The sequence below is a fragment of the Hibiscus syriacus genome, unplaced genomic scaffold (assembly GCF_006381635.1).
Source record: "Hibiscus syriacus cultivar Baekdansim isolate YM2019G1 unplaced genomic scaffold, ASM638163v2 tig00002841_pilon, whole genome shotgun sequence".
NCBI classification, from domain to species: Eukaryota; Viridiplantae; Streptophyta; class Magnoliopsida; order Malvales; family Malvaceae; genus Hibiscus; species Hibiscus syriacus.
The window spans coordinates 1161671-1231249 of record NW_024061948.1 but is presented as its reverse complement, the minus strand read 5'-3'; the positions used below and the strand labels follow the sequence as shown (position 1 = coordinate 1231249).

Below are 69579 nucleotides of genomic sequence, written 5' to 3'. Positions count from 1 at the left end.
GATCATTTTATAATTTTGATAGTCAAGAAACTTAAAAAATAATATCTTATAGTTAGGGACTATTTGTGTACTTTACCCAAATTAAAAACACCCACATAATTCTAAAACAGACTTCCAATCATATAGTAAGGGCAACCTTATATTAAGCCAATATAAATTACGTGTAGATTGAGTTGTGTAGAGAGGAGATGGTGAGATCTCCCAACTATTTTCTAAGAAAGCACCGAAAATGGCCGCAGATTTCCTCTTCCAAATCCAAATGGCACCAAAATTTCACCCAACACCAATCCGTGCTTTCCTTCAAAAAACTCGTAGCTCAAACTCACCCTCTCCAACCTAACTTCATCCCCTCTCTCTTAACCTCTCTTAGCCTCCACAACCTTCACCACTCCCCTCAAGCCTATCATTTCCTCATCAAAACTTTTTTCCACAATCGCCATTTCAACCACATCCACACTCTGCTCCATCACCTTCAACTCCAACACTTTAAAACACCCGAGTATATTTTCACCCACCTCATCGAATCCTATGGTCAAGCTAACAGAATCCATGATGCGGTTGATGTTTTCTACTCAATCCCCAAGTTCCGGTGCGTCCCTTCAGCCCATTCTCTCAATTCTTTACTTACAGTTCTTTGTAGAACCCAACGTGGCCTTGAGCTGCTCCCTGGGGTACTCTTAAACAGTCTGAATATGAACATAAGACTCGAAGAATCTACTTTCCGTTTGCTAGTTTACGCTCTTTGTAGAATGAACAAGGTTGGTTATGCTCTAGGGATTCTACAACGTATGATAGACGATGGCCTTGGTGTTTGTGATAAAGTTTTCTCTTTTGTACTGTCATCGATTTGTGCTCAGGGGGATTTGGATGGTGAAGACGTTATGGGGTTTTGGAGAGAATCGAGAAAGCTTGGGTTTTCTCCTGCTATGGGTGACTATAATAGCTTGATTAGGTTTTTCGTCAAAAAAAGGAGAGGCTTTGATGCTTGTGATGTTTTAAATCAAATGAAATCCGATGGAATAAGCCGGGGGTTGTTTCTTACACTATGGTATTGAGTGGGGTAATTGCTGAAGGTGATTACATTTTGGCAGATGAACTGTTCGATGAAATGCTTATGTTGGGTTTGGTTCCGAATGTTTATACTTATAACGCCTATATTGGGGCTTTATGCAAGCAAAGCAAAGTTGAAGAGGGCATCAAGATGCTAGCCTGCATGGAGGAGTTAGGGTGCAAACCTAATGTTGTCACTTATAATACATTGTTGGGGACAATTTGTAAGTAGGAGATATAAGTAGAGCTAGGGAGCTTGTTAGAGAGATGAAATATAAGGGCATTGAAATGAATTCAGTTTCGTATATGATAATAATTGATGGTTTGATAAGTAAAGGTGAAATTCTTGAAGCATTTGTTTTGGTGGAGGAAGTGTTGCACAAGTGCCATTTCCACGAGGGTTTGACATTTGATGAGGTAATCTGTGGTCTATGCCAAAGAGGGTTAGTTTGCAAGGCACTCGAATTCGTCGGGAAAATGGTTGTCAAGAATATTTCTCCCGGTGCTAGAGCTTGGGAAGCACTTCTCCTTAGCTTGAAGCTAGACTCAAAATTTTCCATACCACTTTGATTGATCTTGCTAGTAATTAGAGAGGTCTACAAACCTTGTGTCACAGGATCTGAAGACCATTTCTACACTTTTATTCCTTAAAGTAGGGTGTGTGAGAAAGACTTGCTTGGACTTCAAGTAGATTGGGAATATTTTTGAAAGGCTTATAGCACAAATAAGTACCTAAAGTGTTTTTTGGTCAAAGTAAGTACCGAAAGTTATCTTCTTGGTCAAAATAGGTACCTAAAGTATTCAATTTTTTCATCTTTTGACCAAAAAGATAACTTTAGGACCTTACTTTGACCAAAAAATATTTTAGGTACTCAAATGAAAAAGATGATATACTTTAGGTACTTATTTGTAATACAAGCCTTTCTGAAATTATAAACAGAACAGCTGCTTTTCAGGGCATTATATTATCATATGAACAACTGCAAAAGCATAGAGAAGTAATAAAAGAGTAATAGTTGAATTTCCATATCAATAGATGAGGCTTGTAGACCCTTACCACATTGGAAAGAGTAATGCTCTAATCCTGGATGAGCTGACGGGAGATAACAAATGGAGCAACAATGAACCTGAAGGTTAGGATTTTGGAGTTCTGCTTTGCTATTTTTTCCCCTTAGTATTAACTCTTCTAGTCTGATCTGAGCATCTCATTATAATGTAATTGCTTATCTTCGGTTGTTATTCGAAACCAAAAATGTGTTAGATGGAATATGCCAACAGTTTTGTCTTTCATTTGCTTCTGTCAAACAAGAGAATAATACTGTCAGTTATTTTTAAAATTCACCTGACTTATTTTAAAACATAATAATTTTTATTGCCATAACGGATTGTTGGGTCTTTTTCTTAAAAAAAAAATCGTAACGAAACTATAACTGATATAGCAATCTGTTAATGCTACAATTGGCAGTTACATGTTAAATTAAGGCCGCGAGTGTGAAACCGCATTCAGAATGCTGGCAATGGGAGGCCTATGAAATTAGGGATGGGGCACAAGAGCCGAACTCGACACATTTTGACCCGACCTGACCTGATTGGTTCGGGTTTAGGGCGAAAAATATCGGACTTGACCCAATCTGAAAAATAATATAATTATATCTTATATTTTAGGGATAATTGCAATATTACTCCTCTTTATATTATTTTTTCCAATTACATCTCTATTTTATCGCATAAAATTAATATTTTAATAAATATATTTATTTCGGATCGGATTCAAATTTTGTCTCAAAAAGCGGGATGGGTGAAGCCACTTTAACTTAAGGTCAGACCGAGTTTTGGGTATAAAGATTATATTTTTTGAGTCGGATCAGATTGAACAAAAGCCCAACCTAACTTGATCCATGCCCATCCCACGTAGAATGGAACCACGGTTTCCAGGTCATAGCTATTGAAATTTACTTATAAAGTGGTATGGTAACCGAAGAATTATCTAGCAAGACAAACTTGCATAATTACATCATAAGTTTGGGAAACTTAAGAAAGAATATCGTCTTCCTGGACAAAAGCATCATTTTGTGTGTAATGCATACAATCTCATCAAGATTCGTGGTATACAATATAAGTTTATGCCAATTCTATACTCTTAAACTTGGCTTATTACAATTAAATAAGGGGCCAACTTATTTTCTCTAATGTTTCTATATAGATGATCGATTGATCATTAATATGCCATTTAATACAATTACATCAAATCTTAATAACAACGCTAATATTTAGCGTGAAAGAGGATACGAACCAAGTGACCTTAGTAGTTAAGGAATTATTGTTATTCCTTGAAGTTCTAGGTTTGAGCATTATGTATGTAGGGGTGTATAAGCGTTCAATGTCAAATGATTGAGAGTCTTTGAACAAATACTACATTTATTCATACCAGACTAATAAAAAAAAGAGGGAAATTAAGAGAAATAAAAAATGAAAAACTTAAAGTGGAGTGATAGAGGGAGAAATGTAATTTGGTATTCTCCCTTTTGGTGTCGATCCTTTTGCCTCACTGCAAGAAGGGGAAAAAAGGTGCATCAAAATATGGTTTTTCCCCCTTTGGTAACCAAACAAAACGAGGCTTCAAAACCATTTCAGCTATTCAATGTCATCCCATAAAACCAAATACAAAATCGAAAAAGAAAAAAATTGAAATTGAGACCCAGGGTTAGAGAAGGAAATGGAGAAGATATAATGTTAAAATTAGTTCCAATGTTTATTCGAATGATCATTTTAATTCGTATTCATTTCCTGGAGTATTTTAGTCTCCAAACATTTCATTTTTTTTGTTAAAATGATCCATGTTGGATAAATTATTAATAATCAACGTCAACACATGTTACTTATGAAATTTTCATGTGTTTAATTAATGACGTGACACATGTAATCTTAGAAAATTATTCTCTCTTCTAATAATTTTTACAAGACCTAAATACCTTAAACTCCTTATAAGTGTAAAAATTAACCAACCAAATTTGAATTTTAAATAATTAGTATTTTTTTTCAAAACTAATCACTTTAATCCTTCCTATCATTTGATTTTAGTTCATTCTTGACCGATCCAAATCTGTAAGTTTTATTTCCTTAGGATGAAGTGCATGGTCCCTTGACTATATGTCTTTGCTTTGATGAGTCCCTCAACTATTAAAAGTTATAAAATGTCATTTGATTATAGACGTTGCTTTGTTGAGTCACCGACTATTAAAAGTTACAAAATTGTCACTTGACTATTCATATGTTCCAAACTCATCCTTTTCGTTAAAAAGTTAATGACAGTTTGAGCTAGACATTACCTTGTTGTATGAGATATGTAAAATCTGATCTCAGAATCTCAAACGACTATCATATCTCAATCAGCATGTTAACGTCTAGCTCTGACATCGTCAATTTTTACCCAAAAATAATGAGCTTGGAACATACAAATAATCATGTGACCATCTTGTAACTTTTAATAGTCGGAAAATCAACAAAATGACCCTATTGTCGAGGAACCATTGTGTACTTTACCATTTTCCTTAAAAGAGTACCATTAAGCAAAGATACATAACGAAGCCGTGCCCTGGTTTTTTGAGAGCTTGCCCACATGCAAAACATGGTTTACATAATACAATTCATATTAGACATGCTTAATGCAATTCCATATTTGACCATTTTCATGTAATGTCGCACTCACAAGCCATGATTAAGTGGCTTCACATCTCTATATTGTGAGCAAAAGGCCAGGCAATGAGCGTCGTGCCAAGTCCCTGGGCTGGCTCTGCCACACAGTGTGGCAGCCGTGGCCCATATCCCACCCCGGTGGTGGCTTCACGTCCCTCACAGTCAACCATGTATTAAAATACTCCCTAAACTGTGTAATCAAACCGTCTTTCAACGTCCATACATGTACCCAATACACTTGTGCTCCTTCCCAACCCTCTGCAATCACGCAATCACCGACCACCTCCACGCTCCTCGGCTCGAACCTGAATTCGGTGTGGTTCGACTCCCCGGTGAGCATCCGCATCATGTGGTGGCACCGTGGAGGGCCGTGGAACCACCATTCCAGGTCACTTGTAAGCAGTTTGACCACAGTGCTGGTTTCACCACGTGCCAATGCTTTGTAAAGTGTATCCACAACTGCTTTGCTTACCATTTCTGGGTTTGAGTCCGGTTCAGACACCAATACTTCATTCTTGTTGGATTCCATTATCTGTTTTGAAAATGAAAGAAAGAAGATAATAGAGTGAGCTAGCAAAACTCAAATTATAAGAAAGGAATTTGAAATAAATTTGAGCAAGGAATAATGTCCTAAAGTTCAGGCTTTTATAGCAAAAAAGTCCCTTTTAGGGCAGCTACGAGTGACATGACAGATGATCTATCTCAATTATTGATTATTAAATGACTTTTTTTAGCATTTCTAGGGATCAATTTGTTATTTTCAAAAAAAAATAGGGATCAATTTGCAGTATAATCAATTATATATGTATCTTAAGTTCAATAAAAATTTTGGGATCAAAATAATAATTTTAAAAAGATTTGAGATTTCCAATTTGAGGGATCAATCCTTTTATCATAGGAATCGATCCTTCCGATTTTAGTAGCATCAAAATTTCACATAGAACAAGACATAAATGATCGATTATTTTTAGAAAATAGTTAAAAATAGCTTAAACGTACTTTTGTGAGTTATCAATCTCACACCTAATTGATCTTAAAGTCGATAAATATACATGAACATACTTGGATCATCTTAAACATGTCAAAACAAGTCAGAATCATGTAACACCTGTAAAATTGATCTAATAATGTTTTTAACCTCTAATAATCAAAATTTATTTTTCGCTATTTGAATTAGATCTTTGAACACGTAAGTATGGGTTATTAATAACTTCGAATTAACCGGGTCTAATCTTGAAAGTCTATGAATAAAGTATAAATTGTATAACATGTGGAATTTGTAGGTTGGAATGCGAGTAAGGTCTTGAAGCCCTTTTATGTATAGGGATGAGAGCTGCAATTTAACCAAATTCTTATAGCGAAGCTTTGAGTGGCAAGAAAGTATCATGGCAACCATGATAAAAACATATGTATTTTACTGGATATATATTGTGATATGTTTTATGTGCATATGATATGAACAATTTACAAGCATGAATCAAGTTAAACTATGATATTATGTGTAAAGCTATAAGAAAGATATGTACTTGATAAGCACAGGTAAGAATCAATGTAAAAAATTATGATAAGTATTGTTATTGGGTTAAAAGTTTAATATAGGTACAATTAGTATGTCATATAGTTATGTCAAAGTTTGATGAATTACGATCTTTATTGTTGAAGAGGAGTAAAATTGTGAGTCTTTGACAAAGAGAACGATGATCATTCTCAGTTATTTGACAAATAATAAAGAGTTCGAAACTTTAAATTATAGTAAGTCTAGGGTTCTATACTTTGATTCAAGTTTCAAAATTTTGGGGTAGGTTTCGAAACTCTCACCTTAATAATGTTATAGATGAATTAATTTGATGAATATGACCTCTAAATACGTAACAAGTGGTTTTTATGACCCGAAATAATTAACTAGCTTAAAGATATTAGGTTTTGATTGATTTATAGTTTAGTCCCTTAATTATTGATTAATTACAAATTAGTTCCTAAATTTTGTAAAATTATAATTTGGTATCCTAATCAAAATAACTCTCTAGAAAATGAATATTCATGATGGTTATGACATGTTTGAGATTTGAATTTATAATGTGGAATGGAATGTTCAACGAATAATTATATGAATTTGATTTTCGTTTTCTATTACATCTCCAATCCGAGTTTAGACTAAACCGGTCGAGGGTATTAGAAATAACACTTTGCAATATCAAATTACCATTTGAGCATGCTTTGATAATCAAAAGTCCAATTATGCCTTTAAAGTTACTTTTAGGAACTCCACTAGTAATTTTTAGCATTTAAGGTCAATTCCATAATTACAAAAGAAATTGAAGTAACATGCTTACAAAATAAATTAATTTGATATTCAATTTTTCTATTAATTTTAAATTTTATTTTTTCGAACTTTTATTTTTCGATGAAACGAACTTTAGATTCGTGTTCGGGAGGTCAAAATGGGGTAAACTGAAAATTTCGGGATCCAACATTTGTTGGTGATGATGTTCGACGGTGACTGGTGACGATAGCTGACGGTCATGAGTAGCTGCCAGCGACGTGAACTTTGAATGGATTCAGGGGTTAAATTGATATTTTTTATAAATTTTAGGGGTTAAATTAGTATTTTATGTAAAATTTAAGGTCAAATTAACATTTTATCCCAAATTTAAAGGTTAAGGTATTTTTATTAACGTGTCACATCAACAAAATAATGGAAGTTAATTACTAAATGACTAAAATAAGATAGACTGAAAATAAAAGTGAAAAAAAAAAACCAAACATTTTCAAAACTACTGACTAATATCGAACTTAACAAAAACAAGAGAGATCATATGTGTTGATTACCCATAATTTAAAGCCTAACGATGAGCATAGAGAAGAAACTCTTAATTTATTGCTTCTTTTGTTGTCATCCATTAAATTACTTGCTTTGATGTTGGTTCATGTTGTTTAACTTTTATTTATCGATGAGAAAGTATACTAGTTGATTAAGATATTTATTTTTATTTTTTATATTCTTTTAAATTATAAGTTTTAGGCTTATCAAAAATATTTTTTCGTCTTTTCTTATAGAATTCTCATTCGATTTCCCTCCAGGTAATAAGATATTTTGTTTGCCGTTAAAGGAAATTCATATGTGACTTTAGGTATACATCCCAAGTCCCAACACATACTTGGACCGTCATTCTGTTAATACTTTGGCCAGGCCTTGAGAAAAACCATGATGGTTTGTTCATTTAAAACTTGTTATATACAAACTATTAATTGACCATAACGTTGAAACGAAGTATTCTTCCTTTTAAAATCTCTAGACTTAAACGGTTATATTATTTGTTGTCGATTGATTAATATTCTAATAAGATGTTATCTTTTATCGCTCCAAACTAATAAAAAAATTACTATTTATTTATATATTTATGTATGTTTAACCCTAATTAGAAATAATTTACAATATCAAATGGAAATAGTTTTCGTAACTATAATTTGAAAATTATACAGAAATTCTAAAATACAATTTGTTAATATAATGTTAAAAACGATAGAAATTGATATTAACTTAAAATCTTATCAAGAGTGTAACTTTTTATGTTGGACAGAGTAAATTTTTTATTGCAACTCAAAATGTTACGTACTTCATAATATTTTCGATTATAAGTCATAAACCCTTTGTAATGTAAATTTTCAATTATAACCAAAAATATATAAATTTATATAACTTTTTAAATTAAATAAATAATATTTTAAGTTAAAAATCGTCTTAAATTAACTGTAAATTAGACAATCACGTAACAAAACTATCCAAAATTATATAAAACCGACAAACATGCACTGTTATGCTTGAGAGTTGAGAGCGAGGGAGATGAGATCTCCCTTTCTGCCAATCATGATCATAGTTAAGAGGCTCCGAAGGCACCAGGTTGGCAGCAGTTGTCACGCCATCGCTTTCAGCCTGCATGCATGCATGTACAGTTAACCAAGCTCTTTCCATATCAATACACTTGGTAAATTGCTTTGCCTCCTAATTTTACAGGAGATACCCATTCTCAAGCTTAAATGCAAATTAGGCAGACGAATTATTGTAAATTGAAAATTTATAATTTGCCAAATAGATATATATATAAATAAGAAGATAGCCTTAACCGTTTATTTTCACTCATTCAACGATCCTAAATAAGTGTAAAACTAATTTTTTTACATTGGGTAAATAGATCCTAACTCATATTTATATACACACGAAGAAATAATCTCAACCGTCTATTTCCATTCATCTAACATTATAAATCCGAGTAAAACTTAAAAAATATTTACATTATATAAGTTGATTCTAACCACTTATTCTTGTGTGTGTATGTATATGTTTTGCTCAGCAATATGTGATGTTTATTGAAAGAAAATGGTCAAACAAGATCATTAACCTCATTAAAAAAAACTTTCAGTTATAAGGGGAAATGAAGAATATAATAATGATCAATATTACAGAAGAGATACCTACATTGACATATTCTCATAACACCTGTCAATAATAAAATACAATATAAAATTTTTAATACCCTAGAAAATAAAATAGCCTTACAAAATAACATAAATTTGACTACATCATTGCCTGGACTTTAGTACTGGTGCATATATAATTTGAGGGACCTAGAACGTGGAGTTTATCTACGCCAATAATTTGCATAGAGGACCAAATCAAAATGACTGACAGTGATGAATCGAAGGGGTGGATGAGGACAGAATTTTCTCTGAATTTTTTAAAGTTCTAAATATTTTAGATATTTTTTTCTTGAAAATTTTATTTTCATCTTTAAAATTTTATAAATTTATATTTCTTTAAAATTTTATAAATACACTTCTTAATTTAAAATCATATATCCGTCCTTGATTATGGATAGATTAGACTTCAGACCGACATTAAACTTTTGCAATAATATTGCAATTTGAAAGGCCATAGTTTATCGTTAATTAAATTATGGAATATTTTATGGGTAGCATTAGATTGTGACAAGGCCTTGCATGCATTTATGAGGGTTGTTGGATCTGACCCTCCCCCTCGTGTAACTGGGAAGTGGGAACCTTGGTCGATGACTAGAACCAATTAGCCATTATTATGCTTCCCCCGCCCATGATTGAATTGTTGTTGTATTATTCACGGTATTGACTCTACTAAGAGATGCCCGAGGGGTGCGGAAGCGGTCATATTTTTAAAATTTTAATTTTTTATGTTTTTAGATGATTATTTACTTTCGTGTTATGTGAAATTTTATAATTTCGTATTTCTAAATCTTAATATAATTTCTTAAATTCACATTTTATAATATAAATACTTGTGTCTATCCCGGACTTTACCTCGTCTCCTAGAACCAGTGGACATGATAGATTGTTACTCTTTCGTTTTATCCACAAATTACATCTGACATGGAATCGAGATGAATATTAAGAGAATAGACATTAATTTCAATTTGGTCAAAACCCACATTTTAGGACTCGAATCAGATTCAAACAAGTTTAAATTACACCAAAATCACCTAAGCCTATTTGAGCCCAAACAGCCCAGTCAATCTAAATAAAACCGGATACGAGTCAAAATCATATCCAATCCACCGAATAACTCGGTTAAATGTCACATAATCTTTCTCTCTCAACTTGCGATGATCTCTCAACAAACCTGAACAATTAAAGTAGTGGGTATGTTGTCTGACGTCCTAATCTAAGGTTAATTTATAGCGGATTTTAATCTGAATTATTAAGGTTCATTTTAATTACAACCGAATATTATTGTGACGGATTTTAACCTAAAATGTTACTTATATATTCTAAAAAGTTACATAATTAATAATAATTTCAGTTACAGCAGAGAATGTCTTGACTATAATTTTTTAGGTTCCAAACGGAATAGTTATGCAACTTACTTAATTTGTTATATTGTTATAGAGAACATAATATTTTCAATTTCTACATAAATGTTACCTAGATTACTCTAGAAAGTTACACTCTTAGTAAATTTTTTTGTTACAATCGATTTTTTTTCGTTTTTAACCTTATATTAATCGATTGTATTTTAAACTCATCCGAATAATCGAGATCTTGATTTTCGTCTAGATCTTCCTGCAAAACACAAAATGACGAAGGGCTAGGCAAAACGAAAGAATACATAAGCTAGATCATTAAAAAAATGAACAAGAAAAGAGAGGGGAAAAAAGGAAGGTTGTGACCCAAAAGAATTGGATTTTAATGTCTACCCAAAATAATACGTACATCATTCACTGCCACAATTCCACATGCGCACTTACACCTTCTACCCGCACTATAACCTTGTTGATACGTCGTGACCCCCGCGACAGCCTCAAGCCACGAACCCTCATGTCGCTCAAAACCGAGTCGAAGGAAGCAAAAAAAAAAAAAAACATAAGCTTAAGGAAGCCAAAAGAAAGAAAAGAGAAGAATTCACTTTCGGCATCTGGTGATTTCCGACAACCAGAGTGTTACTTCGGAGATTCGAATGGTGAGGACTTTGATTGCACACCAAAGAAGAACATACCGAAAAGTCTCGACAATCTAACTGTGAGAGGTGACGGATCAAAGATGAGAAGCCAAACACAAAAAAAGAATAAAATTCATATTGAAATTAAGACTGAAATTCCCTTTTTATTAAAATAACACTTTTTTTATATATAAAAGTACACTCACATAGAAGCTCGTATTTACCTACATGGCAGGTTATTCATGTAATTTCCTCCATGTTGATGTCATCTAAAATCAAAATGAAATAAATAAAAATAATAATGAATCAAGAGCTTAAAAACATGTAGAAATTTTATTCAAATAGAAACAATACGAACATGTGATGTGTTGAAAATCTATATTTATACGAGTTAGATGACATGTATATCAAAATCTTAAATTTAATCACAATGTTTAGAAGATTATATTTAAATATCTTTAAAAAAAACTCATATATAAACAATATAAGATGTTATGACAAAAATTTGTTGTTTCTAATCCATTATTCTACATTTCTTTCATTTTAACCCTTCTATGTGGACACACCTTTATTAAAAGTCGTTATTATGATTAATAATATTATTTGGAATTATTTTACTTAAAAACATTAAAAATATTATTTTCGTAAATAAGTCAGAAAAAGAAGTAATATCGTGCTGGACTCTAACTAGCATTACACGCTGAATTTATTGGTTATTAATCTTCCTTCTTCCCCGTAGCTCCCTAGCGACTGCAGCTTACGTACCATCAAAAACTAACAAAACAAAATGCATGGCGACAACAAAACTTTTAAACTCAAATCGATATTTTTTTTTGGAATAAAAATCAACTGAAAATTTACAACTAGGAAGGATGAGACTGAGAATCTATAAGGAATGAAGAGATGAAAAGAAGACGATGATGATGTTACAAGCTAACATAATTCCTGGAGGTTGTAATTCCACCGTCAACTACAAGATTATGGCCCCTAACATATTTAGATTCATCGCTAGCAAGATACAATGCAGCCTCGGCTATGTCTTTAGCCCTCGATGTCGGACCTTTCAGATTGGCTAGCCCTCTCACGAACTCCTCCGTCTTCTCCACTTGTTCTGGGCTCTCATCGTCTTCTTCGTCGTCGCTTCTCCATGCATTCACCAGCATCGGCGTCGCCACCCCGAACGGCGAAATGCAGTTCACTTTGATCCCGAATCGCCCTAATTCACAAGCGGTGTTCTTCGTCAACCCGACAATAGCGTGTTTCGAGGCTGTGTAAGCATGTGGACCGAGTCCACCCATTACTCCAGCTACACTCGCCGTTGAAATGATGCACCCAACGCCACCTCTGGGAATCATTGCACGTGCAGCGTGTTTGATTCCGAGTGCCATCCCCCTCACATTCACCCTCATCACGTCATCGAACTCATCGACGTTGAAATCCAAGATGCTTTTGTGCTTCTTCTGATTCCCGAGCACCCCGGCATTGCTGAAAAGGATGTCGAGCCGGCCGTACCGGGAAACCGTCGAGCTTATCAAGTTCTCGATGTCTTCTTCCTGGCTCACATCGCAATGAAAAAACGTTACGGAAGAAGACAATGAGTTAGCAAGAGCGGCACCAAGAGTGTCCTCCACATCTGCAATCACCTCTTTGGCACCGTGTCGGGCGAAAAGCCTCACCGTGGCCTCTCCGATCCCTCTGGCTCCGCCGGTGACAATAGCAATCTTTCCCTCCACCCTACAACAGCACCAAGGACTTAAAATTTATGAAAGAGAAGTAGTAGTGCAGAAGCTATGGAGATGAGGGTGTTTACCTTCTAGGATGAGGGGAAGAATTGTTTTCTCTGCCCAAGACATGGAGGCCTTGCAGGGTATTGTCGGGCATGACTTGAGCAGGCATGATGATGTTTATTCTGAGAAACAAATTGAAATTGTTGTTGGAAGGAGAATGGAGGATTTGTAATTTGTATAGGCGGAAGGTTAGTGGTGGAGTTGGGATGAATTGTTCTTTTTCCAAAGACTTTTCAGCGCACCTTCCTAAATTTCTTCCATGTAATTCAGATTTACGGCTATATCCAGTAATGGCAAAATCAAAAATCAATATACAATAATAATAAAATTTATCTCACGAGTAAAAGTAGACTCGACCTCAAAAAGCAAACAATTCAATTTGATTAAAAAATTAGATTTAAATTATAATTTTATAATTCGACTCGAATCAAATAATTAAACTCTAGTAAATTTATAAAATACAACTCGGATGCTCGAATTTTTAATGATTAAAGAATTGATTTTTAAGTTTGATTTAAATCTTTAACTTAGTATTGTATATGTTTATCACATTTAAAATAATATAAATATATATATAATCACCATTTTTGTCCTGCCAGCACAACAACACCATCCCATGCCATTCCTGCACACTAATAGCCAATTCAATGATATCTGTTTTGGTGGAACACACTTAAACCCATCTTTGCCCATAATATCTACTAGAAGCATCGGATATGATTCCATTACTATGGAAGATGACAGGGTGGAGTCCAGTTACTCACTGCTGATTCCGGCTACTGATACCACCTCTAGACATATTACTGTATCTTAGCATGAGAACAACCTCCAGACCAATTTGTACTGGATATGGGTTTGGAAGGTGGGGCATATCAACACCCTGAGCAGAGTTCTGGGGGAGAACAGGGGTATCTTCCTAAAATATATGTGCCCCCACCAATTAAGAGAGAGGAACAGATACCAACCCAGATAGTGGGTGATATTCCTATAGAAGTAGTTCAGTTTCCAACCAAGGTAGAGGAGCAGCCTCAGCTAGGTTCGGTAGTTTCAGAGGGAGAATCTTCGCAGATATCAAATGCCATTTTTAAGCATGGTTTGACCTCTGCAGACGTAGAAATTTCAGTCATCAAATACAACTGTGCACCATGATCTTTCAACTTGAGAGGGTGTAGCAGTATGGCCATCAGTTATGTTTGCTGTATCACCAGTTGAAGATGAAAGCTCGAATGAGATTCCAACTGTGAAGCTTCCTCGACCTCGCAATCCTCTCATTGATGCTGTTGTTACTCATGACAAAAGCAAGGTAGTTATAGCTTTTCATTTGGTTCATCTTTCTTCCCCCACTTTTCGGTCTGCCTTTTTCATTTTGTAAGTAACAATTTCAATTTTGGTGTAGTTGAGGAGGTAACTGAGCGGATGCAGCCTCCAGTCATTCCAAAGGTAGATGAAAGAGGCTCATTGCTGGAACAGATACGAACCAAGGTTAGATCCAATTCCCCATTACATTCATTTTGTTCCATTCTTTTAAAGAAAAGCAAAAAGATGTTTTTAAAGTTGAATTTGCATATAGATAAACTGAGGGTTGTTATTTTGCTTTCTAGTCCTTCAACTTGAAGCCTGCTATGGTTACCCGACCCAGCATTCAGGGTCCTAAAACCAACTTAAGATTAGCAGCAATTTTGGAGAAAGCCAATGCAATTCGCCAGGTTTGTGATTGCCTTCGTCTTTCTGTCTGTCTGTCTTGTTTCTTTTGTTCCTTTTTTTTTTGCATTTTATGAGCATGGGTGCAATTCATAAAATCACATACTGTTGAGATAGGCATTGGCCGGAAGTGATGAAGATGAAGACGATGACGATGATGGTTGGAGTGACTCTCGAAAAGGCACAGACAATGAAACATTTGTTCGGATACTTGTTCATAATGTTCGTTTCTTCCTATATCTTAAATTCTCCATCTTGGTGAATAGTAAATATGTGGATGTGGTGTGTTCAGTGGTGTATTCTTTCCTCAGCATTCTCATCCTGTCAAGTGTATAGAATTCTGCCCTTTTACCATGTATATCACGACACTCACTTTGCTATATTATACGAGAACGAGTCTCATGGATCATGGCATCACGGGTCAGCAACAGCATGTAATCAAATGCTGTGTCACGAATCCAGCGATGCGATACGATTTTATAGTACTTAAAGATGCTGAAAGGTGTAGGTTTATTTTTTGAACAATTAGTAGTAGCATTTTCCAGTTTGTGTGTACGATAGACACTGTAAACTTGTTTTGAAGACCGCCGTTGGGGGATGGATATGTGACCTAATGAAATAATACAGCAGGGAAATGAAAGCGACTGCTACAGAAAGAGCATCCTGGGCTTTTACAGTAAGCTTCTCGTTTCGGAATGTCAGTGTTGCATCTCCCATTCGATAGCCACCGTGAATTACTCAATGCATAACTGATTAGTTTATCCTTAATTTGTATATAAGCAAATATGTTTTCCTCTTTGCAGGATCCACTTGGATCACATGCCTTTGAAGTTTTCTGTGACAAATTTATTTCCTTCTTGTTTCTTCCCCAATTCAGTCAGACTTCAATAAATTCACTATTGGTATGTTTGATTCGTTAAATGGAATAATGAGAGAATGGAACAAGAGAAAAGGAAGGTATAAAATGGCTAGTTTACCCTTTGTTTACATACATAATATTCTAATGGCTAAAGTACACAAATGGTCCCTTGATTATAGCATATTACTTTGTTGAGTCCCCGACTATTAAAGTTATAAAATGGTTCACGATTATAGGGTGTTAATTTATTGAGTCCCTAAACTATTAAAAGTTACAAAATGGTCATCCAACTATTCATTATGTTTTAAATTCATCTTATTTCTTTAAAAAAATGACGATAGTTTGAGCATAACTTTTAATTTGTTGATTGAAATATGATAAAGTTTGACCTCATAATCTTAAATGACTATCATATCTTAATCAAATGATCGTTAATTTTAACGAAAAAGGACAAATTTGGAATATAATGAATAATTAGGTGACAATTTTGTAACTTTTAGCAGTCGAGAGACTCAACAAGGCAATACTTTATAATTGGGCCTCATTTTATAACTTTTAATAATAGGGGACTTTACAAAATAATATGCTAGTTGATAAATCAATTGTTTACTTTACCATATTTGATTATTTGAGTCCTTCATGTTCTGAATTTCTCGAAACATCAGTGTTTTCTGCCCAAAATCGCCTTTTTGTGTCGTTTATCCATGTGTGTCCTTGGATCATGATAATTTGACAAGGGGCTTTATCTTGGCAGTTGGCATGGTTTGATGTATTTATAATAATAATGTGGGCTGTGTTGATGTTAGTTTGGGTTTGTATAAATAGTCTATGTTTATGGGGTATATTTCCGCTTGCTATTTAACCTTGGCCGAGAGGCGTCACCTTTCTTTGTGAAGGAAACTAAACACACATGCTGATTTTATTTTGAACTCATTAGTTGGAGTGTCGTGTCATGTTGCTGTTGTCATCATAAATTTGAATTTAATACTATTTTATTATTTTATAAAACTTTGTTTAATTTGAATTTCATTTTAAAAAACTACTATTAAGTCAACTCAAATCAAAACTCGTTAGAATCATATTAAATTTCAAACTTAGTTTAGTGTAGAAAGTTCTTAATTCGATCCGAAAAAATAATATAATTGTACCTTATATATTTATTGTCGTGATCGTCTTTCAGTTTAGCCCGAAATTGGGCTTCGACTTAATAATTGGGTTAGAGTCGCCACCGATCATTTTAAAACGATATTTAGGCTGATCGGACAACATCTTACATGATCTGCGTTTTACCAGAAATGTGTCGGGTTCAGGAGTCGATTACGGTCAATGAATGATTAACACCCCTGAACTGCCCTTTCGGTACCAATTAATTTGTCGGTTGTCTTAATCGTGAAAATTTGAAATTAAAATTAAAATTAAAAACATTCGATTTGAATTACTTACCTTTGATTGGTTAAAAAAATCCCCTAAAATGTCAAAAATGTTAGATAAGAAATAATAAATAAATATTAAATAAATTAAAGGGAACTAATAAAATAAAATAAAGAAAAATTAAAATTTTAAATGTAGTAAAATAAACGAAGTAAAAAAAGAAACCCATAATAGTTGAATGACCATGAGAAGAATTTACCCAAAGTTCAAAACCACTAATGCATTTGCTTAGGGTCTATTTGTTTGGCTGTAACACCCCCAACCCATACCCGACCTGGATCCGAGTCTGAGGTGTCACATTGACTTTTCAAACTTTGACTCTTGACAAAAAATCAAGAAAATTTAAAACTTTCATTAAAATAAAAGTGGTTTATTTACATAAATTGACCACAAGAACCAAAATCGATCAGAGCATATTTAACTCAATCAATTAGTATATGTCAACTATATTCAAAATAACCAAAACCATTAAAATCATCTATTTTTTGATCTGAAATTTTGTAAGGAATATGCTGACCTGTCTTACTCTTCTTCGCTTCTATTTTAGCTTCCGTAACCTACGTGTGAAATAATCACACGCTAAGTCTATGACTTAGTGAGGCATAAAAACTTATAATGCACTTTATAATATATATCAATACATGCATGTTATGTTCTATCATGCTATACCAAATTACATGATTTCCTCATATCATGTAAAATCATATCAGATTAATTAACAATAAATACATACATACACATAAATCATCATTAGCAATTTATCATGTAATCACATACTTTTATGCTTAACATTTTCAATCAAACACTATACATACACAACATCATATCATTTCTATAATATTTATCATATCACTAACATATATATTTGTTTATATCTCTTGATTAGCCCATGTACATATGTGAGAACTATAGATATGTGAGTATGGAGGTTGTGCACTAATGCTGTCACCACAGCTCATATAAATGCACCGAAGTGCCACGTAGAATTGCACCGTAGTGCCATATAATAATGTCTATAAGGACCACATATCATTCCTTAAGAATCATATACATGTACTAGGGATCAAATATGTGTCTCACAAGACTTCACACATGTTCCAAAGAATATATATATATCCCGAAGGACCGCGTAGACCCTCAACTCTTGGCTTGCCAACTATACCCTTAGCTCTCATGACACACAACATGAGCATTGTCATTTATATCATTTCATATTCACACATGCATATTAATTATCTTTTATCACATGTTTGATATCTTATAATCATGTAATCACATAGCTCATGTCATTTCTTGTAAAATCACATATATCATGTAATACATATAACTTATACAATTTCTCATATGTTCACATGGTTCACATCACATGAATCATATCTTTTCATATAGTTTAGGTTTTATTCTCTTATATTCCCATACATGTAATACATATCAGGCATGGTTACACAACTCCTTTCTATATAACTTGCATGTACCTATATTCTTTTTCATATACTCACATAGTCATATAATATAATATTTCATATAACCTCATTAATCACCTCACATGGATACATACTCAAATACTCATAGTTACATATCACTTAAATTATTCATATTTACCTAATCCATGGTCATATAGCTTCTATCACCAAGTCACTTATCTAATCTCTTATTCTCATATGTTCATATTTATCATATAACACATAAGTTTTATTGCATATTTATATTTCATTCCTACATCACTAATTCATAATATAATTTACATCATATCATCTACCTTATTCTGTATTTCTTGGTATGCACTTACATTACCTAACCTACATTATACTTATAAACCTGAATATATTACTTTTATTGTTTTTTTATATACAATTTAATCTATTTACTTAATTCAATTCCGTACAACTCCTATAATCATTTCATATCACTCTATAGCTTCTATTATACAACTAATGTATCATAATTTTATTTATGTAACCTTTGCTTACTTAGTTCATATCATTTCTCATAAACTCACTTTTACCATATTCTCATATTATTACTTAAATTATCTCATAGCATGTATTCACGTAGTAATATTTCATTTATATATATGTATATATCAAAGATCTTATCACATAACTTATCTTTTATATTCATATAATTTATTATCATATCATATGGTTTATATCATCATAACAAAGCACATATTCACAGCAACCCTATAATACATATATACAATAATATGTCAACACATATAAATCATACATATATATACTTCTATTTATGAATTCATGCATTTTACTATGGAAAATAGACTTGTCGCAAGTCTTATTTTCATTTAACATCATATAATACTAATATGCACTCACCTGGCATCACTAGTCCATTCCAATCTCTTATATTCCCTTTTTATCGATCTTACTTGTCAATGATTCCGGAACTCTTTTAGGCTCTGAATCTACATAATTATACATTTTAAGGTAATTATTAGATACATATACCTTGTAATTTGATACTAGCAACTTAAACGAACTTATTAAACCAATATTTATAATTTTCCTTTAGGGGGAATCAGTTCCATCCTGTGGGGGTATCGGTTCCCCCATGACATTCTGGAAATTTTTATTCGCTTGAAGGGATATCGGTTCCCCTTGAATGGGTACCGATTCCCCTAGCCCAGAATTACATTTTCAGCACGAAAAATACTTCATTTCAACTTAAACCCTTCCTATTTCAACCTCTTTTATATACTAAACTCAAACACACATACTTAAGCCAATTTGTACTCATTTATCTCATCTTAATTCTAAAAAACCTTTCCTCTTATGAAATTCAATAATCATACTCAAATTTCAACGTGTTCTAAATTTCTTTCTATCACTCCAAATCTCTTAATTTAACTATTGACAAGTCAAATTTAACTTCAAATTCTACTTATCAATTCTTTTCCAAAATTTCATATAAAAACTCCAAATCTTTAATCTCTCTTAACCCCTCCATTCTTTGATTTTACCGTAACCCAAGCTTTCCTTAAGTTTATCCATCAACTAAAGATCAAAACCAAAGTTAAAATTCAAATAATAATCAACTAATAAAACTCTCACCTTTGCCTTGCTCTCCCAAGTATGAAGAAGAAGAAATGAGAAGAGAACTCTGGATGTTTCTCACATTTCCCAAGTTTATTACTCAAAAAGGAAGGATAAAAATCTTTCCTATGAAAAGACCATTTTACCCCTTTAGTTAATCCATCTTTATTATTTAATCCAAAATCCTTTACTTAAGTCCCTAAACTTTTAGCTTATTTCAAAATTGAGCACAAAGTTTCCAAATTTTACATTTTAGTCACTGACCCGGCTTTTGGGATGTTACATTGGTTGTAATTGATTTTCTAGAAAATGAATTATTATAATTTGAATTACTGGAAAATGAATTACTGTAATTTAAATTTTGGAAAATGAATTACATTTCAGGAAACGTTTTTCGGAAAATGTTTTCCGTAAAATGAATTACATTTTTCTGAAAAACATCTGGAAAACGTTTTATGATGTTTAGAAGATGTTATTTAAACATTTTTTCCACTAGTTTATGAGTTTTTAAAAAATTATTTATTACAAATATTAAATACAATAAATAATATTATTTATCATAAAACTTAATATTATTCTTTTAAAATATTAAAATAATTTATATATTATTAAATATTATTTTTATAATTTTATTAATAAAAATATAAAATATTGATATATTTTAGTGAAATAAAAATATTATAAATTATATTAATTATTTATTAAAGTAATAGTGTTATATTATATTTTAGAAATATTAATTAGTATCTTTTAAATATCTTTATTAAAATATTATTAGATTATATATAATATTAAATATATAAATAATATTATTCATTATTAAATATAAAATATTTATTATATATTTATTAAATAAAATATATATCTTATATTATTATTATAATATAATTAATTATTTTATTATAATATTAAAAATATAATATTATATTATTATAAATATTAATAAATATATGTTTTAATAATTAATATTTTGATGAAAATGATATTAAAATATTTTATTAATATTAAATTTATAAAATAAAATTATTTTGAGTATTTATTCATTGAAGTGAAAAGTTAGGAAAATGATTTACGAAAAATTAGACTGTAAGTCATTTTTCTAGAAAACACAAAAGAAATTCTGTTGACCAGGAAAATGAATTACGTTGACCAACCAGTTTTCCTCCAACCAAACACTAAAAAACATTTTCCGAAAAACGAATTACGTGAAACAAATACGAAAAAACATTTTCCGAAAAACGAATTATATAAAACAAACACAGAATTTCAGAAAAAATCAATTTCGTATTTCATTTTATGACAAACAAACATACCCTTAATCTCACGCCAAAAAAAACCAAAATAATGGCCATAAATGGCTGTACATCTCCACGTGCATTTTAGAAACTTGCTCCCACGTGTCAGTTTGTTGATCATAACATTCCACGGAGGTGTTTGAGTCATTGTACTCGCCCCCATTTCCACCGACATCAATGATCTTACCATTGACATTCCTAGCAGCGAAGAAAGATCATGGGGTCACCATGGGAGACGTTATGGACCACTGATTTGTGGATGCGGTGTAAACCATCGTTTTATTGATGGAAGTTTGTGTGTCTGATCGCATACCGCCTAAAACGTAGAGCTGGCCTTGACATGTATTCGAAGTACAAGCAAACCCCGGTGGGCACACAGCCTTGGGACAAGGCATCGAAGGTAATACAAACCAACGGTTTGATCGCGGGTCCAGCACTTGCCATTGTATCCTGACCGTCGATATATGGAAAGCGAAGATGAACAGATAAGGCAGAGAAAACAATAATGATCTCTTATATACAAGGAAGCCGGGGTTTGTTACGATCTTGTTCCAGAAGCAACACACTGATCGTGCCAACAACTGGTATGGATATGGAAGGTGAAGAAGACAAAGCTATGCGATCTCATCGGGTAGCCCTGGAATCAACTCGTTAGAATGATATTCTTGTTCGTTCCCCCATCGGTTTTTCGATCTGCAGGTATATATAGCCTCTTGTCAGAGGTTCTTCCTGAAATTGACGGAGTTTGTTTTCCCCCGTTTTCCGACTTACCCGGGTTATCACTCGTTTGTCGAGAATCGTGGGATTCATAATTTTGTTTTGTTGGAGTTGGACCTTTGCTTGTTGTTCGACCGGGGACAAAGACTTGTTGCCCGCTCCTCGTTTCAATTGTATGTTAACAAAGTTCGGTTGGTCAAAATGGCATAATTGGTCCTTCTGAAGCTTGTTCTTTAGCAAGCTGGGCACCACAAATAATCATTACTGCACTTGTATGGAAATTAGAAAATTGTTCGTGTGAAAAGATTTGTGATTTTCAACATAAATTAGAAAAGAGAAAATAACCTCAGTGACCAAAAATGCCTTATAATGAACGATTTTAATCAACTTTTTTTGGATTTATCAAAATGACCAACTAAATCGCAATGCGATCGATAATTCGCAACGCGATCTCCGGTATCGCAAATCAGTTTCCAGATTCGCAACGCGAACTTCGACTATCGCAACACGAACTTGGACTATCGCAATTCGATTTACATATTCGCATTGCGATAGTCTAAGTTCGCGTTGCGATTTTCCAAATTCGTTGCGATAGTCGAAGTTCGCGTTGCGATTTTCCAAATTCGTTGCGATAGTCGAAGTTCGCGTTGCGATTTATTCCAAATTCATTGCGATTTATTCCAAATTCATTGCGATAGTCGAAGTTCGTGTTGCGATTTATTCCAAATTCGTTGCGATAGTCCAAAATCGCAACGACTGGTGGTATTGCATTTGTTTCTTAAGAATTTTCTCTAAAAAAATAGTATTCGCGCGGACGTGTCGAAGACACGTATTACCACGACCACGACCACGACCCGAGACGGACGGCGACGGCGGCGGCGCGCGAGAGTCCCACTTGTTCTCTATCACTCAACAAGGAAGTGGGAAAGCCAAGCCTTAAATACCATTCCCAATAGTGTTTCCAATACTATGTGGGATTGAGCATTACCAACACTTGTTTCCAATACAATGTGATTATTTAGGAAACAATTAACAATCATGCACCTTAAAACAACTGAATCAACAACCAATTGCATTAGTATTATACGATTAAATATGTCATAATTAAAAGTCAATCTACAATCAATCGGGATTATTGCAATTTTAAGCAAAACATTCAAAAATAATATCACTATTTAAGGCTCAATTCCACATAGTATTGGGAACAAGTGTTTGTAATGCTCAATCCCACATAGTATTGGAAACACTATTGGGAATGGTATTTAAGGCTTGACTTTCTCACTTCCTTGTTGAGTGATAGAGAATAAGGGGGACTCTCACGCGCCGCCGCCGTCTCGTCTCGTCTCGGTCGTGGTCGTGGTCGTGGTAATACGTATCTTCGACACGTCCGCGCGAATACTATATTTTTAGAGAAAATTCTTAAGAAACAAATGCAATACCACCAGTCGTTGCGATTTTGGACTATCGCAACGAATTTGGAATAAATCGCAACGCGAACTTCGACTATCGCAACGAACTTGGAATAAATCGCAACGCGAACTTCGACTATCACAACTAATTTGGAATAAATCGCAACGCGAACTTCGACTATCACAACGAACTTGGAATAAATCGCAACGCGAACTTGGACTATCGCAACGAATTTGGAATAAATCGCAACGCAAACTTCGACTATCGCAACGCGAACTTGGACTATCGCAATGCGAATATGTAAATCGCAATGCGATAGTCGAAGTTCGCGTTGCGAATCTGGAAACTGATTTGCGATATCGGAGATCGCGTTGCGAATTATCAATCGCATTGCGATTTAGTTGGTCATTTTGGCAAATCCAAAAAAAGTTGGTTAAAATCGTATATTATAAGGCATTTTTTATCACTGAAGTTATTTTCTCATTAGAAAATTATTCGTGTGAAAAAGATTTGTGATTTGCTTTTATGTTGAAGAAAAAATATGAATAAAAAATGGGCCTGAAATAAGAGAAAAAAATACGAAAAAAGAAATAAAATACTAATAATAATAATAATAATATGTATATAAAAACATTTTTAAAATAAAAATTATATGTTATATGTTTTCAAACTTACCTTAAATGAAAACAGGTTTAAAAAATATATATATTTTACGTTTTTAAAATTACTTTAAAAACTATATACTATATGTTTTTCAAAACCGTTTTAAAACCTATATATATATATATTCAAAAGTTATATTTGACATTATTATATACTATACAAAATGAAAGAGGACCCTGGACGAAAATAAATGTCTACATTTATAAATAATTATAATAATATTTTTTAACTATATTCTTATTTTATTTAATAAAATTATATATATCTATGTAAGATTGAGTGCATATTTTTATCTAAATATTTGAATCTTTCTAAACCTAAATTAAAGGGGATGAAGGAATAAAATGTTCAAATTGAATTTGAGTTGGTCACAAATATGATCCGACCGGACCTATGCTTCCCCTACTCTATATATATATTCGTGGGTTGTGTATTACAAATTATTACATTTACATGATTCAATTTCGTTTGATGCAATGCAATGAACTTATGCACAGCTTACATAAAACTTGGTGAATTTATAAATATATAATTAGAAAACTTAATGTAAAGCTAAATGTTGATAAATCAAGTATCCCTTTGCTTGAAAAGTTGGGAAATAAGAATTGACCCGATTGAAAAGCTTTACTTGCTGAATTGACGGTGGTGAATCAATCCGTAACGATGAAGAAAATGAAAGTAAAATACCATCCCTCTCCTTTATTTATTTTGTGCACACCAAATCTAGATCTAAATCTACACATTTCCTAAACCCCAACTCTTCTCCAACAACAGCAATGTCCACCGCAGGTCCCGCCGTCCTCCCCATCTCCTCCGCACAATCCGTCGAATCCCAGCCTCCCGCCGCCACCCCTGCTGTTCTTTCTTTCCTCTCCCATCTCAATGATTCTGTCCGCAACGGCCTTTCCCAGCGCCGTCCCTGGGCTGAACTTGCTGATCGTTCCGCCTTCTCCAAGCCAGAATCTTTCTCCGATGCCCTCGTCCGTGTCCGCAAGAATTACTCATACTTCCGAGTCAATTATCTGTCGGTGATTGGTCTTATCCTCGCCTTTTCCCTTCTTTCCCATCCGTTTTCCCTTCTCCTCCTCCTTGGACTCCTCTGCTCCTGGATCTTCCTCTACCTCTTCCGTCCCGCCGACCAGCCTCTCGTCGTCTTCGGCCGTTCCTTCTCCGATCGCGAGACCCTCGGCATCCTCATCGTCTTCAGCGTCTTCGTTGTCTTCCTCACATCCGTTGGATCTCTTCTCATTTCCGCTCTCATGGTTGGAGTTGGACTAGTGTGTGCTCACGGCGCCTTCAGGGCCCCTGAGGATCTCTTCTTGGACGAACAAGAACAAGCATCCACCGGATTCTTGTCTTTTCTAGGTGGTGCCGCCTCCAATGCCGCCGCCGCCGCCCCTGTTGTTGCCGCTCGTGTCTGAATCCGATCCATGGTTCTTCATCCCTAAATCTTTGCCTCTAGAATTCAATATCGCTTCACCTGTTATTGATTCAATTTTCAGTATCTTTTTAGGAAATAAAATCCCCATAGGGGAATTTATGGTTTTTCTTTACTTCCATTGTTTGATGAATTATAGGGTTTATCATATACTTCTATACTTGTGGATGATCCATTGTGAGTTGTACGCGTTGAATGCATGTGTTTATGAAAACCATGTGGGAATTCTGTGTCAGATCTGTGCATAAATTCATACACTTTGATTTTATAGAAACAGGATAATCATAAATTGAGCTAATATCCCATGCTGTTCTTTGTTATAAGATCTGAATGCATCAATGGCTGTTACTGTGCATTGCATCTGGATATTAACAAAGAACAGCATGGGATATTAACGGTGTAAAGTGGAATCACACCAATGTTGATTTGCATGCTGCTGCATCTGAAATAGGGAGGAGATGAAATTATTTCTGTCGATAACATGGATTTAGATAGCGGAAATAACGGAGTAAACACCAATAGCGGTTGATAGGTAACGATTGTTAGTGACAATAGCAGTTTGTTATTCTAATTATTATCTTGTTACGGTATTTTTTGTTAATTAAAAAAATCAACAATTCGCTATGACAATTAAAATTTGCATTTTTTAAAATAAGTTGTGTTGCATTTAAAAAAATCACAATTGCAACCGTAATAGTAATTGTTATGTACGTAATTATAATAAATATTATGTAATTGAAAATGTAATCGTGATCGTAATTTAAATTTCTGGTTGATAATGGTACTAAAACATCTATGAAATTTCGGTTTATACTTGGCATAAAAAAATACGAATAATTACTTTAGAGTACGCTCTTTTAGTATTTTAATATTTAATGTTTTATTTTTAAATAAAATGTCTTTCGGTATATGAAATTCGTTAGTGAATAAAACATTTAACACTTTAATATGACTTAACAAATAGGAATAAATAAACTCGACTTTAAAAAATTAAATATGTTGACTTGACTCAATGTTAAAAATCTTATTTAATTTAACTCGTAATTTATAAAATTAGATTTGACTTGAACTTTTTTTAAACTCGAGTAAGGTTATAAACTAGAACTCGAATAATTCAAAATTTTAAGGAGTTAACGGATTGATTTAAGTTTGAGTTGAGTTCTTCAACTCTGCATAATATATGTATATGACATGAAAATATATGAATATGATATATTTATTTATCATATATAGTTATAGAAAATCGTTTAAATTATAATCAAATAGTATTATAACATTATAAATATTTATAATTAAATTTAAATAGAAACTTAAATCAAATTTGATCAATTCTATTCAAATAAAAAAATTAAAATAAAAAATTCAATTATAAAATACGACTCATAAAATTCAGTTAACTTAATTTTTTATTTTAACTCGATTCAATCGAATAGTCACCCATAAGAAGAGATGTCAATGTTTGAGCCCACTAGACTACGTTAATGACAATGAAAAGCCCATTTAGCCGACACTCATAGAGAGCCTTTAAAAAAAAAGTGTTGATAGAGAGGTGAAGCGCATCTTCCTCTTGAGAAATTACTTGAGACATTGTTCTAGCTTTAAGCTGTTACCCCCACCATTTTCACGTCATGGACGATGTGCTGTTGCATAAATTAGCCATATCGGGGCCCACTCTTGCCTCCATGATCCAGCGCCTCTCATCCTCCGCCGCCGATGTGGACGGTCTCCTCTTTGGCCACGTCACTCGCATCTCCCCTTCCACCCTCTCCGACGATTCTTCCCAAACTTCCCCCGATTCGCACCTCGTCGCCATCATCTCCGGCTTCCTCTGCTTCCCTTCTCTCCTCTCCTTCTACGACTCACTCGGCCGAGTCGACTCCTCCCGACTCTCTTCCACTACTCACCTCAACCACAAACCCCTCATCGGCTGGTTCTCCTCTCGCCGCAAAACTCCCCTCCGCCCTTCCATGCGTGAGTTCGTCGTCACCCATTCTCTCTCCTCTACCTCCAATCTCTCCCTTCCGATCCAAAACTCCGATTCCGATTCCCTTTTCGCTCCTTCCATTTTCCTCCTCTTCACCACTCCCCTACAAGACCAATTCATTCAAACCAACCAGTATCGGGCCTTCCACTTCCAATCATCCCGACACTGTTTTAATCCGCTATCCATCGATGTAGTCAACATTGGGCCCGCTTTTAGAGGGCATTACGGGTCGTTTAGCCCCACCTCCGCGCTACCCTTTTTGAACTGCGAGCTAAGGAGCTCAACGCCCATGAATGAAGATAGAAATGACAAGACTTTAATTGGAATGAAACAAACGGAGAAGGATCAATCCTTGTTGGATACGTGCACCGAGGGAATGCAAATTGGGAGATTGAACCGGTTAATCGGACCGGAAGCCACTAGATACACCGCTGGATTAGAGGATTTATACGAGAAAATGCTTTTGAAGGCCGAAAGCTTGGCCAGGCTCGTTGAAGCCAGCTCCGCTAAGGTTCTTGAACAGGTGAGCTAATTACTATCGTTTTTCTATCCATGGTGTGATCAAAGTTGGTTTCTTTGTGCATGTCAGGTATTATTTTTAGGTTCTTCCCTACGCGGCTTAACCCAAGTTTAATTTGTTACCGGTTTTAGTCTAAAATATTATCATGTATAAACTAAAAGTTATATGATTGATAATAATTTTGTTATAATGGAAAATGTTATATTATAATGGTTTTAACCAAAAATGTTATATGTCTACATACAATTTCAGTTACAACCGAGAATCTCTCGACCCTAATATTTTAGGTAGCAACCAGAATAGTTATACAATTTACATTTATTACTAAGAACATAATATTTTCGGTTTCAACCTAAAATGTTGTCGAGCTTACTCTAAATAGTTATGCTCTTGGTAAATTTTTCGGTTACAACCGATTTCTGTCTTTTTTTTAGTCTTATACTATCCGAATGTATTTTAGACTCGTCAATTATTTTCGGATAAGCTCATTTAAGGCTATTTTCTAAATGAATTTGTTTCCAGGAAAATCAGAATAGGAAGTTACGGTACAATGTTGCCAGGTCTGTTGGGGTCGAATAATTGTTTCCTATTTCATTCAAGGTAATTACATATATCTTATTTGATTTAGTTTTTCCCAAGTCATCCTACTTTGTTTACATTTTTAGATAATCAGTTCTATGGAAAAACTAAATATTAATTTAGTTTATTTGCATGATTCATTGTTGCCTATTGACTGGCTATAACAAAGTTTATATTCTAACTCGAAGGTTGAACGAATTTTCTGTTATATACCAAATGAACAACTTACCAAGTATAGCTTAATACAGTTTGTCTATGGACTAAATGTGCTGCCACTTTGTATGAAGGTTAACCTTGTTTTAGCGAATTCCGATGGTGCTTGATTTTGATACTTGTTTTACAGTCGATGTTGGATGGTTTTCGTGATTTACTATTGGGAAAAACTAGTTTCTTCCTTTTCCAGCATAGTTTATGTTTGCCTGTTGCATCACCATGAAATGTTCTGTAGCTGGCTTTATTGAAATTAAAACTTAATATACAGTAAAGGCATGGCGAAGGTTCGTTAAATTTAGCTGTCACATACAGAGGACACCTTCGGGAAATAAGTTTGGAGACTAAAAGGTTCATAGCTAGCTGCATGATGTTCTTGGAAGGATTTTGGTATCTCTTAGCAGAAATCTGTTCGCAATGTTTTGTTCTTTTTTATTATGATTCACATTCATCTCTGTCATGGAAAAATTCTGTTGTTCTTCCTTTCAATGGTCTAGGGAAGTTGTGATTGTTAAAAAATGGCGATATTCTTATAATTTATATGATGCAATCTGGATGGACTACCAAAACTTTATAGATAAGATATTGGAAAGTTTATCACTAACATCTTGGTGTATACATTCCCATTAAATATATACATTTTCTGAATGGCACACATACTACAGATGCAGTTACTCAAACTCAGATTCTTTAGGGAGAATAACATTTCCTTTTATTACAGAGGCTACTCAATGAGTTCACAATATATATATATATATATATATATATATATATATATATATATATATATATATGCTATTGTGGTTTGTATTATGAATTGTGTATGTGACTTACTTTGGAGCCTTCAGAAGTTGATAGGCTAAATTTTCTTGTTGGTTTTGTACTTTGGTTAATGATATAAAAAAGAAAAGAGACTCATTTCTAATCATGTATTGTTATTTTGTGGGCAAGTCTCTTCAACAATGTATCCAGCTTATGCTAATGCTACGAGTGTTGTATATCATCTGAATTTCCACTCATTGTTATCTGCTAAGGAGAGCATCTTTGTCACATCTTGAAATTCGGGTTAGTATTTTTGGTCGTCATAATCTGGAATTTAATTGGGATTAAAAGGAAATTTTGGGACTTAATCGAGAAAAAATTGTATTTGGGGATTAAATTGCAAAGACCCAAAAAAATAGGAGCAAAAGTGCAAAGTTTGAGAAGTTTGGAGTCATTCTATAAACCTAGAAAGTTGATGACTGACTTTAACTTACTCCTTTTGTTTTATTTGAATTAGCTATTTTGATAAATCATCGTAAAATATAATATTTATTTTATACATATAGTAAACTGGTATATCAATGATGTTGTCTTTGTTTTTAGGTCTGTTGAATTAACTGATTAACAAATGTGGTCAAAAGGAGTTTGAATTGACTATTAAAAATCAACGAAAGCTTTGTAAATAATAATAAGTAACACAAATAATTTTAGAGCGATTCAATTTGTAAACAAAATCTAGTTCATTACCTTAACTATGCGCGTTAAAAAAGTAACAAATTTACTAATTTATAGTAATTTTTATGAAAATATATGATCTAATAATTTCAAAAGAAAATTATAAATAGTAAATAAAGAAAATTTCATAAGATAAATATATGTGCAAATTTAAACTTCCACTCTAAATACTTTAAACCATATCTTTCTTTGATTTATAGTTGTCTTGGTGATAGTGGAACTTAACAAAGTTGTTGAAGAGAGATTTTTTCACAATAAATATTGCTCCGACAATTGTTATTAACAACATTAGAGTAATATCGATATTTCTTATATTTCATTCGAAAATTGTTGTTATATAACATAGTGAGTATCGATTCTCGTAAAAGAATATTGATACTCTTTTCTTCGTATTGATACTGAGGGAGAATATCGATATTAAATAAGCATACAAGAATTAATATAAACATTTTAAAGCTTGATCAATGTATGTATTATAATTTATCAAGACATCGATATTAAATAAGCATACACGAATTAATATAAACATTTTAAAGCTTGATCAATGTATGTATTCTAATTTATCAAGACTTCCAAACGGTTTCTTAGGAGAAAAGTCTCATGTAAGGAAACATCTTCGGACATGAGACATAGAGCACTAAGAGCTTTATATTTCTTGGGAAACCAAAATCATTTGACATAACTGTCAGGGGGTGTTTGGTTCAAGGATTGTGGGACATTCTCATGTTTGGTTGGCCGGGAATCTCATTCTCGGTAATGTTTTATTACCAATAGTAGATTTTTTGGGTATATTATCAGGAATGTCATTACCTCCATTCTCTTAGGTATTGTAACATTACCGGCACTTTGGACTAAAATGCCCTTAAATTTTTATTTTTTTTCAAAAATATCCTTCTTCTGTCATTGAATACTAAAAATTCTACGAAGATTAAATTACAAATTTATCCTTAAATTATTTTAGATTTACAAAAAATAATCTATAATTAAAATTTTATATAAAGTTATGGGGTTAAAAAAATTTACCATTTCATTAAACATTTTTTATATTTTTAATTTTGTAAAAAATTATATAAATATTATGAATTTAATTTTTTAAAGAAAATATATAAATATTTTACAATTTGTAATATTATACAAATATATAATAAGAACAATTTGGTCAAATATACATTCTAATAATCTTTTATTCCTTTAACCAAACACGGTAATTTTACATTTCTGCTAAACCAACCAAACACAAAATACAACATTCCCAGTAATCCTATTCCCTGACAATCATTTATTCCCACTGGTAATCTTACATTCCGTGAACCAAACGCACCCTTAGTGGATCCAACATAATTTGTCAGAATCAAAATCAATTGACGATTGATCACATCAATTAAATATACCTATTTTATCAGCCTATGATATCCGAGTGGAAAATATATTTTTCTCCCTGGATCTTCATCTTCACATTATCTATATATTATCTTTATCGACAACGATTGGTCCATTATCGACTGTGAGTCTCCGCTCAAATTAGAAGGGATGAACCGCCTATTCTCATTGTAATTCATTTGTTCCCATCATTACCGACAATTGGTGTGATAAGAGTGAAAGACATTTTTTATATGTTATAACAACGAAAGTGAAAAAATAATGGACCAGATAATTACTTACTAGTTTTAATATTACTTCAGGCATTTTGTATGCTATTAGGCCTCTAAGATTAGGGATGATATTTATCCGAATTTGATGGGTTTAGATTTGATTCTATTTTTCTTTTTGAAAATTCAGGTTCGAGTTGAAAGATTTATTTTAAGAAAATTGGGCCAAAGTGAAATATTTTGAAGGATAAAATCAGTTTGGGCACGGGAGCAGATTTTACCTTAAAATTTAGGTGAAATTTTAGATCAAATAAAGTTTTGTTAAATCCGGTTTAACCCGACTCATGACCAGTACAAAGAGGAGAAGCATGGTCCAACTTGTTACTTTCTTCACTTTCAATGACGAAAATATTCGAAAGCCCATAAATTTCAGGCCAAAATAAAAGTAAAAGGAAGAGCTGGTAAACAATATTCATTCAGCAAAATAAATCTCAATGACATTGACGTCAAAAGATTATTCGAATGCTTCACAATTCAACATATGAGTCAGAAAGTATATTAGGGTCACAAAAAGGCTTAGAGAAAGCAAAGTCTACCTGATCATGGAAGATTGATTGATGAACGTCGCGAAGGAGCAAATGTAAGTGACTAAAATGCTATCTTTTCAAAATAAGTGATAAAAATAAGATATAACAAATTAAAGGGATCATTAGTGTAGTTAACCCATAAAATTATATATAAAGTTTTTTTAAGGTTTAAATTAAGCTATTTAAATTAAACATCTCCTTGCACATCCCCGCCGCCGAACAAGCCTCTCCTCCTCCTTCAGCCCCTGACCCTTCAAGCCAGGAAATTAAGTAAGTTAAGTTTCTGAAACCCTGAATTTTACTCGGACATTCTTTCTACTTGAGTCATGAGATTTTGAATTATGGTTATGTTACCTGCTGTTTCCCTTTGCACTACTATTTATCGCCGCCAACTGCTTCTGCTATTGATGTGATTTTTTTACACGCTATTGAGGTCCTCAACGGCCACCGGTATTGGAAACTCACTTGTAAGCTTAATAGAATAACAAATAAAGCTCTTTGTTGAAGAACTTGAAGCCTCATTTAGAAACCATTGGAGTTTATCTTCGTTCTTTTTTGTACCCTTTCTGAAGCTTATTATTTACTATGAGTAACTCTTATTGAAAGTTTAGCTTTCATGGGGGGATGTTCTTAATTTTAATCCATGAATTGGATTTTTCTGTTAAATTCTTATTTGGGTATTCCTTGTGTTTCTCTTTGGTTGTGTCTTCAGCTAAAACTTTGCGATTTGGGGTTTTATCTATTTTGATTTTTGAATTGAGAAATTTGTGTTTTTGCATATGCTAATGCAGTTTGCCTTTTGATAGACCAGGATATGGGATCCTCGAACATCAGAGATATCTTGACAGCATTTAGTCCTTCATTGGACTACTTTTCTATTAGTTCTGGAGATGGTCGTATTAAGGTATCTAAAATTATTTCAAGAGCAATTGATTGATGATGACTTTGCTAACTAGAGGTTGCATTTTATGCTTCATTGTGAACAATTATGCATCTTATCTAAAAGAAATATTGTTGTCTTGTTAGATTTGGGACACTTTGAAGGGTCAAATTCAAACTGAATTTGCAAACATTGTATCAAGTGAAGCAACAAACATATATGCTAAGGCAGAAAGAGGGCATCTTTCGATTGATTACAAATGTATGAAGTGGTTGTCTTTTGAGAAAAAGGTTTGTCATTTTTATGTTAATAAAAAATTTTGCAGAATTTTGATGACATGCCTTCTATGATAAACTCACATTTGAACCAAAACCCTTAATTTTTGCAGAAGAAAAGGAAACTTGGAAGTTCTTTGCTCGTATTGGGAACAGGAAGTGGCGATGTCTTAGCACTTGATGTGTCAGCTGGTCAGTTGAAGTGGAAAGTTAGTGATTGCCATCCTGGGTATGCACATGTTGTTGAATTCATTTTTGGTTCCCTAGTTTACCTTTGAACCCCAAAGCATCTAATATGATATAGCAATTATCTGAAGTGGAAGTGGAAATTCATGTCAAAGTGAATTCACTGTGAATAATAGATGGAATTCCATTAATACTGTATACAAATATGAAAACATCTGAAATTTTCACCTCCCTTAAATGATATCCCAGGAAATTGTGGAATTTAATATCTCAGTTTGATTATGAGCGAATTGATGTGTCCCAAATCTAACAAGACAACAATATCGTGGCCTAGTTTGAAAGAGGGTATTATGCTGTTTTTTAGGGATTTTTTCGAGGGGAAGGAGTGGGATCCAGAGGTGAACCATTCTTTTATTTCGCTTATTCCTAAGAAGATTAACCCGGAGGGGATGGGGGATTTTAGGCCAATTAGCCTTGTGGGAGGGCTATATAAAATTTTGTCAAAGGTCTTGGCTAGGAGGTTCAGTTTATGCATTAATGACATTATTAGTCCGTCCCAATTTGCTTTTATCCGAGGGAGGAGCATTCTGGACTGCTCATTCATAGCGAATGAAGGGATCGACTTTTGGAGGAAGAAAGGGTTGAAGGGGATGGTTTTTAAGGTGGATTTTAAGAGAGCATATGATTCCGTTAACTGGGGGATTTTGCTGAAAATTTTGGGTAAAATGGGGTTTGGCGAAAAATGGCGTTCTTGGATGTTTCAGTGTATGTCAACTGCTTCAGTTTCTGTTTTACTGAATGGGACTCCTACTGAGAAAATTCATACAAAAAGAGGTCTTAGACAGGGATGTTCGTTATCACCCTTGCTGTTTAATTTGGGTGGTGAATTGCTTCATTTGATGTTAACTAAAGCAGTGGATTTGGGACTGTTTTCGGGTTTTGAGTTGGGAGCCAATGATCGTCGATTCAAGTTATCGCACCTACAATTTGCGGATGATCTTATTATCTTTTTAAAGGCTACAATCCGGGATTTGAAGAATGTTAGAAGGGTGCTTTTGATTTACGAGCTATTGGTGGGGTTGAAGATTAATCTAGTCAAGAGCAAAATTTACGGAATCAATATTGAGGAGGATGCGATTGTTGACTGGTCTAAGGAAATTGGCTGCTCAGTGGGTAAGTTCCCAGCTGAGTATTTAGGCCTGCCTCTGGGGTCTAGGAGAAATTCTGTTGCAATGTGGGAGCCAATAGTGCAGAATTTTTATAATAGGTTGTCGGGCTGGAAGGTGAATTCTCTAGCATTAGCAGGGAGGGTGGTGTTGATCAAATCTGTTTTGTGCTCTCTTCCCACTTATTTCCTATCTTTATTTCGAATTCCAATAGCGGTGTTGCAAAAACTAAACTCTATAATGGCAGCATTTTTATGGGGGGGGGGTCGAATGATAAAAGAAACATACATTGGGTGAATTGGGGTTTGGTCAGTAAGCCGAGAAGGTTGGGGGGTCTAGGGATCCCGAACTTAGCTATTCTGAATAGAGCATTGTTGGGAAAATGGGTTTGGAAGTTTGCCTCTGAAAAGGATTCTTGGTGGAAGAGAGTAGTCTGTTGTATTAATAATTTGGACCCGAACTCCAAAAAGGTTGAGAGTTCTTTGACTGCTCGTGCCTCCTGGATATGGAGAGGAGTGATAAATAACTTCTTTTCTATTGATGGATTTGGTGTCTGTATTAGGAGTAATTTGAGGTGGAAAACTGGAAATGGCCATTCTGTGGCTTTTTGGAATGATGCTTGGTTGGGTGAAGCCCCCCTCAAAGATTTGTTCCCGAGATTGTATACTCTTTCGATGAATAAAGAGGGGAAAGTAGTGGAATTTAGGGAGAGTAATGCTGCAGGATGGGTGTGGGATATTCAATTCAGGAGGAATCTGGTGGATTGGGAGGTCGACCAATGGTTGCATCTGATTTCTTTGTTGAACAACTCCTATTTGTCGCATGATGAGGAAGACTGTTGGATTTGGTTAGGGAATGGAGAGGGCTGTTTCTCTACTAATTCATGTATCAAGAGTTTCTTTGACTCGGATGGTATTGAGGGGAATCAGGATTTTTGGGACAGAAATATTTGGGTAGGGATAGCACCTCCCCGTGTTGAAACCTTTTTATGGCAAGTAGTTCATCTGAGAGTGGCGGTTAAGGAGGAATTGTTAAAGCGTGGAGTGGCTGGAATTGAAGATCCCTTATGTCCGTTGTGTGGCAGATTTGGTGAATCGGTTCCCCATCTCTTTCTGCATTGTGAGGTTGCTTGGGGACTGTGGGTCAGATTTTTGAATTTGTGGGATGTTGATTGGGTGATTCCTAGTAAACCTTTAGAGTGCATCACTCAGTGGGACGAGCTTCTTCCGAATTCTATTATTTGGAAATTCATTCCAAGGGCAGTCTTGTGGACGGTTTGGAAAATTAGGAATGAAGTTATTTTTAAGAAAGGGAAGTTGGATGTGGTGTTGTTGTTCTTTATTGCTCGGTTTAGAATAGTTTCTTGGTTTGCTGCTAGTTTTGATTCGCAGATTCCTTTTGATTCTCTGGTGGGTGATTTAACACTTGCTGATTCAATGGTCAGCCACAAAGTAAGATCCAAACCTTCGTGCTGGGTTCCTCCTCCAGTTGGGTTCATAAAGATTAATGTTGATGGAGCAATGGAGAAGGGGTGGAGCAAAGGAGGTATAGGAGGCCTGATTAGGGACAGCAGTGGTAAGTTGAGTCATTGGTTTGCTGAAAATGTTGGGGGAGGTCCCCCGATTATGGCAGAACTTCTGGCGATTAAGAGGGGGTTGAGCTTGCTTATTGATTCTGATGGGGTTTGTAACCAGAGGATTATTTTAGAATCTGATTCATCCAACGCGCTGAAGTGGATCAAAAATCCGGAACTAAGCACCCCTTTATTCCAACCATTGGTGAAGGAGATAGTCTCTAATTTGGAAGGGTTGGACATTTCGTTAAGGCTTATATCGAGGGCTGCTAATTGGGAAGCGGACAGATTAGCTAAGGATGGTATAGGTTGATTTGCTTTCTTCTATTTGGGGAGTTGGTGTGTATGTTTCATTTTGTTATGCAGTTTTTGGTTTTCAGTCTTATGGTACTAGTGACTACGTTGTCCAGCTGATAGTGGTTTTTAAGTCTTATGTGTTTTGGGAAGTGTTGGTTGTTGAAAGGGCTGGCTATGTACTATTCTATTGGTTAATATAACTATAGGCGCTCTTTTCCTCCTTTCAAGGCCCTTCATGTTACTTTCATAACATGGAGGGTAAAATAAAGGGGGTTTTTTACGAGGCCTCATCTTCTATCAAAAAAAAAAAATAGTAATTTTGCATTCTGCAAGAACTGAACAAGATTCTAGTGTATTGTAATGAGCTCATGATTAATGGATGAATGCATTTGTCATTTAGTCCTGATCTATTATTGCTTAGTATTGTTTTCTCTGCTAATTTTTTCTCTCATACTATTTCACAGGGGTGTCAGTTCAATTGCATTTGCTACAAATGGCTCTTGTATTTATAGTGCTGGGGCTGATGGGATGGTTTGCAAAATTGATTCACTGACCGGAAACCTATTGGGGAAGTTCAGAGCTTCAACAAAGTCCATATCCTGTATGACTGTCTCATCAGGTAGGTGTTTTTGGCAGCACTTTTGGTGCTCTGCTTTTGATTTCTACTCTATCATGATGTACTTCATGCCGAATTCATCATATTGATATGGACTTTGTCTTAGACGATGGTATTTATTTTACTAGGCATTAATGCTTTAGTATACCGGACATAGGTTGCTATGGTAGTGGCCAATGAGTGATAGTGGGAGTCTGCCACATAAAACCAACTTGTTTGCATATTCCTAAACATCAAATGTCATAGAACATATGAGATAGCTTATGGGAGCTTCCCTTGCTTGTGTTAGATTGAAATCATTTTTTTCCAGGTTTTGATTTTTGTTTCATTTTTCTAATGCTTTAACTTGGATTCCAACCCTTTTTTTTAGATGGCAAGACGTTAGTCACTGCAGCTGCACAGTTGAAGACTTTTGATTGTTATAATCACAAAAAGATACAGAAGTTTACGGGACATCCTGTAAGTGTTTTCAAGTTTATGTGCCTTTTGTGGTCAACTTTTTCCTGTTATGTGGAGATGTACAGTCTGTCTTGTAATCTTATTTCCTTTTGCCATTACTTAATCAGTTGTTTTTAAATTCATAGGGATCTGTTCGGTGCATGATATTTACTGAAGATGGAAAATTTATCCTATCATCTGCTGTTGCTGAAAGATATATAGCTGTATGGAAAGCACAAGGCGGCAAAAAGCAGTCCGCTAGTTGTGTTTTAGCTATGGATCACCCTGCTGTCTTCATAGATAGCATATGTGTTAACGAGGAGATCTATGTTTTTGCAATTTCAGAAACTGGTGTTTGTTATTTTTGGTATGGTCAGGATGTTGAGACATTGTGCAATGCCAAGCCCACAAAACTTTCAATATCTTTGGAAGATGGTATATCTAAACCTCACAAAGGTGTAATGCCTACAATATTTGCTGCAAAATTGCAAGGCGTTCCCAAGCCGGAATCCGTGCATGTGTTTCTTGCCAATGGTTTGTTGGTAAAGCCATTGTTTCAGAAAATTTTGGTGCAATATGGCTCGGACATATTGTTGAGTAGCTCTCAGGATGGGGTCCTTTTACCAAGGAGCCAATCCCTTAACAAATTGAAGAAAGGACTCGATGCACAGAATAGAGGTACATGTGACCATAATTCTTGCTTATGCTGGAATACTAACTTCTGAATCATTTGGCAATGTGTTGTAAACCTTCCATTCTTGCAGAACCCCTCAATACAAAAGAATTGGACCTTTAATTATTTTTCTTGATTTATCAGATTCATCTAGTTGAACATTATGGTTCTGTATTTTATTTGTTGGGGGTGCAAAATTGGTAATGCCCTTTTGCCTGGTTCAATTCCCCCCTCCGCCCTAAAAAAACCTTCTATTTATCTTTTATTTCTGTTTATCATCTCCTATTTTGTTTTCAATTTCTCGCGGTAGATTACTTAAATGCTTCTTTTATTTTATTTTTTGCTATGTAGACTTCTAATGCTAATTTCTTGTTTGTATTCAATTCGGGTTTGATGCTTGTGAGTCTATATATAGAATCATGTTATGTTATCGTTGATCAGTTTTGCATGATAGCTGATTTCGTATTATGTAAATAGTATTTGCATTGGATCGTGCAAATGCTGAGGATGCTGCACTTCCGATCCCAAAGATTTTTCATCTTCATGAGGAAAAAGAGGATAAACATAGAAGTTTGGCAGTCAGTGCTAACGATGTAATGAATGATTCCTTCAAACCTGGGAGCCAACTGGAACTCATAGATGGAAAAGGTAATTTAGCATTCAAATTTTCAAGTGCTTGGAGCTTAATCTTTAACAATGTGCCATAAGCTGGAAAATCAATGCTGTATACACAGTTCAATAATAGAAAACAAATTGAAACAAAGAACTGGATGGAAGCAACATGAATCCTTGTTTTTTTCCAATGTTAGTGTGCCACTATTGACTTTTTTGTTGTTCTGGTCTATGCAGATGACTCGATGAAATTAGAAGCAGGTTCAAAAGCACCTTGCATTGAGGACCAGTTAACATCATTAGGAATACTTGATACATGTAGCTATCCGCTTGATTCTATACTATTTGATGGTATTAATCTTGAAGCTAATTTGCCACCAAAGAAGGTTCGTATTCAGTTGATAAAGAAGCAAATTATGTTTTATCATTGCAAATATCTCTCGATTTTATTTTTAATTAAGATTTAATTTGTTTCATTTAGCTAATTTTTGTATTAAATTATCAGATGAGAGCAGCTATTTCTTCTATGGAGCCTGGTGATGCTCATAAGTTGCTTGAAAACTTGATGAAACTGTGGCAATCAAGGTCTGGTTAAGTCTTTGTTGCTTGCATTCTCTACCTTCTAACATTTTATATACCGATAACCTATGCTACTCGGACCTTTGATGTGAGTGTTGGATACCCATATGTTTCCATACGGGTATATTCAATTTTATCTAAGTTCCTCTTTGTATTTGGAGGATCATTAGAGAGTTATATCCCCATACCCGTGTTGGTATATGCATTGGTCATGGATGTTGGAAAACAAGTACTTCAAGAAAAATGAAGAGTTAGAGCAACACCGCTGGTAAATAATTAAAATCAGTTAAAACTGGGTTAATAGGTTATCATCCTTTGATTTCTTCATTTTTCTTGAAGAATTCGTGTCCGACACATATTCTGACCTGGTTATGAAAAGGATCTTCAAATACATGGAAAAACATTATTAAAAAGAAGAAAAAAGCCAAAACATACTTGTTTTGGATACGTGCACGTGTCTAACACTCGCTCGAGTTCAGATAAAATAACTATCCTCTAAGGATCTTCAAATACTTGGAATGTATGTATGTGTTTTTGTGTATATATAATATATAAGCTGAACCTACCCATGTTGGATACATACACGTATCTGACATACACTCTATTTCGAGTAAAATAGCTATCTTCCACTGCGAGATGAATTTTATATTAGTAAAATTCCAGTCTATCAATATGATTTGATATTCCTAGTTGGAATATCAGTAGACTGATAATAGAAATTCTCACATTTAGTATCTTAAGCTTGATCCAAGCATGAAGCTTCATTATTTTTTTTGCTAGGCAGCTAGACCTATGTTGCTCCAACTTTTCTTGTTTCTTTTGGTATATTCATCTCTTACATGTGTATGCAACACATATCAGACATGGGTTTCGGGGATATGACCTTTGAAGGTCTCCAAATATATGGGGGGAAATCGAACATGTGTGGGGCACATGCCCGTATTTGATATTCACACCCAAGTCCAATTAACTTGGTTTTAGAGTGAGTTTTTACCCTATTTTAAGCTCATTTCGTTTTATCGAACAATCTTGAATTTCTTCTGGCAAGTAAATAGCTACAAACATGATATGCTTGAACATTCACTTTTATTGTTTCAACAGGTCATGTAGTGGAAAGTATGTTCTTCCGTGGATATATAGTTTATTACCGACTCACGGTCATTTTATAATGCCTCGAGAACCTGTAACTCAGATGCTTAATTCCTTGTTGAAGGTAACTGTTGTGGAAGGAAAATTCCCTACCCTTTGTCTGTAGCAAGCTTTCTTTTGGTAATGACTGAGTTCCAGGAAAGGTATTGTTCGTTTTGGAGACCCACCAGCCTCTCGAGTATTTTTCACCCGCAAGTGTCCCTTGGTTCTAACCAAGGAAGGCCACCTGCAAGTTACAAATCCATGAGGGGCCAATGGGTTCTCAAAGAGGACCAATACCTTTGAACGAGGAACAGACATTCAGGAACCCAGTCATTAAACATTTATCTTCCTGCATGAAATTATCCTGTCATTGTTATCTTAAGAAAATGAGTTTAATGTAGTAGTTGTAGTCATGATTCACAATGCCCCTTTTCTTTTTCCAGAATACTAAATCGAGAGGGTCGACACTTCAGTCTTTGCTACAATTATCTGGACGATTGCAGCTTGTAACAACACAGGTTGGTAACTTAATGTTGCTACTTGGATTAAATTGTTTGTTGTGTTTTGATTGTATTTCTCATCTTTTCGAAACAGATTGACAAGGCAGCTCAGATCAAAATTCAACAATCCACTAGTGATCATCCAATGGATGAAAGTGAAGATGATGAAGACGACGATGATGATGTAGATGACATTCTTTATGGGGAAGAAGATGAATCCCAAATAAGTAGTGACGATGATAATTAAACTGCCTCGAGTGCAAGAGGTAATAGTAAAACCATGGGGCCAAGTTTGATTGTTAAAAGAAATTTCCATCTCTGTACTAATTGCATCATTTTGCCAATTGTTTAATGACTTAAATGTATACTTTCTAGGGGTTTATTTTTAATTTATTCGTTTTTTTTTTGTGTACGCATTTGCAGATTGTGTTAGTTAAACAGAAGGGGCTTTGGCCTTTTCAGCATTTGAACCTTTGTATCAATCTGTTCGGTACCTAATGTTCAAAAAATAGGTATCTGTAACAGAAGGGCCTTTGTCATTCTAATGCTTAAAATAGATATCAAATGTTTCCATCATTATACTTTTTAGTATAACGGACGTCAAAAAGATAATCAAATGATACATGTCACATTTATATTTTTTTAGAATTTTATTCTTTAAAAAGAATTTAAGAATATTATTAATTTTAAGAAAAAAATCAAATTATTCTGAAATTACAAAAATAAAATCCCAAAATTAAAATCTCTCATTGGAATCTCAGTTATCAGTTGTCAGTCATCTTTGATCAAAACAAAAAAGACCCCTCGGCAACATCAAGGGGACAGCCCTACGCGCATAGCTACTTCGCCTGCTTCTTATTATGCCGAAACTGCAAGGGGGACGGAAGTTTAAATAATGTAGGGTAAACTACGCTTTTAGTAATTAAATTATTAATTTTAATATATTTTAGTATTTTTTTTAAATCATATCTAATGTCTAAAGTTGTTGGTTGTTGCATCTGTCGGTCAATAAGGCACAAACTTTTTAATTCTCACATTTTCGATCACCTAAACATAATTTTGGATTCTGTTTCAACGGAAAACACTTTAATTTCCCTAAATCGAAGATGTACTCTTCAATTTCATCTTTTGATCTCCGTGGTCTATCGTTCAATGGGTTTGAAACTAAACTATGTTGGTCAACTCGTCATTCTCTCGTGGTCCATTGTTCAGATTGGTCATCCGTCTACCAGAGCTATACCACGTGAGCCCATTCGTTAAGTTTTTAACTTTAAGGGTACTAAAATAAAACAAAAACTAAATATTAAGTATGATTTTTAAAATAAATAAAAGTTTAGGTACTAAAATGGAACAAATTAATAGTTTAGATACTAAACACGTAATTTGTTCAATAATATATATATATATATATATATATTTAAAAATCAATATTTTTACCTTTTTAAAAAAAATATATATAAATTTAAAAAATATAAATGTGATATGTCATTTAATAATTTTTTAACGAGAAGTGTAATAGAGAAAAAAATATTTGACACTTATTTTTAACGAAAAATATTTATCTAAATTAATTTAGAATATAATTTAGAGATTTATTTTTAGAGAAAATAATTTCAGTGACCGAAAATACCTTATAATATATGATTTTAACCAAAAAAAATTTATTTACGAAAATGACAAACAAATTCGCAACGCGAACTCCAATTTCGCAACACAAGTTCCAAAATCGCAACGCGAAAGTCGAATTCGCATCGCCAAAGTCAAATTCGCAACGCGAATAGTTAAATTACAACGATAATATGTAATTCGCAATGCGAATAGGTAAATCGAAACGATAATATGTAAATCACAACGCAAATTCGCAACTCGAATTTCACAACGTTAATTACCGATATAGGCAATTAGCGTTGCGAAAACGAAATTCACATTGCGATTTTCTAAATTCGCAACGCGAATAGGTAAATCGCAACACGAATTCTCCAAATTCGCAACTCGAATTTCGCAATGATAATATGTAAATCGCAACGCGAATTCTCTAAATTCGCAACTTGAATTTCGCAACGCTAATGACTGATATAGGTAATTAGCGTTGCGAAAATGAAATTCACGTTGTGATTTTGGAGAATAGCGTTACGATTTTCCAAATTCGCAACGCTAATAGGTAAATCGCAATGATAATATGTAAATCGCAACGCAAATTTGCAACTCGAATTTCGCAACGCTAATTACCGCTATAGGTAATTAGCGTTGCGAAAATGAAATTCGCGTTGTGATTTTGGAGAATCGCGTTGCGAAAACGAAAATCGGATTGCGATAGTACTGTTTTCCTATATCGGTAATTAGCGTTACGAATTTGACTTCTGTGCTGCGATTTATATATTCGCGTTGCGATTTACATATTCGAGTTGCGATTTACATATTCGCGTTGCAAATTTGGAAAAACGCGTTGCGATTTTAGAACTTGTGTTACGAAATTGGAGTTTGCGTTGCGAATTTGTTAGTCATTTTCGCAAATCCAAAAAAAGTTGGTTAAAATCGTATATTATAAGGCATCTTCGGTTACTAAAGTTATTTTCTCTTATTTTTATTATAAATCTAAAATTTAGAATATAAACCCTACTTTATGGATTTAACTATATTATAACTTTTATAATCAGATGACAAAAAGAAAGAAAAATGTTAATAATCAGGTTATTTCTATATTTTACCTATATAAAATTGTGTCGACAGAAATCAAGAAAGGAATATTATTTTTCAAAACGACAGAGTTTTCTTCGATCTCAATTCCTTAGCCCACACGTTCAAACCATTGATCTTTGGATCAAAACCGGAAGACGACGGCAATTCATCGGCGAGCGACGGGGAAAAATTAAAAGAAAAAGATGAAGGTCGATGTTAACGCGATGGCTCGTACAGTCGAAGTCGATAATCGAATTCCTCTCCATTATTATTATCGAATCGCCGATAATCTCCTCAAACAGGTTCGCCATCGAATTGTTTCCCTGATCCTACTTCTTTTCCTTAATAATTACTAATTCACGATCGTTTAATGTTTACTTTTAGCTTAATCTCAGTTTTAATCACTCCTTTTGTTCAATAAAGTTTTAATTGCTAACGAATTTATAGTTTTGATGGTTTGATTAGCTCATTTACCGTAATTATTTATCTTAATGTTTGAAAATGGTGGTAATTTAAGTGCTTAGTAGCTTTAATTTGTAACATTGGCTTGCAGATGCTTCGTTTATTTATGTTAGCTTGAAAATTGAAGTATATTTACGACTTTTTTATGTAATTTTAAATTTTCAGGCTAGCATTTACCGAGACGAAAAGAACATAGTAGATTTGTATATAATACTACTTAGATATTCAAGGTGAGGGAAACTTAGTGTGGATTGAATATAGAAAAGCTACTAAAATAGTTTGTCTAAGCTTATTTGTGATTTCTTTTATCAGTCTGGTATCGGAAACTATACCTTTTCATCGGGATTACCAGGTTTTGCTTCAGAAAGAAAAGGCTAAGTATAGGAAGGTGAGGTTTAATTGTTGTTCTGGTTGCGCTATGATGTGAATCCGCTCTAATGGTAATTAATGATGTTTTGGTTGTAATGTTCCTTATTTGTAGAGGCTTTTAGCTGTACTTGATGAGCTTGAATCTCTAAAACCAGAGGTTCGTAGGAGAGTTGAAGAACTAAATAGACCTCGTGCAGGGACAAAATTGCTTGAATCTGATGGCTATGAAATCACTTCCTATGGCTCTGAGAAGACATCACCTTTGGACTGGCCCCATGTAAATAAAGGGTCTAATATGAGCTTAGATATTAAGCAGGTACTAATCCGTTTATAAGCGGAGGATGCAATTTGATTTTCATTAAACAGTTATCTCCATATCTGTTCCTTGTTTCTGTACGCCTGGTTGTCCAGTTTTGTTTTCTTGTTTTTGCTTGCTTTTTTTAATAGAATGCCTAACATCATATCTCGTTTTCCCTTTTTATTTGGATGCAGCCTGCCAACATGGCTCTTCAATCTTCATGGAAGTATAATAACGATCGTAATCAAATTGACAAGCAGTTCCAAAAGTTGTGAGTTATTTTTCCTCTCATTAATGATGATTTGAACTTGAATCCTCTAAGCCATACCTTTGCAATCTGAAAATCAGCAGTTGTATAGTTGGGTCCATTAAAATTCAACTCTGTGCTTTTAGCTGATACCTATTAGAAAAGGAATTAATTGATTTCAGAAGTACCAACAGGCATAAAATTCCATTTGTTACTTCTGCTTTACAGCATCTTGATTTTGTTGGTCTTTACTCATTGTCATATTTGTTTGTGTTTTTAATAACCCCTCACAAAAAATTAATTATTTGAAAGCATTTTCTCTAAGGCTAACATGTTCTAACCATTTCTGGACTGGATATGTTCAGGTCTATTAATGTGCCTCTTCCAAATAAAGAAACATTGTCTAGACACTCATTTCTTGGTCCTAATGGTCTTCGAGGCCAGTGGCTTGGACCTGGTGCTGAGATAAAGGTAAACCTCTGTTTGCTATATATCCCACCCTTCCTATCTTCTTTCCCTATTTTTTGTTTAATCTCTTTTTCATGCTTAACTGCAAACCTGCATCAAATCATCTATTATGCTATATAATGCAGGTTCAATATCCAAGCAGTATGGACTTGGTTCCTGCAGAAAACTCAGGGTAGGCTTCCAGAAAGTCCAATCATTCTTCTTTAATCTGATAATCTTTTCTATCTTATCCATTATCATGTAATCCTTTCCCTTAAATATTCTGGACAAAAATAAGATAGAATATATGCTGAGACTTCTGTTTTTTGTCGCTACAACGTGGCTGCTTTAACATTTTCTATTTGCTGTTACAATTTATTATAGGTCGAATCAGACTGGACAATGTGGTAATCTGGCTGTAAAAGATGGTGATGTAGGACAGGTTGGTTCTGCAATGGAGTCAGTGCTCTCCTTAGATGATGGTCGATGGTTAAATCCTGCTGAAGGTTCGTGTCACCCTTTAATTACTGAGGCAAAGGAGGACCCCTTCCAGTTTATCGGTATCAAACAACCTCCTCCTCCTCCTGTTCTTGCTCAAGTCCATCAAGACTTTGCTCCAAAACCACCATCAAAAGTTGCTGATCCAAGACCTGGTCCAGCAAAGCCGTCTCAAGATGGAATGCCAAACAGTAGTTCATACCAGCATCTACATGTTGTATGTCCACTGTGTCAAATTCTTGTTCTTCCCTATTACTTGTTGGAATTTTATGATTATAAGATTTTGGTCTTCTACATTGATTTTATTTGAATTGTTGACATATTCTGCAGCCAGTGCGCATGATGGAGGATTTCTTACGTCTAGCTCAGGAAAATACTGCAAAAAATTTAGAAACATGTGGTGTTCTGGCTGGATCATTGGTGAGAAACTATAATTTAAATCTTCATAAGCATTTAGTTTGAGAGAGTTAGGAAATTGGGGCTTCAAAGTTTCTGCAGGAGGTTGTTTATACTTTTGATTTTGACTGTAGAAAAACAGGGTTTTCCATATCACCACACTTATAATCCCAAAGCAGGAATCCACTTCAGATTCGGTATGATGTTTAACTCTTTCTAATATATTTTATTTCGATCCTGTGAACTAATATTAACTCTACTGAGAGTTGAAATATGATTATGTCCATATTCTTTATTACTGTTGCAATGATTTTTTTTAAAAAACTTTTCAGTGTTCAACATTAAACGAAGAAGAAATTTTTGAAGTTCAAGATAAATTATCTCTGTTTCCCCTGGGTTGGATTCATGTAAGTTCACAAGCCTTGAGTTTTCAATGCATATTTGTGATTACATATTATTTTCCTCTATGTGCTCTTTTTCGATGAACACATCTGACCATGGGGTAGGCAAAAGCTCACTTATCCTGCATTCTATTTCAAAATACTATTTCTTATTATCATTGCTGCATCACTCCACTATTGCAGTCATGCGAACACAAACATGTTATTTTAAGGTCAAATTATGCAATTTGTCCTTGTACCATGCAATAGTTGTGGATTTGGTCTCTTTACTCCATTTTGCTCAAGTTTAGTCCTTGTAGTACTTCTCAAATCTTGAAATTTAAGCCCTGAGACTAGCAGAAACTGTAAGCTTTGTTAACTAATATGATGTGGTTTTTTTTTTTGTATTACGTGAAAAGAAGCTGATGACACGGCATGACAACAAAAAGGACCACATCATTTATGTTATCCAAGTCGGTATTAAAAAAAGGCGATAAAAATGCGAAAAGAAAACCCAAGAACTGAACATTATCTTTCACAAGAGAGGTGTAGAGGATTCTTTTTTATTGGTTCAATTTGTTTACCAGTAAGTGTATAAATAAACCAAAAAAACTTTTAACTGTATCGACCCCTCACTCTCACCTCTTTTGAATTTGGATTTTGCCTGATCCGCACCTTTTTTAGGATCTTAGAAAGAATTTTTCTTTTTTCAATTTCTTAAAATTTTCCACCATTTTACTTAACCCTTTTTGGAAACTCTCAAGTCCTCTAGGAAAGTTCATTCATTTTTTGGGATTTTTTCTGGGTTGTGTGTGCTTTAAAATTTGGCTCGAGGTGTTATTTTTTTACACTTTATTTTAATTTATTGGATGATTAGTATTTAAAATCATGTCTTTACCCACAATTTTAATTTTGTAGAAGTAGAAGTTTAGACCTTGTCTAAGGTTTCTTGGAATCAGCTGTAATTATTTATTTTGGAGAAAATATTGAAAGAAAAAAAAATCTGGGTGTGTTCAGTTTGGGTTTTCTTCATAGATTACAAAATTTTCCGATTAATTATTTTTTTCTTCATATATTAATTACTCAACTAATAGGAAGGTTTTCTTCCCCCTCTTCACAAACTGCCTTCTTCCTCTCTTCACAAAATCTTGTTGAGTCGTTGGACTTCTATAATTATTTGCAGCTGTTGCATATTGCAAAGATGAATAGCATAATTTGACCTTATTTTGAAGTTAACACATAATTTTGTGGTTTGAAGCTTATCTTGGTTGCTTGAGCTTGACTTAATTGTAATGGATAAAACACTTCTAGATATATGAAAGGCAGATTCTACTCTAGCATGTAATTGGTTTATTACCTGTAATGGATTTTTTTCTTGGGCCTTGCACCAATGCAGTTCAGTGTTCTCTACATATGGTTTGGTGAAATTCATGCTTCTTTTGGGTCTGTTGTTTTCGCTTTCAATTTTTCTTTTCAATCTCCTTTTGATATTTATTTTTTCTTCCTTTGATTAGCATTATACGGTGTTGTAATATTCAGTGCATTTCTTAATCTCCTTCATGAAGCTGGATTTATGTTAGTTCTAGCTTGTGTGTTAGGTAGTAAGAACCTAGTGCGTATCTGAATGACTGGGTGCAGTTTTGTAGACAAATTTTACGCATCTAAAACTTTTAAATGCTTTTTCTTTCAGACACACCCAACTCAGACGTGTTTCATGTCATCTGTTGATCTTCACACTCATTACTCGTATCAGGTACAAGAACTCATACTTGATTTGTGCATGCGTGTTTGTGTATACACTCCATTTTTCTTGTGTGAATTCAATCTTACTACATCTAGTTCCTTGTACCCTTCTCAAATGTATGAATTACATATTATTTGTTTTTTTGACAATTTTTTCTCTCGAACTTTTGTAGATTATGTTACCGGAAGCAATTGCAATTGTTATGGCCCCTACCGATACATCCAGGTATATTCTCATTTCCCCTAATGATCATGTCATTGAATTCAATGAAATATATAATAGTAGTAAACGTGAAAATACAAATGTTTTCTGTTATGGTCATGTTTTGAGATACTAATATATCTTTCTACATGAAGTCCCGTGCCATAGAACGGAGTAGCTTGATACTTGTATTTGATATTTCAGGAGTCCACTTCAGTATTTAGACAGTTTTTCGTAAACGTTTTTTCGATTTGACTTTTTCGCCCCAATTTCGAATTTAAAAGTTTTAAATTACTCAGTTCTGTGGTACAGAGATTAAATTGTACTTTTACTCGAGTACGAGTCGTCTTTTCTTGCTCTGTACATAGAAGCATATTCTGCTCTAAAACTTCATTTTGTCTAGACGATGAAAATGGGTAGAGGGGATTATTCATGTTTCTTAATCAAACAATTTTTCTGTAAGCTAAATGATGTTGAAAATTATCAGAAGTAGGTTAAATCTGATGATCAACATGTATAGTCCCCTGTTAGTTTCGAAAAGATATTACATGAATTGTTGGACATTTGCATACTCTTTACCTGCTAATGAAGCGTTTGCATCAAATTGCAGCCCACACGGTATCTTTCACCTGTCCGATCCAGGCGGCGTGTCCATTATTCGTAATTGTCAGCAACGAGGATTCCATCCGCACGAGGAGCCTTCAGACGGAACACCGATCTACGGGCATTGCTCTCATGTATTTATGAACCCAAAGATAAAGTCTGATGTTGTTGATCTCCGGTGAGATACAATCGTATGGATCAACTGAAGAGAATCACAGTCAAAATACAGCGTGTAACCATTTTTCTTCCATTCTATTGATAAGAGTTATAAACCTTTCCTGCTGTATAATGTATATTATTGGTGGCCGTTTCCTTGAAGAAGTGGTCATTATTATGGGAGTTCGTCGTCTACGAATCGAGATTAAATTCGAACAAAATTCGGACATTTCACTGCATCTCTGTATAAGATTATGTAGGTTAATCTTTGAGTAAATTAAAATTTTCTTATTAGTTCTTAGATTAAGTATAAAGATTAGGGTGTTCACGATCAATAAATCGTACCGTTTAATCTAAACAGTTTGATTAATTACTATTGCAATTATTGAATTTTACTAATCTTAACTGTTAAAAAATGATTAATTCTTATTAACGATTCAGTTACAAGTTAACCTGTAATGAGTTACAAATTTCTTTTTTCACATGTTCACTTTTTATTTTGAGCATAATGAGACTACCTAAATAAGAGATTTTGATCACAAATTCTATGCTTAGTTCAGAAAAAGTACATACTAATATTACATAGTAATTAGGACATTTATACACTGTTATATTAGTTTAAAGAACATAACAATACCACATACTTTTATTTCCCTTAAAATATATCTATAATATAATACTGGTTAATTATTTATTAAAATCCGTAACGATTAACCATCACTTTTAGCAATTTCATTAATTGAGACTGTTTAGCCTTAACAATTTAATTAATCAATCAATAAAATATAATGGTTATATTGGTTAATGATTATAGTTAATCTACGCATCCTTAACGAGGATGGTCGCCCAAAAATGAATACTAATTGGTAGTTCAATGCTAGCAAATTGTAGATATAAAAATATTTCCCCTACTTTTGGTTGTTTATATATCTGCAATTTGGCATAGAATTGAGAAAAATGTATATATTTGGCCCTCATTGTCCCCAAATACAAATGCACCATCATGTCCTTAGACCTCGGCAATATCGGACATCTCAAGTGACTAAGGGGCAATTAAAACTGCAGAATTTCACCAATCATTTCATCAACCAAAGCATTCATAATTTGTTCTTCAATGTCTACTCCAACTACAAAGGCATCAACTTCGAAGTCTAGCCATTTTCCGTATCCGCTGCTCATGTCGTCGTTGACGAGCTCATCGACCATACAATCTCCCATGGCTCTCCACCTTGAGATCTCCTTGTGTACTTCTTCGGCTAACCACTTGTTTCTTCTCATAATCGCCATCCCTTTGGCCCATGTTCGGTGTCCCCCACTCGCATACTGTCTGCATTTTGAGTTGAGACATTCACTGACCGAATCGAATAGTACCTTACGTTCTAGCTTACCCTCCTCGCCATCGCTTCTTCGTCTTTCCAACTGATTGAACAGACAAGGGTTTATAATTTGATGAGCTCGGCCTATGGCAAAGTCCTTGAACATCAATTCTACATTACAGACTATCAACTTCACATATTCTAGTTCCCAGTTCACTGATATTATAGGATCTGACATAGCAACAATATTACGATTACTTTTGGCCACTGCTCCGGATGATATCGAAGAAGCCGAGTCCGATAACTCTGTATCAGCTTCTAGTGTGCGTAACTTCTTTAAAGGACTCAGTCGAAGAACTTCCGCAGTTTGAATTGTCGAACACCGCTTGCTTCCTGAAAATTGCATTATAGATGCATGTCAGTATAACTTTAAAGAACTTGAAGAGCGGATTTAACAAAAGAAACGTATACGAAGAGTTGGTAGTGTTACCATCAATACTGAAACTATCCGTGCTATCCGAGGAGTTGCAGCTTTCAGTTGAAAATGAAGGTTCAAGGATAGAAACCGGACTAGGTTGCCGTGCATCAAGAGTGCTACTACTGCATTCATCCATCCATCTCATCGAGTCCCTGAATGTTCCATATGAGCATTAGTTATCGTTTTCGGTAATAGTTTTGCTCCATATGAGCAGTGTTACAAGCCAAAGAACAAAAACTCGAGTAGCGATTGAAAACCATGTCCTTTACCTGAAACTTGTGTATCGATCTCAGCGGTTGAAGATCGCAGGAGGAAAGGTTTCGTTCTTGCGAAAATGATATAGAAGTTGAATCTGGTTCAGATCTGAGAGATTTCTTAGAGGAAGATTCAATTGCATTGTTTAGTTCCAGAAGCTTTCGTTCCAAAAGAATACTTAAAGCATCTCCTCCTATCACATTTTGTCCCAATGAAGACAAGTTCATACTCTCGGTGTCGGGTAACAATCGCTTACCCCGGTTATCCATGCGAATGCCATTGTTTTTCTCTGCAATCTGTGTAGATGTTTTCAATGATCGAGTAAGCGGGGCAGTGAATGTGAAGGAAACGACATCCATGCCTTTCTTGCTATCTTCAACCCAGCTGAGGCTTCTTTCGGTAACAGCATGGTCTTCCTTTCTGTTTTTTTCTATCAACATGCTATCAACACCCTGATTTTCCGAAACTCAAAATCTCTATCAATGTATCTTTTCTTCCTTGGGTTCTTCGAACTAGAATATGGACCTCGTTCGCTATCCATTGCACCTACACTGAACTTCCTTGGCCCGGTTTTGGAATTTCCAACGGTTTTAGCTGATACCTTGCGTCGCCCCGAAGCAGAATCCACAGGGAGCACTCTTCTACCATTCAAGTTGGAACCTATAGGCTTCGACGGTAATTTGTCTTTATCAATTATACAATTTTGCTTCTGGTTGTTCAGCTTGAGTGCACCGGAAGCATTGCACATCGAAGAATTCTTATGCAAACTCTTTCGAGAACTTGATTGATACTTTAAGGATTCATTCAACTTAACCTCACTCTCGTCTTTTGATCCTAACATATGTCGGCGGCTTCTTGAAACCAATCCTTCTCTTTTCTGCACATTGAATTTTGCTTGTATTGCAAGCGAAATAGATTTCCTCTCACTATTTAGAACAGGAGAAATTTCTTCCGTATTGGAAGTACGGAATGATGGCACGCCTGTTAATCCATTCCAGCTCTCGTTCAGCGGTTGTCCTTTAAGATACTTGACGGCATTCGACTCAACCGGCTTCCGAGTCATTTCAGTGAGCCGGGATGTTTTATGTGCAGCTTCAGACTTCTCTTTTAAGTCTCTCACTTTCACAGGCACAGAAGAAGATTGAACTGGAGGCTTTCTTTGCGCAGCCTCCATTTTTCTTTGAAATCACGAACTTTTACGGGCACTGAGGACGATCCAACCGGTGGCATTTTGGCTCTAGCGATGACATGGGGACTAGGCTCGAGAATTCTAGCAGCTGCTTCCATTATATGAGCAGCATCCTCAGTAGGAAAAAACCCCGGACTCTTTATCGGGGACAAAAGCTTATGGTGTGTAATTGGAATTGTTTTAGCAGCCTTAGGAGGCAAACTTTCGGTTCGGAATTTCTCTATAGGATTGCTGACCATTTTCCGAGGCTTCGAATCTGCAAAGTTTCTCACAGGGCCACCCTTGATCTTGTTGAATGGATCATATGGATAAACTATTTGCTCATCATGATGATAATTAAGGTTTCTGTTTTGGAAATGAGCATCTCGAAGAGATTGAGTTTCGAAAAACAGGGTGGAGTACCGTTCAGACGATGTAGGTAATGAATCTAATCCCATTAGTTGAGCCACTACATTCGGGGCCTTTGGTCCATACATATCGTCATCCCTAACCGAAGAAGCACAACTATAATCACTACTTCCTTTGAAACTCATCCTGGCTCCCGTTTCATCCTCATCCTTCTGCAATAATCACAACAACAATTGTAAAAGCAGTTTTATATAACCATCACCCCGAAATCATCTCAGATTGCTATGTTCTCACCAGATGAATATGTGTCATCGGTACGTTCCCATCACTTCTCTTTTCCTGTTTCGAACACTCTTAAAATTTTGAAGACACAAACCGATCAGAAACGACATATGATGTAAACTATTATGGTACATGAACATAATTTCCCTTGAATATGCATGTGACAATGCACTGGGAAGGCAGTTATACCTGGAAAATCCGACTTGCTCGAGAATAACTTCTTCCGCGATTTTGCAGTCCAGTCGAGTAGCTGAAAGAATCCACCTACATAACCTCCTCCATTCGTTGAACCTTCCGCGTTGACACCCATCATACTAAAGCGAAACCCCGAGAACTCTGCTTATAGGAGAAATACAAACCGAAGTCCACCAATCAAATTCTCCTGTAGTTGTTAAACACAATGAACCGTTCAGTTACCAAGTATTGAATTTATAACACAATCAGACACTACAATATAAGCTCCTACAAGATTCTAAACCACTGTAAGATGTTAAAAATACTTGAATTTGTGAGATAATTCCTTTTTCTATAAACTCCATTGTTCGAAAGTTGAGAACATATTCGATTAAACAAATAAAAGATCCGATGTGCATCAGTAATTCGACTTCAAGATGTCCAAAATATGCATCAAGTTTAACACCGAGAAATGATGTATACCAGACTTCATTTCACATCACACTTGAAGACACGTTGCAGAAATTCAAACAACCAAAATGTCGAAGCAAACTCGAAAACCGAAGAACATTAAATGAAAACACAAACCATCTCTAAATCCTTGATTCCACACATTCCGGTACAATATCAAAACTATGCTGATTAAAACCTACATTCTAGCATTAATCATTTAAGTTTCTACAGTAATGGGGGATTAAAACATGTAAGATTAATTGCATTCACTCATTTCACTATAATAATTACCTCAGATCCCAAAGTCAGTAAATCAAACGATATATTTCCTGTATAATGAACCAAGCAATTAAATTTCATTGAAGCTGCATGAAGAACACTACAATCAAAATTCTTAAAGTCATACCCCCTTTCCCGAATTTTCTCAGCTACCAAACACACCCAATGTAAACAATTCAAAAAATGATAAGAAAAAAGCATCATAAAATCAATAAAACACCCCATAAACAAAAACCCAAATCTTTAACCGAACCAAAAACACTTACATTGAGCCAATGAATAAGATCAACTTAACTGAAGCTGAAATTTTCTGGGTTCAACTTGTATATACTTTGAAGCTGAAAGTTGAGATTTATTGAGAAAAACAAAAGTGGAAAGGCTCCTCCTTTGAATTTGAGAAAGGGAGAGAGAGAGAGAGAGTATTTGTAGTTCAAATCGATAGAATGCAGACAGAGAGCGAGTAAAGGTGGGATTTCGATTTTTTAAATAAAAAATATTATTAAAAGGAGGTAAATTTAAAAAGTTTATAACGTCTCTTTGGATTTCAAATTCCAAACGGAGACTTACGAGTGGTTCTTGCGTTTTTGTTAAAGTTACACCTCTCTTTCGATTTGTTTGTGAACCACTTGATGGTTGGTGTACACACGTGTTGAAGAAAAACGTCTTTCCAAAGTTGAAGTGTAACATGATAAATTAAGTGTCATTTATCCAAAGTCAAATTACAACTAGCAATATATATATATATATATAACACTAAATTAGAACTACCAATTTTAAAAACACAATACAATTATATGCTATGAATATAAATTAAAAATAATAATTAAGATGCGTCCGGAATGTATGGATTTAAAATTTATATAACATACAAACTATTAATTAATAAAAAATAATTTAAATATAAAATATTTAAAAATAGAATGAGAATATTCAAAGTGTATGTACTTCAAAATCTTGATTCTAAATATTAAAGATAGAATAATACGAACGGAGGTTCTCTTCAATACGAAGATTTCATAGTCTTTTTAGAATATAATAAAAGTGGAAAATATAATTTTTTTTAAAATACAATAATAAAATTAGTTTTTAATATTTGTTTAAATTGTTATTTTGATTACAATTGAAAAGTAAACAACGAGTCTCAAAATTGACACAGCATCCACGATTGTTGAGGGTAATATGGATTCACAGCCATGTCTCAATATATAGGGTAAGAAATGAATCATCAAGATGATGAAGCAGAAGGAGATACAGTGAAAGGCTTCTGTTCTTCACATGTGAGCACTTCATGGGGGCCTGCCTCTTCTCTGCCAACGCCCATTAGATCCAGGTAATACAGATAATGTGAGATGATGTTGTTCATGGAATCAACATCACCTTGACCGCAAACCTGATCTCCGTAGAGCACATTCATGGTGGTTCCCAACCCCGGAATGCGCTTGGCCAACGTGTCGTTCTTGGTCGGTTTCCAGTTGCCAATGAAAACGTCTTGGGCCGACGGCTGGTTTTTCTTCACCGGTGTCATCCATCTCCAGATTGCTGTTTGGAAAGCCAAGGTTGCATTGTTTTCCAAGTATTCTGGGTGGTTCAACAAATCCACATTCAATGTCTTTCCTGTTTCTCCATAGTTGAAGTTCCTGTAGCCACACAGAATCAGCAAACAGATACTACATGTAACATATATTCCCATACCCACTAATAACACTTACGTTCAAGACGAAAATATATTATCAAAATATTTAAATTATATAAGAATTTAAAATTTAAAATTAAACGATCACCCCACTTGCCCCTATCGATTCCTGGTTGAAGAATTTTTACCAGTAGATGGGTAAGGCACCACGGCCATGGTATGAAACTCCTGGAGTGCAAGGATAGGTGTATTTGTAGTAGTCATCACAATAGACTTTGCTGGGACTCATTTCCTTGTTGTAGCATAGACCCCAGGCCAATGGTCCCCCAGTCGCCACTCCGTAACCACCTAAAAATCATTTAAAACAAGTTTCAATTTGACTATAACGAAATTCGAGTCATAAATCATTTATGAAACATCTATTTATTAGACGATCAGATATTAAACATTAAAACTTGAACAAAAAATAAGAAAATGTAGAAACAAGTGAGAAAATTTTGATATAGTGATAAAATTAGCCCTCAACGTTCATACAAATGACCATTTTGACCATTTTTTTAGAATATTTTAGTCTTTAACGTTTAAATATTTTGTCAAAATAACATTTATTATATGAAAATCGTTAATTGACTAAAGATCCACAAGTATTACTAACGTGATATTTTTATATGTATTTAGTTAGTGACGTGACTTGTACCACACATCCAAAGTAATGATGTGACATGCATAACACCACCTATAATGATAATGTGATATATTGATTGTTAGTCAACTATCGATTTTCATTGATAATGAGTATTTTGATTAAAAATTAAAATGTTAGGACAAAAATGCTCCCAAAAAAATGTCAAATTGATCATTTGGACAAATATTGTGGCTAATTTTATGATTATGCCGAATTTTTTTTTAGTTTAGTTTTGACGTGTTACTTACATGAAGTTTTGCTTCCAACATGCCCAAGAAAAGCCGCCACTTCCTTCATACTCATGAGCTTCTTGTTACGGAAAACGGCTATCGGATAGAGCAAAATTGCAACTGATAATTTGAGAAAATAAAAATGAAGATAAAAAGAGACAAAATTTACGTGGAAAACCCCTAAATAATATAGGGTAAAAACCACGGGCAACTGTAGAAGAATTTCACTATGAGAAAATAGGAATTACAACCTCTCTCGATCTACCAAGGAGAAAACAATGATAATTCTCTCTTGATAAAAAAGAGAAAACAACTCTCATTAAACTCTCTAAATTCTCTCTAGTATTAGAAGAAAGCTAGAATGCTTTGGGATGGTTTTGAAGCTAAATGAGCTAGGGTATTTATAGTTGAAGCTTTAAGGACTAATTTGTAAATACCCTAAATTACAATGACTAATTGCATAGTTTTACCATCCAAAATTTTCAACAATTTGGTGGCCAAATTTGACCAATTTTGCCACCCCATTAATGCCACCAAATTACCACCCATAATGTTGACAATTGATGTAATTTGGTGGGCCAATTTTCAACAATCTCCCACTTGAAGATTTGATTGGAACAATCATATCTTCACACAATTCTTTCTACCTTGTACCTTTCATGTTGCTTACGTTTCTGACAGGCCACAGGAGGATCAACACCAGGTAAATTTATCAGCATTGATTGCCTTCGTCATGAAATCTGTTATGTTGTCTTTGGTATGGATCTTATGCATATCTACCGTTCCTTCTTCCACCTTTTCACGAATGAAATGGTACTGAACTCGTATGTGCTTAGTCCTTGAATGAAATGCTGGATTCCTTGCTAGATACAAGGCGCTTTGACTGTCACAAAACATAGAGACATACTCTTGATTGTGCCCAAGCTCCTCCAATAGCATCTTCAACCAAATTGCTTCTTTACTGGCTTGTGTAGCTGCTACATATTCTGCCTCTGTTGTGGACGTAGCCACAACTGACTGCAATTTTGAAACCCAGCTTACAGCTCCACCAGCAACTTTGAACACATATCATGTAGTAGATTTGCTTTTATCCAAATCCCCTGCATAGTCAGAATCTACATACCCATTGATTAGTAAGTTTGATCCTCCGTAACATAATGCAACATTTGAGGTCCCTTTGATGTATCTTAGGATCCTCTTTACAATATTCCAATGCTCTTTGCCTAGATTCGCCATGTACCGACTAACCACTCCCACTGCTTGTGCAATGTATGGTCTTGTGCATATCATAGCGAACATTAAACTTCCCACTGCTGATGCATACGGTACTCGAGACATCTCCATCCTCTCTTCTTCACTGCTAGGACTCATACTGGAGGATAATTTGAAGTTAATAGGAAGAGGGGTAGAAATTGGCTTACAATCTTGCATGCTAATCGTGACAAGATTTTCTTCAAGTAATTCTTTTGTGAAAGCCAAATCTTCCTATTACTTCTGTCTCGGTGAATTTGCATCCCTAGAATCTTGTTTGCTGATCCAAAGTTCTTCATTTCAAATTCCCTAGCCAGTTGTGCCTTCAATTCTTCAATATGATCTTTGTTGGGTCCTACAATCAATATGTCATCCACATAAAACAGCAATATAACAAAATCGTTATCACCAGACCTCTTGAAATAAGCACAAGGGTCTGCATTAAGTCTGTTGTATCCAAGGCACATAATGAAGGAATCAAATCTATTATACCAACACCTCGGCGCCTGCTTTAGACCGTATAGAGATTTGTTCAACCTGCAAACCAAGTTCTTTTCTTTTTCTTCAAAACCTTCAGGCTGGAGCATATAAATTTCTTCTTCAAGATTTCCATGAAGAAAAGCTGTTTTAACATCTAGCTGCTCTAGATGTAAGTTTAATGTAGCACACATTGCCAAAACTACTCGAACTGTTGTTAGTCGAACCACAAGAGAAAATATTTCATTGAAATCAATACCTTCCTTTTGAGCATATCCTTTGACCACCAGTCTTGCACCATACCTCTCAACTTGATCATCACAATTTCGCTTGATTTTGAAGACCCATTTGTTACCAATTGGCTTCCTTCCTTGTGGTAGTGGCCAAAGGTCCCATATATTATTTTTATTAAGGGCTTCGATTTCTTCTTGCATCGCCATCATCCATAGTGAAGCATCTGAGCTGTTTATTGCCTCCTGGTATGTTGATGGCTCACCGTTGTAACATCCCAAATCAGGGTCAGTGACTAAATTGCAAATTTTGTAAACTAGGTGCTCGATTTCGAAATAAGTTAAAAGTTCATGGATTTAATTAAAGAAATTTGATGTTGGATTTAATGATTAAGTTTGGAAATATTAAGGGTACTATGGTAATTTTTCAGGGAAGATTTTTATTTCCCTTTATAAAGGGTAATAAGCGTAGGAAGAAGAGTCCAGAGCATTCTTCAGTCTTCTTCTTCCTCCTCTCAACCGTGAAGCCTGGTATAAGATTCTACGCATAAAGAAATTCCGGAACGTTTGGCAAGTAAGATCGATCAAGGGAAAGATAAGAGATTGGAATTGACTAGTGAGGCCAGGTGAGTGCATATTTAATAGTATACGATGTGCGATGGGAATAAGACTTGCGATGAGTCTATTTCCTAAAGTGTTACACATGAGTGGAATATGCATGTATGTATGTTTGATTATATGGATTGATCTGTTCTTTTATGTGTTAGATGATAAAGTAGGAGTAATTACATAAGAAAGGTTATGAATTATATGAGATATAAACTATGTGATCATAGTAAAATATAATTATAGTATTATATGATAAGTGAAATAAGCTGGATAATATTGATCTATAGGATGAAGTGAGAATAGTACAGTAACTAGGAGATTTGAACATAAACGATAAGATGAACATATAAGATAAACTAGATGGGAAAGATTCATATGTTTAAATAAAACTATAACACATGGGTTGTATGATAGAAATTTATGAAGCTATGAGAAGATTATAGGAGTTATATGAATTGAATTAAGTAAACAGATTAGATTATATATATATAGAATAATAGAAGTGAGAGTTTATAAGTCTGCCCTAGATGAATATGAATATGAATTATAAGAGTGCTATATGATTTATATTAAGATAAATCTTGAGGATATATAGATAGATATGAAATGAAATGAAATGAGTTATATGAATACATAATTATGTGATGAAATGGTGGATTACTTGAACATGTGAATATATATAGGTCTAAGAGAAGGCATAAGATTAAGATATAAGCAATGTGACTATAAGTATATATGTGCTCTAAGTGATATTACTTATAGGTATTCCTATTATAATGTTACATAATATGTTATGTATGTTAAAGGAATTATGTGATGGTATAAGAATTGATAGGAAATATATACGTGAAAACAAGTATATGTTACGAGACAAAACCTATGATTATAAGCTACGTGAAAGTGTTCCTATTTGTTATATGAAGTATATGATCATATGTGAACAAGATATGATGAGTATGTGTACATGAATAAAGGTGATTGGGTGAGAAATGACATAATTATATGAAAACATGACATATGTGACATGTGAATTATATGGAAATGATCTACGTGTAAGTGAACTACGTGACTATGTGATCATATGAAAAGAAGCTATGTGATAAGTGATATGTGAAAGTGAATTACGAGTTTATGTGAATATTTGAAATGAAATAAATGATAACGCCCATGTTATGTGTCATGAGAGCTAGGGGTATAGTTGGCATGCCAAGAGTCGAGGGTCTACGCGGTTCTTCGGGACATATGTATATTCTTTGGAACATGTGTGAAGTCTGGAAAGACACATACTTGATCCCTAGCATATGTATATGATTCTTAAAGAATTCTATGTGGTCCTTATGGACATTATTATATGGCACTACGGTGCAATTCTACGCGGTTCTTCGGGACATATGTATATTCTTTGGAACATGTGTGAAGTCTGGAAAGACACATACTTGATCCCTAGCATATGTATATGATTCTTAAAGAATTCTATGTGGTCCTTATGGACATCATTATATGGCACTACGGTGCAATTCTACGGGGCACTTCGGTGCATTTATACGAGCTGTGGTGACAACATAGTGCACAACCTCTATAGACTCACATATCGATAGTTCTCACATATGTACATGGGCTAATCCAGAGATATGAACAAATATAAGTTAGTGGTATGATAAATGCTATAGAAATGATATGATGTTGTGTGTATAGTGTTTGATTGAAAAAGTATGTGATTATATGATAACCTGTGAATGATGAATTATGTGTATGTATGTATTTACTGCAATTAATCTGATATGATTTTATACGATATGAAAAATGCCTGGAATTGCTATAACATGATAGAACAGAACATGCATGTATCAATATATGTTTTAAAGTGCATTATAAGTTGTTATGCCTCACTAAGTCTTCGACTTAGCGTGTGATTGTTTCACACGTAGGTTTTGAGAAGAGTAAGGAGGGATGCGAAGCAAGACAGGTCAGTTTTCCTTACCAAAAGATCAGATCAGAAATATTTGACAAAGTATGTATTTGGTTATGTATAAAGTGTGGCATGTAATAATCATTAAGTGCGAGCACTCTGATAAAGTCTTTATTTTGATTAAATAAAGTTTTAAATTTCCCGGGATTTTTTCTTAAGAGTCAAGGTTTGAAATGGTTTAGCCGATTCTCGGCATAAACCAAAGTCCAAAATGTCATAAAAGGTGTACATGCCAACATAGATTGAAAAATTTCTGATCTGATAGTGTAAGGAATACGTTGTCTTGCTAATTAAATAAGAATAGTTTAATACAGTAGAAATCCAATCGTGATAATTTCGAAGTAAGTGAAAGGTGATATTCCTGATTGTGATAGCTATTCACTTGCCCTGGCCATGCAGGATGAAGAGCGGACACCTCAGGAAATGCCGAGTAAGATTAAAAGTTGATTTCAGAAAGCTGAAATCATATCTGAATAATGATAGAAATTTTCATCGTTTGGAATCGGAAAACGATGTAGAGTAGTGTTGCTATTGTGAATAAGATAAAGATGGTGAACGGATTCACCATAAAATGTTAAAAAGATTTAATGACGTGATGATTACGTATAGAAAACTCAAGGATAAGTGCATCAGTGACAAGCGTATAAGATGTATATGTCAGAGCTTATGAGTTTGAAACGAAGTGATAATATTGCACATAAACAAGAGTATGTTTATGATAAGGGTTTACAGTTAAGATGGAAAGAGTTAGCATTGGCTAACTAGAGTATGTGATAAAAATGTACTGGAATTATAAGATTATAAGATATTGTCAAGATATGATAACCAGATCTGCAATGGATCTGGATACAGTTGCATATTTGGATCATAGTAATGTGGTATACTAAAGGAAAAGTAAATAAGAATTTGTATATTTAAATAAAGCTGAGGATTGATAAGAAGAGTTTGAGAATATGTATATCGATGATCAGATTATACGACACAGGAAGTCAGAATGTTGAGTTTGAATAAAAGAAATTTCGGGATATATGAGAATAGATGTGTAATAGATAAAGTTGAGTTAATTGATTATGATGCGAATTTGAATATGGTTGTATATTCTGAGCAGATAGCTATGATGTAGAAACTGAGATAAGTATTTGTATGTAACCTTCAGGAAGAAAAATACAAGTATAAAGAATGATAAGATGAAGTTATGTATAAGAAATGGGTTATTAAAGTAATGAGGATGCAATGAAGATTGGTACATAAAGATGAGTTAAGTAATAAGACAGGAGTATGTGAACATGAAAGGAAATTATGATTTATGTATAAGGAATAAGGAATAAAGAAATGAAAGGGATTGATTTAAAGGATCAGATACTATAAATATGGAAGTACAGAGGACAATTTTGATATAGAAATAAGACAGTGTGCAAGGTGATGTGAAAATTGTTTGACTCCTTAAAGTATATGTTTTAATCACATTGAAGAAGATTTAAAGTTGTGTTTTGGTCAAATGATGACGAAATACAAGTTTGGTATGGTTATAAGGTATTAAAGATTGATAAAGAATTTGATTGATTAAGGATTTTTGAGTGATAAGAACTGATGCTATTGTTTATATGATAATAACATGATAAGGATGTATAAAGGAAAAAGGTAGTTGAAGAACTAAGAGAAAGAAAGATTAAGTAAAGGAAACAACGGGAACATTAACAAACATGTTTTTATCAATGTGTGCAGTGGAAATTCGAGGACGAATTTTTTTTAAAGGAGGGGAGATTTGTAACATCCCAAATCAGGTCAGTGACTAAATTACAAATTTTGTAAACTATTGCTCGATTCGAAATAAGTTAAAAGTTCATGGATTTAATTGAAGAAAGTTGATGATGATTAATGATTAAGTTTGGAATATTAAGGGTACTATGGTAATTTTTCAGGGAAGATTTTTATTTCCCTTTATAAAGGGTAATAAGCGTATGAAGAAGAGTCCAGAGCATTCTTCAGTCTTCTTCTTCCTCCTCTCAACCGTGAAGCCTGGTATAAGATTCTACGCATAAAGAAATTCCGGAACGTTTGGCAAGTAAGATCGATCAAGGGAAAGATAAGAGATTGGAATTGACTAGTGAGGCCAGTGAGTGCATATTTAATAGTATAACGATGTGCGATGGAATAAGACTTGCGATAGTCTATTTCCTAAAGTGTTACACATGAATTCATGATTAAAGGCATGAGTGGAATGCATGTATGTATGTTTGATTATATGGATTGATCTGTTTTTATGTGTTAGATGATAAAGTAGGAGTAATTACATAAGAAAGGTTATGAATTATATGAGATATAAACTATGTGATCATAGTAAATATATTATAGTATTATATGATAAGTGAAATAAGGGATAATATTGATCTCTAGGATGAAGTGAGAATAGTACACTAACTAGAGATTTGAACATAAACGATAAGATAACATATAAGATAAACTAGATGGGAAAGATTCATGTTTAAATAAAACTATAACACATGGGTTGTATGATAGACATATATGAAGCTATATGAGAAGATTATAGGAGTTATATGAAATTGAATTAAGTAAACAGATTAGATATTATATATAAAATAATAGAAGTGAAGGTGTTATAAGTCTGCCCTAGATGAATATGAATATGAATTATAAGAGTGCTATATGATTTATATTAAGATAAATCTTGAGGATATATAGATAGATATGAAATGAATGAAATGAGTTATATGAATACAATTATGTGATGAAATGGTGGATTACTTGAACATGTGAATATATATAGGTCTAAGAGAAGGCATAAGATTAAGATATAAGCAATGTGACTATAAGTAATATGTGCTCTAGTGATATTACTTATAGGTATTCCTATTATAATGTTACATAATATGTTATGTATGTTAAAGGAATTATGTGATGGTATAAGAATTGATAGGAAATATATACGTGAAACAATATATGTTACGAGACAAAACCTATGATTATAGCTACGTGAAAGTGTTCCTATTTGTTATATGAAGTATATGATCATATGTGAACAAGATATGATGAGTATGTGTACATGATAAAGGTGATTGGGTGAGAAATGACATAATTATATGAAAAACATGACTATGACATGTGAATTATATGGAAATGATCTACGTGTAAGTGAACTACGTGACTATGTGATCATATGAAAAGAAGCTATGTGATAAGTGATATGTGAAAGTGAATTACGAGTTTATGTGAATATTTGAAATGAAATAAATGATAACGCCCATGTTATGTGTCATGAGAGCTAGGGGTATAGTTGGCATGCCAAGAGTCGAGGGTCTACGCGGTTCTTCGGGACATATGTATATTCTTTGGAACATGTGTGAAGTCTGGAAAGACACATACTTGATCCCTAGCATATGTATATGATTCTTAAAGAATTCTATGTGGTCCTTATGGACATTATATGCACTACGGTGCAATTCTACGCGGTTCTTCGGGACATATGTATATTCTTTGGAACATGTGTGAAGTCTGGAAAGACACATACTTGATCCCTAGCATATGTATATGATTCTTAAAGAATTCTATGTGGTCCTTATGGACATCATTATATGGCACTACGGTGCAATTCTACGGGCACTTCGGTGCATTTATACGAGCTGTGACAACATAGTGCACAACCTCTATAGACCATATCGATAGTTCTCACATATGTACATGGGCTAATCCAGAGATATGAACAAATATAAGTTAGTGGTATGATAAATGCTATAGAAATGATATGATGTTGTGTGTATAGTGTTTGATTGAAAAGTATGATTATATGATAACCTGTGAATGATGAATTATGTGTATGTCTGTATTTACTTAATTAAATCTGATATGATTTTATACGATATGAAAAATGCCTGGAATTGCTATAACATGATAGAACAGAACATGCAGTATATATGTTTTAAAGTGCATTATAAGTGTTATGCCTCACTAAGTCTTCGACTTAGCGTGTGATTGTTTCACACGTAGGTTCGAGAAGAGTAAGGAGGGATGCGAAGCAAGACAGGTCAGTTTTCCTTACCAAAAGATCAGATCAAGACAGGTCAGTTTTCCTTACCAAAAGATCAGATCAGAATATTTGACAAAGTATGTATTTGGTTATGTATAAAGTGTTGGCATGTAATAAGTCATTAAGTGCGAGCACTCTGATAAGTTTATTTGATTTAAATAAAGTTTTAAATTTCCCGGGATTTTTCTTAAGAGTCAAGGTTTGAAAAGTCAATGTGACACTTCGGACTCGTATCCGGGTCGGATACGGGTCGGGGGTGTTACAACCGTCCTCTGTTAAAAGGCAGTATGCAATATTACCTTCTATAACATAATCTGAGTACCAATTGGGACGTCTTCTCACACGATCTATTGAGTTTGGAGCTTCAGAACTCTCTGGTTCTGTTCATCATGTGCTGATTCTACTTCAGAAGAATCTCATTCTTCAACTCTTTTCCACATGTATCAGAGTAGTCTCTGACTTTTCAGCACTATTATCGTCTCTTTTCTTTGTAGTTTATCTTCTACAAAGATAACTCCCTGCTAATGATCACTTTGCGGCAGTGGGATCCCACAAGCGATCCCCTTTACTCCATCAGCATACCCCAGAATTTGCATTTCCTGGATTTTGGATCCAGCTTTGAAATTTATTGGGCGTTGTACATCACGTACACAATACTTCCAAATACATGGAGGTTTGAATAATCAACTGGTTTACCAGTCCACATCTCCATGGTGTCTTCAGCTCTATTGTAGTTGATGGAGCTCGATTCACCAATAACAGCGATATTGACTGCTTCTGCCCAGAATGATTTTTCTAGGCCTACGTCCCTCAATATTGCTCTTGTTCTTTCTAACAAGGTTCTGTTCATCCGCTCTGCCACTCCATTTTGTTGAGGAGTGTTCACCACTGTGAACTGTCTTTTGATGCCTTCTTTCTTGCAAAAGTCATCAAATTCTTCGCTTGTGTATTCTCCTCCATTATCTGTTCTGAAACACTTGATCTTATTTCCATAATCAAGTTCCACCAGCGCTTTGAATTTTTGAAAGTTGAAAACACGTCTGACTTCTTCTTAATAGGGTGCACCCAACATCTCCTGGAGTAGTCATCAATAAATGAGACAAGTATTTTGCTCCACCTAGGGACGTTACTGGTGCTTTCCATACGTCAGAGTGAACCAATTCTAGAACACTTTTGCCTCTAGAATTTGATGTGTTGAATTTCAACCGGTGCTGCTTACTTGTTATGTAATGCTCACACAAAGGAAGTGATACCTTTGTTAAGCCTGGAAGTAGCTTTTGCTCCACAAGGACTTTCATTCCTTGTTCTGACATGTGTCCAAGTTTCTGATGCCATAGCATTGCCGAATCTGAACTACATGAGGTAACAGAGGCTTCTGCTTCTACCAAAGTCTCTCCCTTCAGCATGTACAAGTTTGCAGCTATTTTTTCGCCTTTCAGTACCACAAGCGCTCCACGGAACACTTTCATGATTCCTTTCCGTGTTTCAATCTTGCTTGCATTATTATCCAAAATCCATAGGATAATAAATTTTTCTTCAGGCCTTTCACATGCCGCACATCTCGAACAACTTTAATTGTTCCGTCATACATCTTCAATTTGATGGTTCCCACACCAACGATCTCTAAGGCATGATCATTGCAACTATAAACAGATCCTCCTGAGACAGGTTCATAATGATGGAACCATTCTCTTCTTGAGGTCATGTGATATGTTACTCCCGAATCAATGAGCCATATATCTGCAAATCGTTTTCTTCCTTCCACGGTGGTTGACGCTTCACAACATAGAGCATCTCTATCATCTGAAGTGTTTGCGATATTGCCTTGTGGATTGGAGTTTTTATTTAGACTCCAATAATCCTTCTTCAAATGACCCTTCTTTCCACAGTTGTAACACTTTAAATTCTTCTTGCTCCTCGACTTCGATCTACCATGTTTGTGACTGCTGCTTTGGCCACGTTCTGTTGATCTCCCTCTCATCGTTGTCATCGTTGTCAACACTTCTGCTTGTTGCAGATTTACTTGTCTGTCTTTCTTGTTCTTGCGCCGATTTTCTTCTTGTAAAACAGCAGCTGCAACATCATCAAAGACTAGACTAGTGACATTACTGTTTGTCAAGTTGACGATGAGTTGATCATACGAATCCGGTAGACTTTGAAGTAGAAGTTCAGCACGTTCTTTTTCTCCTATTTTACAACTTAAGGATGTAAACTGAGAAAATAAAGTATTCAGTGTATTTAAGTGCTCCGTCACTGAAGTAGATTCTGGCATACGGAGCGTACAATTTTTCTCTTAAGGAAAATTTTATTGTGCAGTGATGTGGCCTCGTACAATTTGGTGAGATGGTCCCTATCTCCTTAGCTGTCTTATTCTCCTCGATGCTTGACATACTTCATCTGCTAATGCTAGATGAAAGTTTGCCATAGCATTCCCGTTTCACTGATACTTGCTAGACAACCGTCTTTCCTCAGGATGGCCTTCATCTTCAATTTCCACAATGAGAAATTTCTCCCATTGAATTTTTCAATATCAAATTTCGCTGCCATAGCTTATTATTGATAGCTCCCACTATTTCACTATCGTGAATAGTTCTTTAGAACCTCAAAGAATGGGTAATACCTTCTTATTTCTTATGTTGGAGGATCCACCTTTTGGTGGCAACCAAAAGACAATAAACAGATGTTACACACTCAAATCTGGCCCGGATACCAATTGTTGCGGAAGACGGTTATCGGATAGAGCAAAATTGCACTGATAATTTGAGAAAATAAAAATGAAGATAAAAAGAACACAAAATTTACGGAAAACCCTAAATAAATAGGGTAAAAACCACGGGCAACGGTAGAAGAATTTCACTATGAGAAATAGGAATTACAACCTCTCTCGATCTACCAAGGAGAAAACAATGATAGTTCTCTCTTGATAAAAAGGAGAAAACAACTCTCAAGAAACTCTCTAAATTCTCTCTAGTATTGGAAAGAAGCTAGAATGCTTTGGGATGGTTTTGAAGCTAACTGAGCTAGGGTATTTATAGTTGAAGCTTTAAGGACTAATTTGTAAATACCCTAAATTACAATGACTATTGCATAGTTTTACCATCCAAAATTTTCAACAATTTGGTGGCCAATTTGACCAATTTGCCACCCCATTAATGCCACCAAATTACCACCCATATGTTGACAATTGATGTAATTTGGTGGGCTAATTTTCAACACTTCCCGCCGGTGGTGCCAAAACGAGGGGCTGATACTGAGCCGCCGCCGTAATGAAGAATGGTAATCCTAGAACCCAACCGCATGAGCCACCGTGTATTACGTTTAGCGAAAAGGTTCTCAAATTGGTAAGTCTAGAAATAATCAGAAATGGTTTGGTTGCAACATACTGTGACCACCTTTACACACCCACCCTTTGTCACACACTTTCTTCCCCTTCACTATCTTCACCAATGGCTTCACCGATTCCTGTGCATTCCCCATGTCATAAGAGTTGCCATTGTCACAAAGCAACCATTTGAGTTCCATGGTGATGAGAGAAACAGTACTGGGTTTTGTTGTTTGCTGGTTTCTTTGTGGTGAAAAAACAAACTGTTGGTGAATTTTATATAATAAAATGGGGCAGTCTTGTGGTTGAAGGGGATGGTTTAGTTGGAGTGAAAGGCACATAAAGTGAATTTGTAACGCAGTAGAGATATTGAGTTTTCAGGGTTAATGAATGATGGCTACTAATACTGGGTTTTGCTT

At 34.5% G+C, this 69579-nt stretch overlaps 10 protein-coding genes, 1 long non-coding RNA gene and 1 pseudogene across 15 annotated transcripts; 6 read left to right on the top strand and 6 right to left on the bottom strand.

The window, feature by feature from the left end:
* Positions 1 to 186: 186 nt before the first annotated feature.
* On the top strand, positions 187 to 1763 carry LOC120159225 (pentatricopeptide repeat-containing protein At2g38420, mitochondrial-like). The gene is given in 4 exon segments (XM_039169866.1): positions 187 to 1017; positions 1020 to 1277; positions 1280 to 1582; positions 1585 to 1763. Coding segments are annotated over 4 exon segments (1446 nt in total). The 5' UTR covers positions 187 to 188; the 3' UTR covers positions 1641 to 1763.
* A 2806-nt stretch (positions 1764 to 4569) lies between these two features.
* LOC120159281 (senescence associated gene 20) lies at positions 4570 to 5340 on the bottom strand. The gene has a single exon (XM_039169917.1). The coding sequence runs from the start codon at positions 5273 to 5275 to the stop codon at positions 4787 to 4789; it is 489 nt and encodes a 162-aa protein (XP_039025848.1). The 5' UTR covers positions 5276 to 5340; the 3' UTR covers positions 4570 to 4786.
* A 6718-nt stretch (positions 5341 to 12058) lies between these two features.
* LOC120159252 (short-chain dehydrogenase reductase 2a-like) lies at positions 12059 to 13168 on the bottom strand. Its single transcript, XM_039169890.1, has 2 exons — positions 13023 to 13168; positions 12059 to 12946 (listed from the first exon to the last, which is right to left on the bottom strand). The coding sequence occupies exons 1-2, from the start codon at positions 13106 to 13108 to the stop codon at positions 12139 to 12141; spliced, it is 894 nt and encodes a 297-aa protein (XP_039025821.1). The 5' UTR covers positions 13109 to 13168; the 3' UTR covers positions 12059 to 12138.
* A 1242-nt stretch (positions 13169 to 14410) lies between these two features.
* On the top strand, positions 14411 to 14931 carry LOC120159290. The gene is made up of 3 exons (XR_005519334.1): positions 14411 to 14481; positions 14601 to 14705; positions 14818 to 14931. It is a non-coding gene; the product is annotated as an uncharacterized LOC120159290 (long non-coding RNA).
* A 6430-nt stretch (positions 14932 to 21361) lies between these two features.
* On the bottom strand, positions 21362 to 22145 carry LOC120159611 (annotated as a pseudogene).
* A 2716-nt stretch (positions 22146 to 24861) lies between these two features.
* On the top strand, positions 24862 to 25678 carry LOC120159272 (PRA1 family protein B4-like). Its single transcript, XM_039169908.1, has one exon. It carries the CDS (start codon positions 24902 to 24904, stop codon positions 25544 to 25546), a length of 645 nt encoding a protein of 214 aa, XP_039025839.1. The 5' UTR covers positions 24862 to 24901; the 3' UTR covers positions 25547 to 25678.
* Positions 25679 to 27166: 1488 nt separating this feature from the next.
* Positions 27167 to 29146, top strand: LOC120159233 (BRISC complex subunit Abraxas 2-like). Of its 2 annotated transcripts, XM_039169884.1 has the most exons (3): positions 27167 to 28070; positions 28590 to 28667; positions 29128 to 29146. In XM_039169884.1, the coding sequence occupies exons 1-2, from the start codon at positions 27192 to 27194 to the stop codon at positions 28644 to 28646; spliced, it is 936 nt and encodes a 311-aa protein (XP_039025815.1). In that variant the 5' UTR covers positions 27167 to 27191; the 3' UTR covers positions 28647 to 28667; positions 29128 to 29146. The 2 variants fall into 2 exon arrangements, with proteins under 2 accessions (XP_039025815.1, XP_039025807.1); XM_039169876.1 differs by lacking the exon at positions 29128 to 29146 and having other exon boundaries at positions 28590 to 28744.
* A 488-nt stretch (positions 29147 to 29634) lies between these two features.
* LOC120159592 (chitinase-like protein 2) lies at positions 29635 to 69360 on the bottom strand. The gene is made up of 7 exons (XM_039170171.1): positions 69259 to 69360; positions 69058 to 69185; positions 57276 to 57337; positions 56531 to 56690; positions 55934 to 56346; positions 43768 to 43774; positions 29635 to 29651 (listed from the first exon to the last, which is right to left on the bottom strand). The coding sequence occupies exons 1-5, from the start codon at positions 69358 to 69360 to the stop codon at positions 55935 to 55937; spliced, it is 864 nt and encodes a 287-aa protein (XP_039026102.1). The 3' UTR covers positions 29635 to 29651; positions 43768 to 43774; position 55934.
* On the top strand, positions 32739 to 42799 carry LOC120159186 (WD repeat-containing protein 43-like). 4 transcript variants are annotated; one of them, XM_039169846.1, is made up of 14 exons: positions 32764 to 32805; positions 33342 to 33433; positions 33556 to 33699; positions 33798 to 33913; positions 37371 to 37525; positions 37893 to 37981; positions 38107 to 38638; positions 39111 to 39281; positions 39483 to 39631; positions 39751 to 39830; positions 40926 to 41037; positions 41399 to 41473; positions 41550 to 41721; positions 41831 to 41841. In XM_039169846.1, the coding sequence occupies exons 2-13, from the start codon at positions 33344 to 33346 to the stop codon at positions 41700 to 41702; spliced, it is 1866 nt and encodes a 621-aa protein (XP_039025777.1). In that variant the 5' UTR covers positions 32764 to 32805; positions 33342 to 33343; the 3' UTR covers positions 41703 to 41721; positions 41831 to 41841. The 4 variants fall into 4 exon arrangements, with proteins under 4 accessions (XP_039025774.1, XP_039025777.1, XP_039025771.1 ...); XM_039169840.1 differs by lacking the exon at positions 41831 to 41841 and adding an exon at positions 42788 to 42799 and having other exon boundaries at positions 32765 to 32805; positions 41550 to 41745; XM_039169843.1 differs by lacking the exon at positions 41831 to 41841 and having other exon boundaries at positions 32739 to 32799; positions 33336 to 33433; positions 41550 to 41824.
* Positions 44214 to 50171, top strand: LOC120159215 (AMSH-like ubiquitin thioesterase 3). Its single transcript, XM_039169854.1, has 14 exons — positions 44214 to 44436; positions 44762 to 44826; positions 44909 to 44984; positions 45078 to 45281; positions 45458 to 45534; positions 45876 to 45981; positions 46104 to 46150; positions 46342 to 46672; positions 46786 to 46875; positions 46986 to 47048; positions 47184 to 47258; positions 48922 to 48984; positions 49148 to 49200; positions 49787 to 50171. The coding sequence occupies exons 1-14, from the start codon at positions 44338 to 44340 to the stop codon at positions 49959 to 49961; spliced, it is 1524 nt and encodes a 507-aa protein (XP_039025785.1). The 5' UTR covers positions 44214 to 44337; the 3' UTR covers positions 49962 to 50171.
* LOC120159603 lies at positions 50912 to 52343 on the bottom strand. The gene is made up of 3 exons (XM_039170182.1): positions 52006 to 52343; positions 51742 to 51881; positions 50912 to 51644 (listed from the first exon to the last, which is right to left on the bottom strand). Exons 1-3 carry the CDS (start codon positions 52341 to 52343, stop codon positions 50989 to 50991), a joined length of 1134 nt encoding a protein of 377 aa, XP_039026113.1. The 3' UTR covers positions 50912 to 50988.
* Positions 53079 to 54142, bottom strand: LOC120159262. The gene is made up of 3 exons (XM_039169898.1): positions 53993 to 54142; positions 53816 to 53874; positions 53079 to 53733 (listed from the first exon to the last, which is right to left on the bottom strand). Exons 1-3 carry the CDS (start codon positions 54114 to 54116, stop codon positions 53107 to 53109), a joined length of 810 nt encoding a protein of 269 aa, XP_039025829.1. The 5' UTR covers positions 54117 to 54142; the 3' UTR covers positions 53079 to 53106.
* Positions 69361 to 69579: the final 219 nt, after the last annotated feature.

What these genes read in the sequence shown, in the direction of transcription:
- LOC120159281 (XM_039169917.1), bottom strand. Translation starts at nt 5,275, where the DNA reads ATGGAATCCAACAAGAATGAAGTATTGGTGTCTGAACCGGACTCAAAC.
- LOC120159252 (XM_039169890.1), bottom strand. Translation starts at nt 13,108, where the DNA reads ATGCCTGCTCAAGTCATGCCCGACAATACCCTGCAAGGCCTCCATGTC. An exon ending in TCTTCCCCTCATCCTAGAAG is followed by an intron (nt 12,947 to 13,022) that starts GTAAACACCCTC and finishes GTGCTGTTGTAG; the next exon opens with GGTGGAGGGAAAGATTGCTA.
- LOC120159272 (XM_039169908.1), top strand. Translation starts at nt 24,902, where the DNA reads ATGTCCACCGCAGGTCCCGCCGTCCTCCCCATCTCCTCCGCACAATCC.
- LOC120159233 (XM_039169884.1), top strand. Translation starts at nt 27,192, where the DNA reads ATGGACGATGTGCTGTTGCATAAATTAGCCATATCGGGGCCCACTCTT. An exon ending in CCGCTAAGGTTCTTGAACAG is followed by an intron (nt 28,071 to 28,589) that starts GTGAGCTAATTA and finishes ATTTGTTTCCAG; the next exon opens with GAAAATCAGAATAGGAAGTT.
- LOC120159186 (XM_039169840.1), top strand. Translation starts at nt 33,344, where the DNA reads ATGGGATCCTCGAACATCAGAGATATCTTGACAGCATTTAGTCCTTCA. An exon ending in CTGTATGACTGTCTCATCAG is followed by an intron (nt 37,526 to 37,892) that starts GTAGGTGTTTTT and finishes CCTTTTTTTTAG; the next exon opens with ATGGCAAGACGTTAGTCACT. An exon ending in AGAAGTTTACGGGACATCCT is followed by an intron (nt 37,982 to 38,106) that starts GTAAGTGTTTTC and finishes TTAAATTCATAG; the next exon opens with GGATCTGTTCGGTGCATGAT.
- LOC120159215 (XM_039169854.1), top strand. Translation starts at nt 44,338, where the DNA reads ATGAAGGTCGATGTTAACGCGATGGCTCGTACAGTCGAAGTCGATAAT. An exon ending in GTTCCTGCAGAAAACTCAGG is followed by an intron (nt 46,151 to 46,341) that starts GTAGGCTTCCAG and finishes AATTTATTATAG; the next exon opens with GTCGAATCAGACTGGACAAT. An exon ending in CATACCAGCATCTACATGTT is followed by an intron (nt 46,673 to 46,785) that starts GTATGTCCACTG and finishes CATATTCTGCAG; the next exon opens with CCAGTGCGCATGATGGAGGA.
- LOC120159603 (XM_039170182.1), bottom strand. Translation starts at nt 52,343, where the DNA reads ATGGATGTCGTTTCCTTCACATTCACTGCCCCGCTTACTCGATCATTG. An exon ending in CCGCTGAGATCGATACACAA is followed by an intron (nt 51,882 to 52,005) that starts GTTTCAGGTAAA and finishes TGGAACATTCAG; the next exon opens with GGACTCGATGAGATGGATGG. An exon ending in GGATAGTTTCAGTATTGATG is followed by an intron (nt 51,645 to 51,741) that starts GTAACACTACCA and finishes TGCAATTTTCAG; the next exon opens with GAAGCAAGCGGTGTTCGACA.
- LOC120159262 (XM_039169898.1), bottom strand. Translation starts at nt 54,116, where the DNA reads ATGATGGGTGTCAACGCGGAAGGTTCAACGAATGGAGGAGGTTATGTA. An exon ending in GAGCAAGTCGGATTTTCCAG is followed by an intron (nt 53,875 to 53,992) that starts GTATAACTGCCT and finishes CAAAATTTTAAG; the next exon opens with AGTGTTCGAAACAGGAAAAG. An exon ending in CGATGACACATATTCATCTG is followed by an intron (nt 53,734 to 53,815) that starts GTGAGAACATAG and finishes TGATTATTGCAG; the next exon opens with AAGGATGAGGATGAAACGGG.
- LOC120159592 (XM_039170171.1), bottom strand. Translation starts at nt 69,360, where the DNA reads ATGGAACTCAAATGGTTGCTTTGTGACAATGGCAACTCTTATGACATG. An exon ending in AGATAGTGAAGGGGAAGAAA is followed by an intron (nt 69,186 to 69,258) that starts GTGTGTGACAAA and finishes GATTATTTCTAG; the next exon opens with ACTTACCAATTTGAGAACCT. An exon ending in GGTGCCTTACCCATCTACTG is followed by an intron (nt 56,347 to 56,530) that starts GTAAAAATTCTT and finishes GTGTGGCTACAG; the next exon opens with GAACTTCAACTATGGAGAAA.